This window comes from Magnolia sinica, chromosome 12 (genome assembly GCF_029962835.1).
Source record: "Magnolia sinica isolate HGM2019 chromosome 12, MsV1, whole genome shotgun sequence".
NCBI classification, from domain to species: domain Eukaryota; kingdom Viridiplantae; phylum Streptophyta; class Magnoliopsida; order Magnoliales; family Magnoliaceae; genus Magnolia; species Magnolia sinica.
The window spans coordinates 45,316,211-45,388,299 of record NC_080584.1 but is presented as its reverse complement, the minus strand read 5'-3'; the positions used below and the strand labels follow the sequence as shown (position 1 = coordinate 45,388,299).

At 39.0% G+C, this 72,089-nt stretch overlaps 1 protein-coding gene and 1 non-coding gene across 3 annotated transcripts; both read right to left on the bottom strand.

Moving 5' to 3' along the window:
• Positions 1–12,872: 12,872 nt before the first annotated feature.
• On the bottom strand, positions 12,873–12,979 carry LOC131222027 (small nucleolar RNA R71). The gene has a single exon (XR_009159736.1). It is a non-coding gene; the product is annotated as a small nucleolar RNA R71 (small nucleolar RNA).
• A 16,801-nt stretch (positions 12,980–29,780) lies between these two features.
• Positions 29,781–56,745, bottom strand: LOC131221295 (uncharacterized). Of its 2 annotated transcripts, none has more exons than XM_058216504.1 (5): positions 56,259–56,745; positions 44,643–45,408; positions 44,289–44,550; positions 32,325–32,387; positions 29,781–29,930 (listed from the first exon to the last, which is right to left on the bottom strand). In XM_058216504.1, the coding sequence occupies exons 1-5, from the start codon at positions 56,590–56,592 to the stop codon at positions 29,784–29,786; spliced, it is 1,572 nt and encodes a 523-aa protein (XP_058072487.1). In that variant the 5' UTR covers positions 56,593–56,745; the 3' UTR covers positions 29,781–29,783. The 2 variants fall into 2 exon arrangements, with proteins under 2 accessions (XP_058072487.1, XP_058072488.1); XM_058216505.1 differs by lacking the exon at positions 56,259–56,745 and adding an exon at positions 46,657–46,742.
• Positions 56,746–72,089: the final 15,344 nt, after the last annotated feature.

Below are 72,089 nucleotides of genomic sequence, written 5' to 3'. Positions count from 1 at the left end.
TCCATGTGGGGCCTATACCAGTGGCTCACCCATATGCTTAAGAATTAAGCTAACATTTGTGTTTTCCCAGTTCACGTCCAGACGCTGGACGGTTCTGGGTAAGGCAAATACATTTAAGGTGGGCCCTGCTTAGGTGGGCCACCACATAACTGGGTGGTGTACAACAATATATATACAAAGTGGGCCCCACCTACAAATGACTTGGATCAAATACATGCTTTATGGTGAGGTCCATTCGGGTGGGCCACATAAACATATCATCACATAAAAAGGAAAAGAGGGAGAGAGAAAGAGAGAGACGGGACACGTGTGATGGAGGGCTCCGCCACTATGAGCCCTCCCTTGCAAGTAATCATACATCAAGTGGGTCCCATTTCATATGGGCCCGCCGATCAAAATCAACGGTGGAGATCCTTTTTCTACCGAAATAGAGGGTCTAGATGACTCCTTTTCAAACTAGAAAGTAAACATCATGATGGGGTCCATGGAGAATGGCCCCATATGGAATGATATTGATAATCAATGTGGGCCATTGGCCATATCTTAGGGTCCAAAGTGAGATCCATACCATCAATCGGTAGGCCTCACTTGGCCCATCATAAAAAATATGAAAACTAGCCTATAAAAGCACCCACCTTCGATCTTCTTGGTCCGTTGGAAAGCCGATCTTCTTGTGCTTCACTTTAACGGTGGAAGATGAGAAATGAATGGTTAGGATGAAGGTTTATGGATGGGAAAGTGGGCCACAAAAATCACTTCTCTCCTTAGAAATGCATGGACGTCCACCTCTCTTCTCTCTTGGAATTGTTGCTTGGAATTTGTGTTGAGAAAGAGAGAGAGGTGTGGTGGTTATAAGAGAGATGTGAGTGATGGATGTGAGGTGAGTGATGGGTAAGGTGAGAGATTGGTTGACTTTGGGATTTGCTTGACTTGTGGTGAAAGGAAACATGGGTTGCTCTTGTACTTGACATGATGTGATGTGATTGATTGATGGAGTGATTGATTGATGGGATATGTTGTAGAGATTCTCTTGGGATTTGCAACGTGTGGTATTTTTCCTCGAACTGAACGCGAGTCCACATTTCCCTGCCAGGGTATTGGATCGGTCCGCTAGTCGCAGCATTGGAACCGTGGCGATAATGCAGTCGTAATGGTACAAGTCTCAAGTCGAGCCAACTTTGATATACGAGACACGACTCAGGATCACGCACAACTACTATCTACTTGTCGCAAGTTGTCGAAATTCGACCGGGAGGACCGCGGAAGCCTACAGAACAGTATGGGCTAGGATACGAGTCTTACAGTGTATGTGAGGCCCATGTGATGCGGCCCATTGTGATATGTGAGACCCCTTATGTTGTATGTGAGGCCCTTATGTGAGGCTATGGACCCTACTATATGTTTGACCCTATGAGGGTCACTCCTTGGAAGCAATGTTGGTTGAATGTCCACATTGATGGGCAATGATGGTTAAATGTCCACATTGTGACCTTCCCTTAGGCCTCGTTAGGCCCATTCTTGATATGAGTAGGCCGTCTAGGCCCGTCCTTGATATGAGGAGAGTATATCATCATCATATAACATGCTTAGTATAGCTCCACGATCCATGCCCATACACATCATATGTATGCTTGTTATGAGGAGTGATTGATCATAGCACATGTCATTGGGTGGATTATTGCATGACTGGATGATATGACTCATGCATCTCGTATTTTGTGATATGACCACCATACGCCCTAGCGACATCAGGGTCATGCCCTCTAAAGCCATGTCGTGGATGGTCAGATGGGACACCAAAAATCTTTTTCTACATGGGGTGCCATAGATATCCTTGGGTGAAGTCTCTAAACCCTCTTAGTACTAGAGGATGCCCCAACGTCTAGACTGAGTGGATATATATGAGTGCATGAGGGTCGTATACCAGTAGGCCGCGTCTCTCACTATGTCGTGGTCGGTTAGGAGGGGGTATGGCCTTACCCGCCTGAGGGAGTAGGCAATGTTAGGCTGAGTCTGACCAGCTCATAAATTGGTCTGATATTGACGAATGAGGCCGATATTGGTAGGTGGATAGTGAGGTCTCTTCCACTTACCCAGTTGTGTACTTGATGAGGTGGTAGATGGCGTAGAATATACTAGACCCCGATGATGATCCTAGAGATGTACGGTACTGATATGTGGACTTATTGAACAGGAGTTGCATACTCAGTATTTTACTCATTCATTCATTCATTCACTATCCACTGGGGCTAGTGGTGCATAACTAATTGTTATGTGTACCTTTATAACGGTCAGGATTTCGATTGGGACGCGCGACCAACCTGAGATCAGGAGTTTACCACAGTGAGTCTAGTTATCCAAATTTAGGTATGGGACTAGTTTGGATAGAAGCCCCTTGTGATGGACCCCATAGCCTGCAATACTACGTACTATCATCCCGACTTCACACTCTAGCTTGGTCATTTCATTCGCACCGCATATTGCATTGCATCCTCAACACATAGCATTTAGTTTACTATGCTTCTGCATTGCTCTATGCTTCTACATTGCATAACCTGAATAAGTCGATTGTATTATTAACTTGTCAGATTTGGCATATTGCATTGTATCCTCAGTGTATGATATTTGGCTTACTATGTCTCCGTATTGCATCGATGCTCTATATTACTTTATCAGTATATGATATTGGTTTATTATGTTTTTGCATCACATAGCCTAGATAAGGTTGATGGTATTTATGGACTTACTAGCATGTTTTCACATTGCTCTGATATGCATACTTGGCACTTACCTTGCGCATAAACTTACACCACCCTCTAAGCTTTGTATAAGCTTATGCACGATTGATGCATGCAGGTGGCATTAGGTCGCAATAGCGTTGAGCTTGGAGCGTGCAGCTGTCTTCTGGAGCTTTGATTTTCAATATATATATTTCCCTTTCAGCACTATATTCAACTGTTTATATTAGTGGATATGTGATGATGATGTTACCTTCGTGATTTGGGTAAACTCGTGGTTATGTTTCTTACAAGATAAATGTACATTGGAAAATCCTTCTTGTATGATCCCAAGATCGGAATCTGGTGTATGGGCATTGGAAGCTAAGAATGGGGTACTACGAAGGCTGTCAGCACCAGATTCAGTGATCGAGAATTTTGTGAGCTCGGTTTCCAAGTTTGGGGCGTGAAATGCATGATTCTTTAGTTGGTTTTTGTAACAAATTTGACAAAGGAGGAGATTGTAAGTGCTATGTTATAATTCTAGCACCTGGTATTATCAAATTTTGTTATGCCGAACCACTTGGAATCAGTATCTTGTTATGATAAGATGGAAAGTTCACCTTCAAGATCACCATCGTCAACTCTTCTACATTTTCAAGTTGAAGAACTTTGCCAAAGATCCAACACAAGCTCAAGTACAAGAACACAAAGTCTATCTCAAGCTCAAAGCTTAAGTTTAAATTCATTACCTCTAGCTCAAGTCTTAAGTACTCAAGCTCATATTTCAAGATTGCTACCTCAAGCTTAAAATCACAAGCTCAAGCTCAAGCTCATGAACACGAGGTTAAGCTTCATGTGCTTCAATATAAACGATCTACCAAAGCGATCGATGTTTCAATATTTCATACTCACATTTAAGGTATGGATGACCCTAGATTGACCATAGGTTAGGTCATATTAATTGCATATTAAATTTGGGTCAATATATAAGTTTGTAGGCTTTTCTTCAACTAGTCTTATTCATTGTTCAACTAGTCCAGGCACTGGCTCGACAAGTCCAAGAAGTTTCTCGACTAGTCTTGCACACTGCTCGACCAGTCGAGTGAACAGTCTCAACCAGTCGAACAGGACTCAACTCAAATTCTAACAAGGAGATTTTTACCCACTCGATCGGTCAAGTGCTATGCTCGATCAGTCGAGTAGGCCAGTCGACCAGTCGAGTAACGGGTTTATCTTATCGCACCAGAATTTTTAAAAATTGGTTGCTGCTTCGACTAGTCGAACCGACCCTTAAACCAGTCGATGGAACATAATTTCTACCTATAAATAAAGGACATTTCTCAGAATTATAAATTAATTCCAAGCCTAACCAAGCCATAATTCTGAGAGATAAGTTCCTACTATTGTAAAGCGATTACTTACTAATTTTAGATTCTTGTTATAGCTTTTCTGTATTTAATTTTGAGATCTCATTATTCAATTCTATTCTATTGAAAAGGGAATTTTGATTTACCGTTTTAAGATTAAAATCAAATCAAGCTAGCCCCAGTTTAATTTAATTTAAAAATCATTTAGACTAGGAACCCTTTGATTTATGAGATTGTACATTGAACATTTACGTCTACATCAAATTGGTTCTACTGGGCTACATCGGAAGAAGAATCTTCAGATAAGTACAATTTCATTTTGGGGTTTTTGTGATTGTGTAAGCCCATTTGAAAAACACAATTGTGAAGGTTTTAAGGTGAATCGTGGAAAACCTTATTTCTTAGTGAAAGCCAATATCTCATGGGTGTAGATATTGGGAGTGGAGTAGGTGTGTAGCTGTTTGCGAACAGTTGTTGTACACACACGAACCACTATAATTCTCAGAGTTTGGATGATGATTGTGATGCGTGTGTGGTGCTGAATGTTGTAATTTTCTTTATACGCTTGTGGTGAATGTTGTAATAATTTAGTTTATTTCCTTTGCCTCATTCTTGGTTTGAATTTTTGATACTTACCAACATTCTAAACATCAGGTTGTCCTAACATAAACCTTGGTTTTTGGTGAAAGGTTGCCCTTAGAACTCAGTTTGTATCAACCTCTCAAGACTAGTGCATTTGAGGTTGCTATTTAATTGTGTTATCTATCTTTGTATTCCACATTTATTTTTTATTTGGCATAATCCTATTCACCCCCCACCCCCTCTAGGACTTAGAGCTCGGCCTTTTCAAACTGTTAAATGCTTTCGAAGTTTTGAAAGTAAATGTTACATTTTACATGACTGAGAAAATTTGAGTAAGTTTGAAGCAAAGAGTGATGAGGGAATATTTTTGGGTTATGGTCTTAATAGTCAAGCATATCGTATTCTTAATAAAAGAACATGAGTGATTCAGGAATCGATAAACGTTGTAATTGACGATCACCTGATCAGACTCACACCAAGTTATGATGATGATGAAGTCAACATTATCGATAAATCGGAATCTTCATCTAAATTAGATAATTTTGAATTAAGGTCAGTCAAAGACCATCTGACTGATCAGATATTAAGTAACCTTGTATTAGTGTTCAACAGGAAACAATAGAGAATATCTGTAACTACTTCTGCTTCACTTTCCAAATTGAACCGGCAAATGTAAATGAAGCACTTGCCGATGAAAGTTGGATTTTGGCTATGCAAGAAGAGTTAAATCAATTTGTTAGAAATAATGTTTGGTATTTGGTTCTCAGACCTTCTGATAAACATATAATCAGAACCAAATGGATTTTTAAGAACAAATCTTATGAAATGAAAAATATCATTAGAAACAAGGCTAGACTAGTTGTAGAAGGCTACACTTAGATAGAAGGAATTGACTACAATGAAACCTTTGCACCAATTGCACGCATTGAATCCATTAGATTATTTATATCATTTGTTTGCTGTAAAAAATTCAAGATATATCAAATGGATGTTAAAAGTGCATTTCTAAATGGTGATTTACATGAAGAGGTATATGTCGAACAACCTAAGGGTTTTGAGGACCCTAAACTCTCAGATCATGTATATCGTCTTAAAAAGGTACTTTTTGGATTAAAACAAGCTCTTAAGGCATGGTACGAAAAGTTGACAAAATTTTTGCTTAGTCACAACTTTATCATGGGAAGCGCTAATAAAACTTTATTTGTCAAAAAATATAATGACAATATTTTGATTGTACAAATCTACGTTGATGATATTATTTATGGATCTACAGGTACTAACTTATCCATTGAGTTTGCAGATCTGATGAAATCCAAGTTTGAAATGAGTATGGTTGGAGAATTGAAATAGTTTCTTGGTTTACAAGTAAAACAACAGGAAGATGGTATTTTCATTTATCAAACCAAATATGTTTTAAATTTGGTAAAGAAATTTGGATTTGAGAACGGTAAAAAGTTTGATACTCCTATGAGTACAACTCTCAAACTCTTTAGGGATGAAACTGGTAAAAGTATAGACTCTCGCTTATATCGAAGCATGATTGGTAGTCTTTTATAATTAACTGCTAGTAGACCAAATATTGCTTTTAGCGTTGGAATTTGTGTTAGATATCAATCTGATCCTAAGGAATCTCATCTAATTGTTGTTAAAAGCATAATCAAATATGATACAAATGTACAACTTGTCGGATATACTGATGCTGACTGGGCAGGAAACATTGAAGATAGAAAATCTACTAGTGGTGGATGTTTTTATGTAGGAAATTGTTTAATTTCCTAGCTCAACAAGAAATAAAATTTTGTATCACTATCTACAACTGAACCTGAATACATCGCAGCTAGTAATGCTAGTACCCAGCTAGTCTGGATGAAAATATTGTTACCTGATTACAGGATTGCGCAAGATACTATGATACTATATTGTGATAACTCAAGCGCTATGAATATTTCAAAAAATCTCATTCAACAGTCTCGTACAAAATATATCGACATTTGATATCACTACATTCGAGAATTAGTTGAGGATAAGAGCATTTCATTAGAATACATTCGGATGGAAAAGCAGCTTGCTAACATTATGACTAAACCGCTTGATAGGAATAGATTTTCTAAATTAAAACATGATATTGGTCTATGCACTTTTAATTAATTAAATCATGTTGTTTATGCATTTTTTTTGTTTATAAGTTTTTTAAAAATATATATAAAATGCAAAACATATAAATTTTAAAATTTTTAAAATATATATATTTGGAATTTTTGTGCTGCACGACCAGTCGAGCATGTCCTCAACCAGTCGAGCTTCGATGGTTCGAGTACCATACTCGACCGGTCGAAGTGCGCGGGTGGGCCTTCTTAAAAGAGAGGAAATCACTTTTTCTTCTTCATTTTGCTCATCTTCCTCGACTAACCTTTGCTCAACTCGTCGAACTCATCATAGAGTCATTGTAAGTGGTTGATTTTTTATTTCCTTCTAGATTTAGGTTCCTTGTTGCTAATTATTCTTCATTTTATGATTGATTTGGATTTTGCATCCTTTTCATAGAGGGTTTTTAGGCAAAAATCTGATTTAAGCCAAACCCATCTTTACTATCTTCTTTTGCAAACTCTACATGAAGCATTGGTCTAAGAGGAAGGCTTCATGCAAGGGCCCTAGCGGCTCTTCCTCCCGAACGACTTCACTTAGGGTGAGAACCCTGAGAGCTCCCGAAGAAGATTCGGAGCATGTAAGGGATCTCCACACTAGAGATATTATTATAGAAAGGACTATGAATCTTGATCACATTGCTCCATTCAAACTTGTGCCCATTCTTTCTACCATCAGTTGGAAAAATATTCTGGGTTAGGGCAGAATGGCATACCACTCCATAGCACAAGGGATGTATGCATTAATAGGAGAGATGTCTCTTAAAAACCTTACATTCTCTATTAATTTTAGAGAAGGGATAGTTGCGGTTGATAGACATCTAATCTCTAGATTACTTGATGTAAATGTGAATGATGAAGGCATACTCATTCCTCCACTTGCTGATAGAATGTTTAAATCTGAGTGTCTGGATATTACTAGTAAACTATGTCAGTTTAATGCCGAATTGAATTCTGGTAATGCTCTCTGTGCCACCCAGATGATTACAAGATTCAGGGTCCTTCATCGTATTTTTACATCAAATGTGTATCTTCATTTTAGGAATAAGTCTGAACTTACTCTCTTTATAGATTGTGTCCTTCACACCGTTGCTTCTGCCATACCTATCTGTCTTCCCTCATTGATTTGATATTCATCCGGGTCATGGTTCCATACTATTTGCATATCTCATGACAACTCTTGCTATCCATTACAATGTTGTCATTCCATCGACTGAGGCACCTGAGGCAGTCCTTCCTTTTAATAATACGAATATTCACAAGATGAACCTGGCATACCTTCCCAGCCAAAGAGATGAGGATGAAGAAGAAGGGGCAGAAGCACCATTACCAAAGGATACATCTATGGATGATATTTTTACAGAACTGGAATCAGATGATGAAGATGATCCTAAGTATTAACTATCTCATGTTGATGATCAGTTTAAGTCTTTAGAAGAAAAGGTTGTTGAGTTGAAGGTATCATGGGACAATCTGGCTGAAAGTCATAAATCTTCAATGAAGTATATGCGTAAATACTTTCATCGCATTAGTAGAGGAGTTCACCAGATTGACCCATCTATACCTCCTCCATCCTCTTCTGGATCTGATTAGGTTAATGTCATCTTATTTTATATTTAGATTGTATAACTTTTTAACTATGTGTGTTGGATGATAACTCTCTCATACTCCTTTCTTATATCCTTGATGACTTGAAGTTAACTCCTAATTACCATTCTTTATGCATTTTCCTCTTATTGGCACTGTGTTGGCTGTGATTTATAGATTTTATTAACATATGTATTCTTCCCTTTATCATTTTGTGACAAAAAGGAGGAGAGATTACTAATTTGATAAGTAGATTCAATGAGTTATGCATTATATTGAATGTTAATAAATTGATATGTGTATGGTTGTTGGGAGTTTTGTGTTGGAAATGTATTATTTGTTATAACACAAAAAAATCTCACATTGAGGGGGAGTAAATTTTGCTGATTCAATAGAGTTACATCTTCTACAAACATGGAAATTAAGCTGACAGTATGGATACTATAATGATAAGTGTATTGTCACAAATTTGACTAAGGGGGAGATTATAAGTGCTATAATGTATAAAGCACACTCTTGTTTGTCAAATTTCGATGAGACAAAACAACTTATGATATAGTTCACCTTCAAGTAATGAAGTTGGAAAGTGTAGGCTTCAAGTACAAGTCATGAAGTTGGAAAGTGCAAGCTTTAAGTACAAGTAATGAAGTTGGAAAGTGCAAGCTTAAGTACAAGTCATAAAGTTGGAAAGTGCAAGCTTAAGTACAAGTCATGAAGTTGGAAAGTTCAAACTGAAATGAGTTCAAGTTCTACTACACTTATAGTAGATCAAGCTCCACCTTCGACTACACTTCAAATATAAGATCAACTATACTTTATTGAAGATTCAAGAAGAAGATTCAAGCTTTACACTTCAATGTCCAGTCTTCTCAGGTATAATAGACCCTAGAAAGACCTTAGACTTAGGTGCTTTCAAAAGACAAACTTATAGGAGTTTTTATACTTTAGTTAAGCTTAAGTTCGACTTGTCTAAACCTTGGTTTGACTAGTCTAAGTTGTGCCTCGACCAGTCTAAGATACTCTTCGACCAGTCCAAGTTTAAAATGTAAAAAACGGATATTTCTCGTGGTTTCTCGACCAATCGAGCAGACTACTAGACCAGTCGAAGAAGGACCTTCGACCAGTTGAGGGTTACTTGACTCGAAGTCCAGCAATTATATTTTTGTACCCTCGACCAGTCAAGCCCATGCTCGACTAGTCAAGCAGGGCCTTTGACCAGTCGAAGAACAGTTTTATCCGATTGCGCCCAAATTTGAAAATTTTGTTAAACTTTAGACGAGTCGAAGCAACAGCATTTCTAACTATAAATAGAGTCTTTCTCTCATTCTGAAATTATTCATTCAAGCTAAGAAAAGCCTTCACCAAGAGAGAGAGAAGTCCCCACTATCTTCAAGCTATTGCATGGTATTTTAATATTTCATTTAAATAGATTTTTTTTTAACTCCTTGATATCTTTTCATGAATCTTATTTTTTAAAGAGAGAAATTGCTCTTCTTTGAGATCATGAGGAATTCAAACAAGTAGCTTTTGGTTTGAATTAATTTAAAATCAATCTAGAACCTATAACCCTTGTTTGTGTAACCGGACATTGAACATTCTACTTCAAGCGAAGCGGTTCCACAGGCTACATCAAAAACGTCTTCAAAGAGAAGATAAGTACAATTATATTCTTTGTAATTTAGTTTCTTTAAGATAGCCAAAAAATATTCAGTGTGGGATTTTTGTTCGTGATAGCCCTTCTAAAATCACAATTGTATAAGGTTTTAAGGTGAACCTGTGAAAACATTATTTTTAGTGAACGCCAATATCATGTGGGTTGTGATTATTAGGAGTAGAGTAAGTGTCACTGTTTGAGAACAGTTAATGTACAGAACGAACCACTATAACTCCTGGTGTTATGGTGAATGTTTAATTTTTATATCTGTGGTGAATGATTATAACTTTATTTCTGCACTGGTGAATGATTGTAATGGATAGGTTTATTATCTCTTGTTTGGTTTGAAGTCTTGATCCTTACAAATATTTATGAAATCAGGTTGTCTTACCTAAAACTTTATTTTTGGTGTAAGGTTGTCCTACGAACTATGTTTGAATCAATTTTTCAATACTAGTGATATTAAAATTTATGATTTATTCTAATTTATGTATTATTTCTGTACTTTGAAACTTTATTTGGCATAGTCCTATTCACCCCCCCCCCCCCCCCCTCTAGGACTGTTAAGCTCACCTTTTTCAAACAGCATATTCTTCAGTTAGAACCAAAATTAACCCTACTGGTCGACGTGTTATCGTAGCGCGTTAGCACGCTAGCTTCCTCTAGTTGCTTTTCAACCAGTAGGCACTGTTGAGTGTGAAACATTGCATATTTCTCCCTATTTATACCTTGGTTTTATAAACATGATAGTGCTTAATCGATTTAATTATGCATATTTTCATGTGCGAGGTGATTTTGAGAGCTTAATGTGAAATCGATGCCAAAAGGAAGATTTATGCTCAAAAGATTACTAAATGAAGATTTAGAGATTTGAAAGTCATTAATGAAGAATTCACATGTCAAAGATCAAAGAAAACCAAGTGAGAAATGAAGAAAATCAAAGATTTGAAGTGAAGAAAAGGAATCCTGAAATTGTCCTAAAAATAAACATATTCTTGAAATTGTCCTGAAAAAGCATATTATGAAACTTCGAGTCTATTTTAAGAAACTACGCAGAGTGCGTAAATTTCAGATGGTTTAAACTCTGAGTATATTTTGAAAAACTGCGCAAAGTGCATAAATTTGAAGTGGTTTTTAGATTTTTTCAACTCGGTGCGAAAGTTGGAGTTCCACAACTATAAATAGGATTCCCTAGGATGCTCCAAAGCATCTTATAGGGTTTGGAAAGGTCTCAAGGAGCATACATAAGGGTGGAGCAGCCGCCAAAGAGTTTTTCTTCTTCCCTAGTTTCTTGTTCATGCTTTGTTTATGATATTTGGTTTCAATCATGTTTATGGTTAGCTAAACCTCTTAACCAGGGTTAAAAGGTGAAGCTTGTAGCGTGTTTGGATATTTATTTTGCTTTGATTCTTGTTCTTATTGAATTTCATTGATTTCTAGTTTGATATTATGTGAATATTTTCAGATTTCTATGATTTATTGTGACTCAAATTATAATAAATGTTATGATAGCTTTGGATATCTTCTTTTCTTGTTTTGAGATAGTGAGATTGGTAAATCTTATTGTTCATCATCGTCTCTTAGGCATGGTAGGGTGATGGAATCCCTTCTAATTATCACAATTCTCCTCCATTGAGAATTAGGTCAATGAAAAGTTCAGATTTGATTTAAATTGCTTTATCTTCTAATTGGATAGGATAGGACTCTAATTCCAATTCTGTTCCTTGAATCAAATAAGGTAGCACATTGATAGCTACAAGTGGATCCTTAGCACCCTAGTTTCCACCTTTAGATTTATAAGTTTTAATCAACATTATTCACCATTACTCTCAATTATTTAGATTTCAATTTAGATCTTTTTCTAGTTCTAGTTCTAGTTATTTTCAAAATATGTAAAAGTTTAGTCTCTGTGGATTCGACCTCGACTGAGTTATTACTACATCACGACCCTACACTTGGGGTTGTGAACAACTTTCTGGCACCGTTGTCAGGGACTACGGTTAAGTTTTTCTGGAATTAATTGATATTAGAATTAGGTTAAGATTAGGGTTTATTTTTCTACTATGTTTTTAGGTTAGGATTTTTTCTGAAATTATTTTTTAGAAATTAACATTGTTTTCTATTTTGTAGGATCCTAACATAGCAACTCTTATTCGGTAATTTTATTCAAACCCGCTCTCTTATCTTTTCTCGATCTCTTATTTATTTTAGTTTTTGTACATTTCTTTTTAGTCGTAGTCATTTAGTTACTTAAGGGCTAAGAGTGTTTCATGCCTAAGTGGGTCCGTGATAACACTCTACGTCTTTTAAATTAAGGAGGATTAGTCGAAGGGTTGCATATCTATCACAGGATTAGACACCACTTGAGACCCTCTGAGTCAATAGAAGTGATGGCTGCAAATCAACTTGAACCTCCAGTTGAAGAAGTTCAAAATGAAAATGAGGTGCAGAATGCACCCCTGGCTCGCACTCTACGAGATTATTTACAACCGACGAGGGTGAGTACACCTTCCTGCATGATATTTCCATTAAATGCAGGAACTGTGGATATTAAACCAGGGGTAATTCAACTACTCCCTAAGTTTCATAGACTAGAATCTCAAAATCCATACTTGCATATGAAAGAGTTCGATGAAATCATATCTACATTACACTTCCCAAACGTGTCTAAGGACATAGTTAGACTGAAATTATTTCATTTCTCTTTGAAAGAAAAGGCTAAGTCATGGTTACATTCCTTAAGACCAAGGTCCATTGGCACGTGGGCTGAGATGACAAGGGAGTTCCTTAAAAAGTTCTTCCTCTATCATACAACAAATACCTTAAGGAAAGAAATCATGAATTTTGCACAAAAAGAGGATGACACCTTCTTCCAATTTTGGGAGCGATTAAGGATTTCATAAATTCATGTCCACAGCATGGCTACGAAACATAGCGTATAACAAGCTTTTTTATGAGAGGTTGACCTCACCCATGCGCCAATTTTTGGAGATGATGTGTAATGGGGAATTCATGAATAAGGAAGCTAATGATACTAGAGATTATTTTGATAAACTTGTTGAAAACGCCCAATCATAGGATACCTCTTCAAGAATTACCACTTCTAAGCCTACTCAATCAAAGGAAAGGGGAGGAATTTATGTTCTAAAAGAGGAAGATGATATAAATGCAAGAGTGACCAAACTCACAAGAAAAGTCGAGGCCATGGAACTTAAAAAGGTAGAATCCGAAAAGACTGTGGAAGTTGTTTGTGGTATTTGTGCTTGTAATATACATACAACTGAGAATCGCTCAACAATTCCTGCTTTTCAATAGATATTGAATGAGCAATCAAATGCCGTAAATGACTACCAAAAACCTTTCAGTGGACCCCCCTCAAATACATATAACTCAAGCTAGAGGAACCATCCAAACTTCAGTTGGAGGAACGGACAAACGGCTACTCCTTAAGAGATCCTTAACCAATTTCTGAATCAATGGAAACCTCAAGAGGATCCGATCTTAAAACATATACAAAACCAAGAGCTTTTTAATCAGGGTATGATTCAAGCCTTTCAAGACCTTACAAAATCCATACAAGGGCTTAAAACAAAAAAATTGATTGGGGAGAAAGGAATCCTTCTGGCTCAGCCTCTCCCTAACCCAAAATAGTAATATAAAATTAATAACCCAAGCTCTTCAAAACAGATGGAGCGGGCTAAGTATATCACCACTCTTAGGAGTGGGAAGACAATTGATAAATCTACTCCGGTAAGGGCTGAAAAGCCTAAGGACCCGGAAATAGATGAGAATGATGGACATAGCAATGCTCCACATGGGTTAGAACCGGAACCTCAAAGTAAGCCGATTGCATCATTCCCTCAACGGTTTATTGCACCAAAACCTCTCTCTAACTCTAAGGATATTCTAGAGGTGCTTCAGCAAGTGAACGTCAAAACAAATCCCTTCATATGCCAAATTTCTGAAAGATTTATGTACGACCAAAAGATGGTAAAACATACAAAAGAAAATCTTTTTGATAGAAAAAGTGAGTGTCATCCTCAAGCAAGATGAGCCACAAAAATACAAAGATCCCGGTAGCCCAACCATTACTTCTGTAATTGGCACCATTGGATTGAGCATGCACTTCCTGACTTGGGGGCGAGCGTAAATCTAATCCCTTACTCAATTTACGAACAATTGGGTCTAGGTAAATTAAAACCCACCAGGACCACATTACTACTTGCCGATCGCTCAGTTCTTATAGCGAGAGAGATGATTGAGGATGTGTTTATCCAAGTTGATAAATTCTACTGTCCAGTGGATTTTATTTTCCTAGATACTCAACCCATCATAGATGTGAGCACTCAAATACCCGTCATTCTTGGTTGCTCATTCCTTGCTGCATCAAATGCTATCATTAATTATAGGAATGGAATTATGAATTTATCTTTCAAAAATATGGCATTAAAGCTCAACATTTTTTTCAACATGAACAAATAGCCGGAAGATGATGACGATATCCAACATGAACATGATCGATTCTTTCGTAGAAGATAAAGCACTCCTGACTCTATACTCTGACACTCTTGAGACGTGCTTGACTCACTCCCCTGATTTAGATGATGACATGATTAGGGAAATGGATGCCTTGCTTAATGCTACACCAATTCTTGAAGTTGACCGGTGGAGGCCACAATTTGAAAATTGCCTCAAACCGATGTAGTGCATCTACCATCTAACCTCAAAGCACCGAAGCTTGACCAAAAACCTTTGCCTGCGGATCTTAAATATGTCTATTTAGGTCAAGATGAGACATACCTGGTTGTGATCTCTTCCCACCTTGAGAAAAAATAAGAGAGCGTGCTCATTTCCACCCTCATTGAGCATAAAGGAGCTCTTAAATGCTCGATTGCAAACCTCAAGGGAATTGACCCTTTGATTTGTACTCATTGCATCCATCTTGAAGATAGTGCGAAAACCTCCCAACAACCACAATGTCGACTCAATCCAAATATGAAAGAAGTGGTTAAGGCTGAGGTAATTAAGTTATTGGATGTGGGTATCATATACCTTATATCCGATAGTCAATGGGTGAGTCAAACTTAAGTAGTTCCTAAGAAGTCCAGAATCATCATCATAGCTAATGCTGACAATGAACTCGTGCTAACTAAAGTTACTACTGGTTGGAGAATGTGCATTGACTACAGGAAGCTAAATACTGTCACAAGGAAGGACCACTTTCCTTTGCTCTTCATTGATCAAATTTTGGAAAGGCTAGCCGGTCACTCTTACTATTGCTTCCTTAACAGATATTCGGGCTACAATCAGGTAGAGTTAACCCTTGAAGATCAAGAGAAGACAACATTCACATGTCTCTTTGGCACCTTTACTTACCGAAGGATGCCATTTGGACTATATAATGCCCCCGCCACTTTTCAGCGATGCATGTTGAGTATTTTTTCTGACATGGTGGGATAATATTTAAAGGTCTTCATGGACGACTTCTCTATATTTGGTCCATCCTTCAGCGAGTATTTGGAAAATCTTAAATATGTGCTGAAGCGATGCGATGAAAATAATTTGGTTCTGAATTGGGGAAAATCTCATTTCATGGTTCCCAAGGGAATTATGCTTGGACACATAATTTCGTCCAGGGGAATTGAAGTAGACAAGGCAAAAATTGATCTTATCTCTAACCTACATCTACCCAAGAGCGTACATGACATGCGATCCTTCCTAGGACACGTCAGATTCTATAGACGGTTCATAAAGAACTTTAGTCAGCTCTTTCATCCTTTATGCAATCTACTTCAAAAGAATGTACCATATGAGTGGACTGAATAATGTCAAGAAGCTTTCACTAAGCTCAAGGGCATGTTAACTACCGCATATATCATGCAGCCACTCGATTGGAGCATCCCTTTTGAGATTATGTACGAGGCATCTGACTATACTATTGGGGTGGTGTTAGGCCAAAGAAAAGAAAAGAAGCCTTATGTTATTCACTATGCAAGTAGAACTCCAAATTTTTCCCAAGCAAACTACTCTACTGCGGAGAAGGAACTCTTAGTCGTAGTGTTCGCTTTGCACAAATTTAGGTCCTACCAGATCGGATCTAAGATCATCATCTACACGGACTATTCAGCGCTAAAGTATCTTCTTTCTAAGACGGATGTCAAGCCCTGCCTGATAAGATGGATCCTCTTACCCTAAGAATTTGATATTGAAATACAAGACAAAAAATGAGTAGAAAACGTAGTGGCTGACCACCTTTCTCAACTTGACCTCCCTGATTCCCTTGAGCCGACACTAATAAACGATATGTTCCCTAATGAACAATTGTTTAAACTTTCCCAACTACCTTGGTTTGTTGACATTACAAATTATCTTGTTACAGGTTTCATGCCAACATATTGGACTACGCAAGATAAGAAAAAAAATTTCGCCGAGGTACATAAGTTTTTTCGGGACGATCCTTATTTGTTTAAATATTTCTCAGACCAAATTCTAAGGAGATGTATGCCAAACAATGAACATCGAAGTATCATCTTCTTTTGTCATTTTCAGGCCTGCGACGGTTAGTTTTCTGCTAAAAAGACCACAGCCAAAATTCTTTAGTACGGCTTTTACTAGCCCATGATATTTAGAGATACTCATGAGTTTTGTAAAGCTTATGAGCGTTGTCAGAAGTTAGGAGGGTTGTCCTGTTGAAATATGATGCCTCTGAACCCCATTCTTATCATTGAAGCATTTGATTGCTGGGGCATCAATTTCATAGGACCATTCCCCCAATCCTTTAGGAATATTTACATTTTGTTAACAATAGACTATGTCACCAAGTGGGTCGAAGCGATCTCGTGCCGGAATAATGATCAAAAAACAGTCATTCGATTCTTAAAAGAAAATATCCTTTTTCGGTTCGAAACGCCTCAGGCTATCATTAGTGATGGAGGTTCACACTTTTATAATAAGTTATTTGAGAACTTAATAAAGAAATATGGCATCTCTCATAAAGTGAACACTCCTTACCACCCGCAAACAAGCGGATAAGCAGAGATTTCCAACAGGAAAATTAAAAATATTCTTGAAAAAATGGTTAACCTTTACCATAAGAATTGGTTGATTCGCTTGACTAATGCCTTATGGGCTTACCATATACCTTTTATGACCCCCATTGGAATGTCTCCCTATAGACTCGTCTATAGGAAAGCTTACCTCCTACCTGTGGAACTGGAGCATAGAGCCTACTGGGCTATTAAAAATCTAAACTTTAATTTGGACAACGTTAGCTCGCTGTGCAAACTTCAATTGAATAAATTCAAAGAAATCTGGAACGACGCTTACGAGAACTCGAGAATTTACAAGGACGATATGAAGGTATTTCATAACAAGCACATCCTTCGGAAATCATTCATAACCGGTCAAAAAGTCCTTGTGTACAATTCTCGGTTACATCTTTTTCTAGGTAAACTTTGATCTCATTGGACCGGTCCCTTCATTGTTACTAATGTCTATCCTCATGGGGCCGTTGAGATAAAGAATTCGATAAATGTCAATGTTTTCAAACTGAAAGGACATCGTCGCAAGCCATTTGTTGAGAAGTTTGATTTAGAGGACATGTCCATGCCTCTGACTGATCCAGTATACCAAGATTAACCTCCTAGTCCGACGGAGGTGTAGTTAGGTTTATTACTTTCATAGGATTTAGGATTGGATAATTTGATTTCAGTTTGTTTAGTCTTCATACTAATCCATTTACATGCTAAGAACTTTGGAAAAGCTTCAATTTTCCTTCTTCAGGTATTATCTTCTCATCACTTTCCATTTCTTTTCGTTGTCTCATGTGCATTGCATGCTCATATCTTTTACATTGAGGACAACGTAGGTTTTAGGTTGGGGGTGTGGATTAGGTAAACTAATCAATGTTTTCTTAGTTTTGAGCAAAATTTGTGAAAATTTTTAAATTTTCAAGTTAAAAACATGTTTGAGAAATGATAATTTGTGGAATTAAGAATGCTTTGAGTATGATGATAAGATAGAGATTGAACTTTGAATTGTTGGAGTTTAATCAACCGAGTAGACTATCGTCTAAATTCTTGTATTTAATTGATTAAGAGGAAGTTTGAATATCTTGTTAATCTAAGTCACAAGCCACATTTAAATTACTTTCTGTGAATTATACCAGAATTTCTCATTGTTAGTATGTGTATCATTGATAGATATTGAGAATTAAGTCTGGAGAAATTTATCCACCTTAAAAAGATGAAAAGAACTAGTTAAAAAACATAGAGTTCGACAAAAAGGTCATGTATGATAAAAAGACTGGAAAGGAATGAAAAGTCTGAAAATAATGAATAAATAAAAGGGGCCGTCAATATAAAATTAAAAACTGAAAAATGAAGGAAAAGGTGATAAGTTCGGAATCAGTACTTGATTTATTCAATAAAACTTGAGGTGATAGCATGGCTAACATTATGAAATAGTAGTATGCTATGGAAAGTAAATAGAATTCACCTAGCACATTGGAAAATTTTAATATATAAACTTATACTCTTAAATGATTGATAAATAAACTTTTTGATTGATTGCTCGTGTAATTCAGCTCTAGGTTTTCAAAATTACACTCTCGCTTCTTTAGATTGTACTCACTCATACTTGATTGCATAAAAGATTGTTTTCTGAAGTGATTTGAAAATTGAAGATTGAAGATCACTTCACTCATGTTTTGCTCGAGACTACCAAAATGTTGGTTTAAGGTGTGTTGAGTGTGAGATATTGCATATTTCCTCCTATTTATACCTTAGTTTTATAAACATAATAGTGCTTAATCGATTTAATTATGAATGTTTTCATGTGCAATGTGATTTCGAGAGCTTAAGGTGAAATTGATGCCAAAAGGAAGATTTATGCTTAAAAGATTACTAAATGAAATTTAGAGATTTGGAAGTCATTAATGAAGAATTCACATGCCAAAGATCCAAGAAAACCAAGTAAAAAATTAAGAGAATCAAAGATTTAAAGTAAAGAAAAGAAATCCTGAAATTGTTCTGAAAACAAACATATTCCTAAAATTGTCATGAAAAAATATATTCTGAACTTCGAGTTTATTTTAGAAAATTACGCAGAGTGTGTAAATTTGAGGCAGTTTATAGATTTTTCTAACTCGGTGTGAAAGTTAGAGTTCCACAACTATAAATAGGACTCCCTAGGATGCTCCAAAGCATCTTCTAAGGTTTAGAAAGATCTCACGGAGCATACACAAGGGTGAAGCAGCCGCCAAAGAGTTTTTCTTCTTCCCCAGTTTATTTTTCATGCTTTGTTTAAGAAATTTGGTTTCAATCATGTCTATGGTTGGCTAAACCTCTTAGCTAGGGCTAAGAGGTGAAGTTTATAACGTGTTTGGATGTTTATTTTGCTTTGATTCTTGTTCTTATTGAATTTCCTTGATTTCTAGTTTGATATTAAGGAAATATTTTCAGTTTTCTATGATTTATTGTGACTTAAATTACAATAAATATTGTGATAGCTTTGGATATCTTCTTTTCTTGTTTTGAGATAGTGAGATTGGTAAATCCCATTGTGTAAGACCCGTATCCTCGTCCGTACTGTTCCTTCGACTCCCGCAATCCTTCCCGATGAATTCCAGCAACTTACGACCAATAATGGACATTTGCGCGTGACCCTAAGTCATATTCTGTAGATTTGAGTCGGTTTAATCCGAGACTTGTACCATTGCGACCGCACCGTCACCGCAGTTCCAACGCCACGTCTTGCATACCGATCCGATACCCTGGCCAAGAGATGTAGGCCTGCGTTCAGTTCGAGGAAACACACCACACGTTTGTAATCCCAAGAGATCTCTACAAACTGTCCCATCATTCAATCACTCAAATCAATCAATCAATCAATGCTTTCTTTCTCCCTAAGTCAAGTAACCACCAAGTCAACTCTCTCTCACCCTCTCTCTTACACACTCATACATGTCAAGTACACCATCACCTCACCCATCACTCACATCCATCACCCATCTCTCACTCTCTCTCCTTACAACCCTCTCTCTCTCATTTCTCAACACACATTCCAAGCAAGGGAAGAGAGTGCACATCCAAGCCATTTCAAGAGAGAAAAGAGTGAGTTGTGTGGCCCACTTCCCACCCCAAAAACCATCATCCTAGCCATTCAAACCTCATCACCCTCCATCAAAGTGAAGCACAAGGAGATCGGCTTTTCAACGGACCAAGAAGATCGAACGGTGGGTGCTTCTATAAGCTAGATTTTCATGTTTTTATGATGAGCCAAGTGAGGCCTACCGATTGATGGTATGGATCTCACTTTGGACCCTTGATGTGGCCGATGGCCCACCTTGATTTTTATTACCATTCCATGATGGGGCCATTCTCCATAGACCCCATCATAATGTTTACTTTCCTAAGATCTAAAGAGGTCATCTAGACCTTCCATTTTGGTGGAGAAGTAATCTCCACTGTTGATTTTTGATTTGGTGGGCTCACATGTATTGGGACCCACTTGATGTATGATTGAATGAAAGGGAGGGCTCATAGTGGCGGAGCCCTCCATCACGCGTGTCCCTCTCTCTTTCTCTCTCTCTCTCTTCCCCTCTCTTTTTCATATTTTTTTGTGTGATGATGTGACCGTGTGGCCCACTTGGATGGACCCCACTTTACATATGTGTTGTATCCACACCATCCATCATTTGGTGGCCCACCTGAGCAGGGCCCACCTTAAGTATGTGTTATGCCAAACCATCCAGCGTCCAAGGACGCTGGACGTCAATTTAAAACACAAGTATTAGCTTGATTCACAAGCTTTTGGGTAGGCCACTCATGCAGGCCCCACCTTGATGTATGGAACTAATCCACGCCGTCCATTCCATTCCCCAGCTCATTTTAGGCGTTAAGCCGAAAAATTATGTTAATCCGATTTTTCTGGTGGGCCATAGCATAGAAAATATTGATTTTTACCATTAAAAATCGACTAAGACCCACCTTGAGCCAAAACATGCTGAATATTGGGCTCGTTTAGTCGGTCTTGAGTCAGGAAATGCAATGGCTGGGGTGGATTTTACTGATGCGAGCCCAACCTAGGAAAGACCTCAAAATTTCATTATTTAAAAAAAAATATCACACAACAGCTGTAGGCGCTGCTGTTGCTGACAACTCAGGGACGCATCAATGTCCTGCCCTAGCCGTGGGCGGTCGGGCAGGGGAACACGGGTCCCAGCTGTGGGCCCCACCATGATGTATGGCCACATCCACACCGTGCATTTGTTAGGTCCCCTTTGAGACAGTGGGCCCCCCAAAAATCAGACATAAAGGAAGCTCAAGTGGCCCACGTCACAGGCAACAGTGTGATTGAACGTCTGCCTTTAAAACCCTTTTGGGTATCACAGAAGTTTTGGATCACTTGAAATTTGTTTTTCCTGTTCATTTGGGTCTGTGTGACCTCGTCAACAGAATGGATGTAAAACAAACGTTATGGTGGGCCCCATGTGGGACCCACAGATGTATGTATGTATTGTATCCACACTTCCATTAGTGTGGCCACCACACATGATGTATATGTTTTATTCACGCTGCCCATCGTCCAACAATGGATGGTGGAGCCCTCTGATGTAAGTATTTTACCTACCCTATCTAGTCCAGGGGACGTGGACCACCTCGATGCATGTGCTTCCTTATGTGCCATCCATCTCAAGGGCCCACCATGATGCATGTGTTGTATCCAACCGTCCAACCATTTTGAGATATCGTTTTATAGCATGGGAGGAAGGATGAGTCAGATCTCAAGTTCAAGTGGACCGACCATTGAAAATAGTGGGGACAGTGACATTCACCATTCAAAACTTCTTAAGGGCCACGGTAGTTCCAATCAAGCTGATGTTTTTGCTTTCACTTCATCTACCTCTATGTTAATTTATGAATAGGTTGGATCTCAAAATATCTCAAAATACATCACAGTAGACCACAGCATCCAGCCATTGATCAGGTGGACCACATTACAGGAAATAGTGGGTTTGAATCCAGGTCTTTATGACCTTAGGATTAGATTGGTTAGAGAATAAACTTTGAAGTGGGCCCTGTGATTTAGTTAACCGTGAAAATTATTATCTTCAATGTTATTTGTGGTATGGTCCAAATGATCCTTCAATTTGACTCATTTTTGGGAATTTGTGAGGCCCATTAATGAGGCCCATCTTGATGTATTTGTGGCCCGTTATTAAGGCCCACCATGATATTTATAAGGCCCATTTGAGGAGGCCCATCTTGATGTAGTCATGGCCCATCCATTGAGGCCCACCTTGATATACATGAGCCCATGTTATGAGGCCCATTTGATGTTTTGGAGGCCCATGGGTCGAGGCCCAATGGGATGTACACAAGTCCATTGTAATGTGTGATTCTACCATGGTTTGTGTAATAATGATGTTTTATGGCAGGCCATACCTTGGTAGCAATGTCAGTTTGACGTCCACATATGATACAATGTTGGTTAAAATGTCAACATTATAACTCTCCTTAGGGCCCATTGATAGGCCCATACTTATTGATAATTCATCACTTTATAACATGCTTAGTATAACTCCATGATTCATGCCCATACGCATCATATGTATGCTTGATATGAGGAATGTTTGATCATAGTATAAGTCGTTGAGCTGAGACATTTACGAGACTCCTTATAAGATAGAGTGCCCCACATGATCACGCGGTGCGCGCAGGATTGCTACATGACTGACGGTGTGACTCATGCATTTCGCATTGTGTCCTGATCACTGTACCCCCTAGCGACATCAGGTCGTGTCCTCCACGTGCACATCGTGGATGGTCGTATCGGATACCGAAAATATTGGCTCTAGCATTGTGGGCACTTAGGATGTCCTTGGGTGAAAATCTCAGAACCTTTTTTGTACCAGGAGATGCTCCAACGTCTAGACCGAGTGGATACACGAGCGCCCGAGTGCCGAATACTAGTAGGCCTCGTCTCTCACTGTGTCGTAGTCGGTTGGAAAGGAGTGTGACCTTATCCGCCCGAGTGAAGGGGCTATAAGCTAAGCTGAATATGACCAGCTCGTAAATTGGTCCGTTATCGATGAGCTGAGTAGGTATTGGCAGACTGCTGGCTAGGCGGATAGTGAGGTCTCTTCCACTCGCTGGGCTATGCAGCTAGGGAGGAGGCAGTCGGTGTGGAGTGTAATAGACCCCGGTGATTTCCCCAGAGAGCAACTGTACTGATATGTGGACTTATTGAGCAGGAATTGCATATCCATTCATTCATTCATTCATTCACTATCCACTCGAGCTGATGGTACGTAACTATTTGTTACGTGTACCTTCGCATGGCCAGGATTTCGGTTGGGCGCGCGACTAACCTGAGATCGAGAGTTTACCACATTGAGTCTGACTATCCAAATTTAGGTATGGAACTGGTTTGGATAGAAGTCCCTTGTGGTGGACCCCATAGCCTGCGATACTATGTATTATCATCCCAACTTCACATTCCAGCATGGTCATTTCATTTGCACCGCATATTACATTGCATCCGCAGTACTTAGCATTTTGAGTTACTATGTTTTTGCACTTATATGGCCTAGACGGACTTAGCATGATTTGCATATTGCATTACATCATCGGCATCTGATATTTGGCTTCCACATTTGCATAACCGATCCGTATTGCATATACTGTTATTAAATGATTCATGGACTTACCAGTACTTTTTGCTTACTCTAATATCGTACGATTCATGATCTTGTCAGTATTTCTACTTATCCCGATAATGTATGATTTATGAGCTTCATTGTATACTTGGCACTTACCTTGCGCACACACTTACACCACCCTCTAAGCTTTCTATAAGCTTATGCACGATAGATGCGTGCAGGTGATGTTAGGTTGCAGCAGCGTGGAGCGTGAAGCATGTAGCTATCTTTTGGAGCTCTGATTTTGACATATGTATTTCCCTTTCAACATTGTATTCAAATGTTCATATTAATGGATATGTGATGATGATGTTGCCTTTATGATTTGGGTATACTTGTGGTTATGCTTCTTATAAGACAAAAGTACGTTGAAAATCCTCCTTGTAGGATCTCAGGATCGAAATCTGGCGTATGGACGCTGGGAGCCAAGAATGGGGTACTATAGAGGCTGTTAACACTGGATTCGGCGATCGAAAATTTTGTGAGCCTGGTTTCCGAGTTTGGGGCGTGACACGTTGTTCACCATCATCTCCTGGGCATGGTAGGGTGATGGAATCCCTTCCAATCATCACAATTTTCCTCCATTAAGAATTAGTCAATAAAAAGTTTAGATTTGATTTAAATTGTTTTATCTTCTAATTAGACAGGATAGGACTCTAATTCCAATTGTGTTCCTTGAATCAAGTAAGGTAGCATCTTAATAGCTACAAGTGGATCCTTGGCACCCTAGTTCCCACCTTTAGATTCATAAGTTTTAATCAACATTATACAACATTACTCTTAATTATTCAGATTTCAATTTAGATCTTTTTCTAGTTCTAGTTCTAGTTATTTTCGTGTGGATTGGACCTTGGTCTTACCGAGTTATTACTACATCGCGACCCTACACTTAGGGTTGTGAATAGGCACTTGGGTGGAGTAAAGTCAAGCATATTAGTAAAATGCGCTAGTGCGCCTAAATTTATAGTCGTTTTTCAGCTGGATAGCTGCAAATGTGATCGAGGGACTATTAGGATAGTCCTTTTACTTGATTACCTAATTTGGTTTATTATGGTGATGTGGTCTTAAATTTAGCACTGAAGAATAACTCGACACCGCCATGTCCTTGCGTGATGTGCACAGGCGACCAAGCTACATCTCTAAACAGTCGAAAAACTCGTAATCTATCGTGTAAGAACCCTAAGGTTAGAATTTTGAAAAAGACTATAGAATTAATGAGAGGTTCTCAACAATAAGCATTGAATAGACGAAGAAGAGAGGGAAACACTTACATACAAGGGTTGGAAGGTGATCTACCATGCTCGAACAGGCTCTAAGAGACTAATTAAACCCAATGGTTGACAACCCCAAGTATAGAACTGCAATGTAGTATAACTCAGTAAGACCAATGTCGATCCGCAGGGAATTTGGTGAGAATATACTAAGAGCTTAATATATGAAAAACAATTGATTTGTGTTTTTAATCCAGTAGAATAGAAGAGTTGTAAAAGCAATTATAAAAAAGACTAAGGATCCAGGAATCTCTAATCAATCAACTTTGAATAAAATTTGTCTTCTTAAGTTGATAACTCAACTAGAACTGGATTCCAATTTGTTCTAATCGGAAGATAAAACAATAATATTAATATAAAAAATATCCAACATAAATTAGAATCATGATAGGCTTAATATCTCATTAAGATCTAGATAATCGCATCACAAAGAATTGAAAGCATCTAATATACTAGGAGGCAACAATAGATCAAACAACTTTACAAATTGATTCCTTCTCTAATCTAGTAATTTAATCACATACAATTACAATTCAACATAAAAACCTTAACTTTCATTGAAGAAATGAATTAGCTATCAAATATCAAGTAAAAAGTTCATCACTTAGCCTTAGCCAAGAGATTAGGCAAGCATGACTAATATCTTAAATAAAACATTAAGAAAAACTAGAACCGAAGGATTGAGAATGGAGGATGATTCTGAAGAAGCTTCGTAACTCCTAGTGTAACGCTCCGAGTTTTTGTGACCCGAGTACATACTTGTGCTCGAGAATTTCGGGTGTTAGTGAAATAAATAAATAAATAATTCATAATTACACCCTTTTTTTCAGATCACATTAATGAATGTACCCATTCACGAGAATAAAACCAACTATATTATAAATCTTATTCTTTTTAAATATAAAAGTTCAACTAATCATTTAATGCTCATTCAAGTGAGAGCTTATAATCTCTTACCTATTGTCCCCTTTATGTAGACCTCACCATGAGAGAGAAGGCACATCTCAAAGCCCCAATACCATTAAGTTTCACATGACCACATACCTATGTAGGTAGATGTATATCCAAGAGAGATGGATAATAAATGAAAACCTCTTTCCTATGAGGAGAAGTTGTAGGCATCGTACGCATGAGTACATACGATGCTTCACTACTTCGAAAATGACAAGTCATCAAATATCATGCCCACTATCCACGGAAAAAGAAAACAACAAATATTACCTCCATGTGCCATTATTAACCATTGATTCAATTTCCTCCATTGGTCATAAGGAAAATTAAATCTAACGAATCTCTCAATCCGTATATTCATTTGGGTTGAAATTTTAAACATAAGTTTTTTAAGGGAAACCCTTCAATGTGTATGATTACGTACCCAAACAAATATCCAATGAGACTGCTTTCATAACACTTTTCTAAAAAGTTTTAAAAGACATGAAAACATATGGAACCAATTGACATCTATGATGAGACCACTTTCATATCACTTTTCTAAAAAGTTTTAAAAGACATGAAAGCGTAACGTTTTAGAAAACCCATATTTTAGCATTCAAAATGGGTCCTCATGTAAATGTAATCAATGTAACGTTTTAGAAAACCCATATCTTAGAATTCAAAATGGGTCCTCATGTAAATGTAATCAATTTTTAAAAGTATACAAACCAAGGGCTGAGATCTTACTTTAAGTTTGTATCATTTGATCGTTGATGAAAATCAATGTTGATCCTCCAATATAAGAGGTCACTTCCCCGTCCAACTCAATAGAAAGATGGAAGAAAAAGCTTTCCCACTCAATAGAACTGGATCTCTTACCTATCTCCTCTTCTTCACTTTTTTCTTATCCTTTCTTTTTTTCTCTCTTCTAACATCCAAGGTATGAAAACATCCAAGATCTATCTCCTTACTCTTCAGGATAGGATCTACTTATAAGGAATCATGTTTTCAAATGGATGTACCAATTATGATGCTCTTCATTCCTATCTACTTTTGAGTTATGCCCTAAATCATAATATATAAAAAAGCATGTAATCTTGCCTATCCATATACTCTAATTAACCAAATCCCTCCACCAATAGCAGCATCTATCCTTAGCCTATAAATCTCATACAAACCTAAGAGATAGATAATAAGATCTTAACCATCAAATGTCCATCAAATTTAATAAACGCTTTTAACATTGAAAACAAAGGATCAATTGTTAAAAACATTCAGGAGCCTAGCTAAACACGACTTGATGGTCGATCCAATCGCTAAGATGTAACCCACTGAAGTATCCAAAGTAAAACAGTGAATCCATGTTGGAACATGTGTGCTTCAATTAAATCTTTGATGCATGTACCCAACCACACTCGTATGTTAATCACAATTGTGAGCTAAAGCACATAATATTAAACCTCAAAATCTCAATAGGCCCTTAGGTCAAAGGATTAATCAAAGCTAGTAGATGATCAAGTCAATATAATCATGATATGTTGGCCTCTCGGATGAGCCTAAGGTCAAAAGATTAATCAAAGCTTGATGTAATCCTCCAATTCAAGGGCCAGTTGGGCCTAAACCCAAGAACCCACGAACATGATGAATATCTGCTCCTATACCGGGTAGGGCAAAGGCACAAGTAGAGACTATCAATTCCAATTTGTCCTTAGTTCTCACATAGAATGACCAAATAACATGACCGCAAGTTGTCCAAACCTCTTGAAGTCAATTCCAACTCATCATTAGTTCCCATCACATAAAATGACCACAAAACATGATCGCAGGTTGCCCAAACCTCTTAAGGTGGTCATGAATGTTTAGGGCACTAGAGAACCATGGACCACAATTCTGCCATAGCTAACAACCATTGTGTCCACTCTCATCTAGATGAATCCCTCTCATCAACCCATTTAATAACAAAACAAGTTCTCCCTCATTACATATGGAATTTACAACCTATTTCAAACAGAGTGGTCATCTAGATCCATTATCAAAATCATCATTGGTTTTCGAGGCCAAAAAACCAATAAAAAATATAGTTGGGGACTAAACCATGTTGAAAACAGAAAGCGCTCCCATTACCATAAACAGACACATTGGCTTTCGAGGGTGGTCATCTGGATCCATTATCACAATAACCGTTGGCTTTCCAAGACAACCAACACAATATACTTCGACTTAACATCAAAAACCCAAAAAACACAGAACTCGATGTTCAGCCTGGTAAGTTCCTTGCTCTGCCCACAGTTTAAAGATACGGGAATAATGTTCAGCTGAGTCGAGTGTCCAACTCAACCCATCTCAATATTTAATTATTATAATTAGGGTTGTACACAAATCCGCCGAGTTAGCTCGGTTAGCTCGCTCGACTCGACTCAAAAAAGCTTGATTCGACTCAGTTCGACCTGAGTCGAGCGGAGTTTTTTAGCTCGAAAAAATTTCGAACCGAGTTCGAGCTTGCCCAAGCTCGACTTGACTCAGATCGAACCCCAACTCGGATCGAACCAGTTCAATGACTCCGTTACTTTGATATTGATGTTGCTCACCAAATATTTGATGAAATGACTCAACGAAGTGTCGGCTGGTGGCAAAGAAGGTATGTATATGAAACAAATACCCTTTTTTCTTGATTTTGGTGTTGCCTACAAGGTGTTTGATGAAATACCTGTAAAAACCACCACTACTGTTGTTTTACATACAATGAGAATTTAAAGGTGCAGTTCATGCGTTTGTGAAAATGCTGCACAGGCATACTCTACTCGAACTGGCCCAAGCTGCTGACCGAACCAAGCCGAGCTGGCCAGTCAAGCTCAAGGACCGAGCCAAGCTGAGTTCGAGCTGGGGTCAGTTAGTGGCCAAGCTGAGTTGAGCTGTGTCAAGCTCGACTCGGTTCAACTCGTGTACACCTCTAATTATAATTGAAAATATCAGGAATGATAATAAATATTTTATAAGTAATATAGAACATAATACAAAACAAAAACTATAAAGACTAAGGCTGCCTCACTAGTTAAAGGTCATTGCTCCTTTGGTTGGTGGTTTGAATCTCTTCCGCTTCATCTTTTTAATAAAATTCACTCTTTTATAAGCCTAGTGACTAGTAATTCCTTTTACAAACCAAGTTACTCAGTTCAAGTCCCGTCCAGTTGACCGAGTCATGGAGTCGACTCAACGAGTCTATCCAAGTCCTGAGTCACTCCCAGTTCTGAGATTCCCAGTAACTCAGCACAAATCTCGCAAAGATGAGTTGACTCCGCCGACTTTCGGCTCAAGTCAACAACCTTTAGAACTGTGACTGGCCTCACGAAAATCTCAAGCAATATGAATGCTAACAAGAAAGAGTCAAGTGCTCTCGGATTCAAGGCAGAAAACATAAGACCATACTGAGAGCATGACCGCAAGAGTCAAGTGCTCTCGGATTCACAACCACATTACAATTATACACTGTTTATTACAAGACTTACAACAACCCTCCCATTACGCAATCTTGAATAGCGGGCACATCTCTCCACACATGGTTTTAAGACTGGGATGAATCTCGTGCCACTGTTTGAATCAACTTGGACTTGGACCAGATCCAGTTCGACACCATGAATCACCCGGACGAGTCACCGCCGACCCAATCGAGTCAGACCAATTCACGGTCACCTCTGACTTGGGGCAAGTTGAGACTGACTTGGGGCAAGTTGAGATTCAACTCAAGACCAGATGAGTCCATCCGTGTCACTGAGCCTTTTAACCAAGCTCTCTCTCTCTCTCTCTCTCTCTCTCTCTCTCTCTCTCATCGTTTTGATCTCTTCTTGATACCAGTTTTATTTGATCGCATCTTGGAAGCAGCTTTATTTGAGCTCTTCTTGGATGCAGCTTTGTTTGAGTTCTTCTTGGATGCAGCTTTCTTTCTCGCCCTCTTGAATCCACCACCATTCTCCTGTTGGTAACAAAATATGCCAACCATATGCAGTATGCAACATCAGGCACAAACTGTTATCATCTTTGAGGAACCAAAAAATGCTCGGCCCAATATATCTACACTGTCCCCAAGGCCTCAATTTGCACAAGCAGGGCCCATGGTTTGGTGATAAAAACTACATGGTTTGGTTATATATATATATATAATGGATGGATGACCGATTCACCAAAAACATCCCTGTTGAAGCTGTTCTAACCTTTCAATTGCTGAGTAGCAAATAGAATATCAGAAAAGAAAATACAGAAAAGGTCATTTTTGGTGCATGGGCCACCAACGGTGGGGCACATAGCATCAAATTTTTGGATCCCTGATACATGTTCCTGCTAAACCCAAGCGGAATATGTATTCTCAGGCCAAGCATTGTAAAATACCTCATCATTTTTCACACAAACAAGTGTGCAATAATGTAATGAATTGGAATGGCTACATCACTCGAGTAGGTACATGCAAACCATGTTCCCAAGTGCATAGTACCTATTTTATAGGATTTGCGCTTATGCTTTGAATTTCGTATGATTTTGCATCTACTATATACAATATGTACGCATTATTCCTATTTTGTAGGATCTTATATTCATGGTTTAGAGAATATAAGGGCAGCTTGAATTTTTATTTTAGGAAAGTGATGAAGAGTGAGACAGATAGCGACTATACATGGACTAGCTACGTTCTATCATACGAAACTTTAGCATGATGGAAGCTTCCACAACCAATGATTCAGGGGTAACAATTTGTGTGAACAAAACAATTACAAGATAGTTTTCAATCCATTACAAAGATGTCCGAAGCACCACTTAGATACTACCGACTTGAATATGTGCGTGTGCGCCTACATGCATGTGTGCGTGACAGGCACACTACCATGGTTTTGAATACATATTATGTAACAGAAGTATCAGCCATTACATAACGCAATTGGTCACCCCCATTATGTGTTACAGTGGGGAACACGGTTCCATTAAGAGAAAATGGGCCATATTGGCTGATACAAGCAGATATGCCCCATATCAGCACCGATAAATGACTGTTACGGTGAAGACAAGCCGATACAGCCATAAAAGCCCCATTTTGAAATTTTTATTTTCAGTTTCTATGTTGTTTTTCCACTTCTTTCTTCATTTCAACCATGGACAAAGCTAATAGACCGGTAGGAAAATTGCCTTCCTAGTAGCTGTTTGGACAGTCTGGTTAGAAAGAAATAGTCGGTGTTTTGAGAACAAGTCTTCTCATTACAGTGGGGTCCTTTGTAAAGTTTTCCAGGGGCTTCAGGAGTGCGCTTCTTAAGCATCTGTAGGGTTGATTTAAAGAGTTCTGCCAGCTCTTTTGTATGGATGTTCTTTGGATTTTTATTTTTATTTTTTTCTATTTCTTTCCTTTTTTTTCTTTTTCCTGCTGTAGGTTTGTTCTGTTTTGGCTTTGCCTTTTCTGTTAAATATAATGTTCATCTTTCGAGACAAAACTTATAAACTAAGTTTAGACTAGATCTAGACCTATTTTGATATCAATACATACAATGTGAGTGGGATTCATTGAATAGAAGCGGAATGGACCACTTCGGGAAATATTAGAATAGGGGATAGACCATCATTTTTTTTTATTTTTTATTTTTTTTTTTGCATCTTATTTTTGTTGTATTCATATGTAATACAGCAAAACATGGTTGATTTGTGTTTGATTAGGACCTATTTGGTTGATTTTCAGCACATAAAGCTGACAAACAGCATTCTTATCAAAGAATGGTCTGCTATATGATCACATGTTTTTGTTTTAATGACAATAGGGTATCCCCGCCCCTTTTTAAGGCGAGACATGCACACAAAGGCTAGAACTTGATGTTTTACATTTTTCCTATTTTCCTATTTTTTCGGGATTTTTTTTTATGCTTAAATTTTTTTGGCAGATATGGGCACCTACCATCCAACACAGATCTGATACACCACATTCTATCATTTTTTGGGTCCTACACCCACCGATACTGATATTTAAAACCTCGCACACAGAAATATTCAATGTTACATGCATGCGCGCGAGTGCAAACACACACAGGAATTTCTATGGATCATGCAAGCATTACGATATTGGCGCCATTATATCATTCTGTGAAAATTTTCCTTCTCCAATCATGCGAAACTCAAATGCACATCATTTAATTAGAAGTTTTGTGTCAACATGGCTATAAAGAGCCATACGCATGAAAATTGATGATAGATACGCATGCGTGCGTGTCTATATATTTGGGGAAAAGAAAGCATGTATAGGTTGGTTACCATGTCATACAAAACCAAAAAGAAAGAAACAAGAGCAATACATTGGTGATGCACAAATATTTACATGCAACTTCAGTGAACTTACCTTTCTGTAATGCCTATAGGCTGTTCGCCCTGTCAACTCTTGTCCATTTTTAGTGAAATAAACCTGTAGAAGGTAAAAGTACAAGGTCAATATAACCAATCAAACCGATGCATGCACAGATCTTGAAGTGAATGCATGTAAGCAAACATGAACCTACCTGTCCATGCAGGGAAGCATGAAGACACCTGTTCATGCATGGAAGCAGGCATCCGCACCCAATAACAGACCAACGCATGCCCTACATGCATGTGTCTTCAAGCGCATGCATACACAAAGCCTCGGTGCATGCCAACCCACACATAGCTGACAAAGTGGTCACCTAGGCTCAACTGCTTTAATGCGAACAAGGAGTCTAGCACTTCACATGGACCTATCTAGGCATTAGGCACCATAGGTAGATCATAGATGCCCATGTTTCATGATTTACGGCTAGCCACAGTGGCATCACACACCACCACATGCACAAAACTAAAATCAACGCATCTACACTTAGAAAATGAGCTATATAACTTACATCTATGTAAATATATAACTAGTGGCTGCCACATTCCATGCACATGGAAAGAAGGGTAAGGATGGAGTCAATGGCATTAATTTGATTTCTAACTGTGGGGGCACTTTAGAAATAATCACATAGAATACCAATTTGCAGTTTAACAGGTGGGAGCATTCTTTCTTTTCTTTTCCTTTCCTTTTTTTTTCTTTTGTTTTTTTTTTTTTTTTTTTTAAGGAAACACTACCAGGGTTTGAACCCTGGATCACTCACACACACTACAATGTCTCCACCAACTCATGTGTAGATCCAAACTCCATATATGACGGGTAGTTGCCATTTTCAATGGGGAAACAGGTTTAAGTTGGAAACCTAATTAGTGCACAATTTTAGTACAACTAAAACAAATATTTTAGTAATTCTTTTCAACCCTATCAGCGTGCTTCTTTTATATATATATATATATATATATATATGGCACACATCATGGTGGGGCCCACACAGCTCTATATATATGTGTGTGTGTGTGTGTGTGTGTGTGTGTGTGTGTGTGTGTGTGTGTAGAGAGAGAGAGAGAGAGTAATGGTCTCCTGCAAACCATACCGCAAGGAATTTATGTGCGAGACTTCATGTAAGCCGTAAGATGAGGAGAGCAACTGGGATTCAATTGCATTGAGAGAGGGAGAGTCTTTAAAAAAAAGACTCTCCTAAACTCACGGAGAGACTCTTGGAATTGCAAGCAGATTTCACGCGAAAGCCTTTCGTCGGAAGATCCTGTGCAAGGATTCTGTGTGGGGCCCACTATGATGTTTGTGATAAATCCAACCCGTCCATCCGTTTTTCAAAATCATTTTAGGACATGCGACCAAAAATGAGGATCCAAAATTAAATGGGCCACATGAGAGGAAACAATGGGGATTTAGTGACCACCGTTGAAACATTCATATGGCTACAAAAGTTTTGTATCAGTTTATGTTCCTGGTTTTTTCATTTCATCTCAGTGAAAATGACATTATAAACGGTTTGGATGGAATATAAACATCAAGGTGGAGCCTACGAAGGTTTCGACGGTAAGCATTCCTTTCCCCACTGTTTCATCTCGTATGGCCCACTTGAATTTTGGATCCTCCTCATTTTTGGTATAATGTCATAAAATGATATCTAAAAACGAATGGACGGGTTGGATTTCACACAAAGATCACAGTGGGCCCCACGCAAGATCCTTCTGCGGATCTTTGTGGGAAAGGCTTTAGCAGGAAATCCGCATCCCAGGGTTTCGAAAATGGACTGGCTACTCCCCCGCCACCAGCCAATGGGGGGTGGTCGGTACTATGTGGGCCCCACCATGATGTATGTGTTTCATCTATGTCGTCCATCCGTTTTTCCATCTAATTTAAGGGTTTGAGCCCAAAATTGAAGCATATCCAAAGATAAAGTGGATCATGCGGGGGGAAAAAGTGAGGATAATGATTTCCACCGTTGAAACCTTATTAGGCCCCATAGTGATGTTTATTTGTCATCCAACCTGTTCATAAGATCATACAGATATGGATGAACGGAAAACAAAAATATAAGCTTGATCCAAAACTTATGTAGCCCCGAAGAAATTTTCAACAGTCATGTGGTGTGGTCCATTTGAACATTGTCTATACCTCATTTTTGGGATCAAGCCATAAAATTATTTGGGAAAATGGATGTACAGAGAAGACAAAATAAATAAATCATGGTGGACCTTACACAGTTTACTCAGTAAGCTAAGCAATCCCCTTCTGTCTAGGAGGGAAGTGGAATGGCTGGTATACCACACACTAGCTATATAGCTGGTGTAGATACGTGTTGCGGGAAGACAAGCGCCGACGCTCCTCGAGCTTCGAGTTGTACTAACGGTTCAAAGGAGATCAAAGTTACATTGGCCCACAATGATTTATTTATTATATCCACACCGTTCATCCATTTTTCGAGATCAATTTAGACCATTAAACAAAAAATGAATCATATCCAAAGCTCAAATGGACCACACCAAGAATAGCAGCGAGGATAATGATTTTCACCGTTAAAAAATTCGTAGGGCCTACCATAATGTTTGTTTTCCATCCAATCTATTAATAAGATCACAAATACATAGATGAAGAGGAAAAACAAATTTCATATTGATCAAAAACTTCTGTGGACCCCAAAAGGGTTTCAATGGTAGACATTCAATCCCCAACTGCTTTTTGTAGTGTGGTCCACTTGAACTTTATATCTATCTTATCTTTAGGCTCAAGCCTTAAGACGAGCATGCCAAATGGATGGACGTTTTGGATATAACATATACCTCATAATGGGACCCGCAGAACTTGTTGACATTAATGCACCAGCTATATAGCTGGTGTGTGGTACACCAGCCAATCCGCTTCCATCTCGGAGTGGGACGCGGATTACCTAATGAGAGGTTGAGTAGCTGAAGTGACGTCACGAAGTTCTGTGGGTCCCACCATGATGTATGTATTATATCCACACCGTCCATCCATTTTGAGAGATCATATTATGCAATTATCTAAAGAATGAGGCAGATCAAAAGCTCTAAGGGACCCCACCACAGAAAAAAGTGGGGAGAGTGATGCCCACGGTTAAAATCATCTTAAGGCCCACTGTACTGTTTATTTGACATCCAATTTGTTGATTAGGTCATACAGACCCATATGAAGGGAAAAAACAAAGATCAGCTTGATCCAAAACTTTTATGGCCCCTAAAAAAAATTTAATGGTTGACGTCCATTCAACACTGTTTCCAATAATGTGGTCCACTTGAGCTTGAGATATACCCCATTTTTGGTCTCATACCATAAAATGATCTAGAAAAACAGATAGATGGCATAGATGAAACACAGACATCATGGTGGGGCCCACATAGCACCGACCACCCCCATTGGCTGGTGGCGGGGGAGTAGCCAGTCCGTTTCCCAAACCCAGGGGGCATGGATTTCCTGCTAAAGCCTTTCCAATGAAAATCCCGCGGAAGGATTCTATGTGGGGGCCACTGTGATCTTTGTGTGAAATCCAACCTGTCCATTCATTTTTAGATATCATTTTAGGACATTATACCAAAAATGAGGAGGATCCAAAATTCAAGTGGGTCATACGAGATGAAACGATGGGGAAAGGAATGCTTACCGTTGAAACCTTCATAGGCTCCACGTTGGTGTTTATATTCCATCCAAACCGTTTATAATGTCATTTTCACTAAGATGAAATGAAAACACCAGGAACATAAACCGATACAAAACTTTTGTAGCCATATGAATGTTTCAACGGTGGTCACTAAATCTCCACTGTTTCCCCTCACGTGGCCCATTTAATTTTTGGATCCTCCTCATTTTTGGCCGCATGTCCTAAAATGATTTCGAAAAACAGATGGATGGGTTGGATTTATCACAAACATCATAGTGGGCCACACACAGAATCCTTGCACAGGATCTTCCAACGAAAGGCTTATGCGTGAAATCCACTTGCAATTCCAAGACTATCTATCTATCTATCTATCTATCTATCTATATATATATATATATATATATATATATATATATATATATATATATATGTGTGTGTGTGTGTGTGTGTGTGTGTGTGTGTGTTTGGGGGTAGCTTATTATCTCTCAAAATATATATATATATATTTTTTAAATAAAGTTGCTAATTTGTAACTCAATAAACAAGGAGCATTACCAAAACTAGTGGTCAAGATATACAAAACAGTTACATAATGACCATAAAAGGCGTTATGTAACAGTAAGGGCATGGAAAATTACGCAATACAGGATTGTAAACAAACCATTACGATACAGGCCTTAACGGACGTTAGCCCATTAAAGCCTTTTTCCTTTGGAAAGAATAAAATAAAATAAAATCCTATAGCAGCCCGTAACGGCCATTATGGGCCATTTTTTCCGATGACAGCCAGCATGCCCTGTAACGCATAAAAGTTCACACTTTTACCATTAAATTACAAACATGACAGCCATTATATGACCCTTTTTCAATACCTTGGTCATAAGGGTTCGTATCAAACATTTCAGACAATAACAGGCCCACAACAGTCCATTGCGCATATATGAGCCCATTTTCGGGGCAATTTTTCATTTCTCCACTATTTTTCCTTCTCTTTTTGACATTTTTTTCTTCTTGAGACTATGCTTAACCCACTTTAAACTAGATTGTGCATTTTTTTAAAATTAAAACACAAGATCAAAGCCATTTTTTAAGAATAAAAAATCCGGAGCCAAATTTGGGGGAAATCAAAAAAGGTAAAAATTCATTTTATTTTTTTTCTTTTTACTGTAAATGTATTGATTCAACATTATATAACCAAATTGACCAAATCTTGCTAGATTTGTGTTTGATTTGTCCATATTTGGATCATTTTTCTTTGTTTTGTATTTTTGCTGGTGTTTATATAAATTTCAACAATTTTCAAAAATATTTTTATTTTTTGTAAAATATTTGGAGCATAGATTGCTCAAATACATGTATGGAGTTTAGATCTACACACGCATGCACTAAATCAATGCTTTTCATATCTGTTTCTATCTTTTTGGTATTTTCGGTAATTCCAAGTATTTTTTGGAATGAATAGTGCAGATATTTTTTCTTTTCTTTTTTATCAAATTTCTTGAGGGGAATGATGTCGAATGCTTAAGGATATATGCATCAATGGGATGGATTCCATAGTTTGCATGAATTTCAGCCCATTTTGGGGGGCATTTTGAATGGTCCCAAGTCGGATTGATTCTATTCATCTGAATTTAATTTAATTTTTTCCTCAAATCTTGTGGGAAATGATGTCAAATGGTTAGAGATATGTGTTAGTGGGATGAGTTCCACAGATTGCATGAATTTCAAGACATTTTGAGGGCACTCGAGTGAATTGGCTTGACAATATTCATCCTAATTCAATTTTAAAACTTCTCAAATTTATACTAAAATATTGATGTTAGATATTTAGAATATTAAATATATGAATTTTGGAGTGAGTCTAAGCCTCTCGAGTTAATAATGTCATCAGCCGACCAGAGAGAGCATTTTTATCAATAATGGCCCGTTACGCCATCATAAACATGTTCAAAACCAAAAAAGAATTACATATGGAATCCTCTTATTTTTTCTGAATTTGTCTAAGACTTTTTCACAATTTTTCTTTTAAAAAAATCAACGGTTGTGGAGCCATAACAGTCCAATGACTAGCGATCATTGTTGTCATGTGCGATCGCACATTCGCATATGCAATCGCATATACGCACACTCAGCTAGAAATCGCATATGCGACAATGGCGTATGCGATTTCTGCACATATGCGATCACATATGCCACATATACGAGAATATGTGATCGCATATGCAATGTATGCAATCGCATACAGCATATGCAATCGCTTATTCGCCAATGGTCAGAAATCTGAGCGTTTTTTGACCGTTGGGAATTTTAAAATAAAATTTAAAAAAAAAAAAAAAAAACTGTATTTTTAGTCTATAAAAGGGCATTCAAAACACTCCTACATACACTCAAAGTTCAAACTCTCTCTCTATCTCTATTTTCTACTCTCTTACACTCTCTCTTACATAATTCCAAGGCCCAAGCTCCATCCATATTTCTTTCAAGTTTGAAGTTTCAATCAAGGGACAAAGATTCAAGAATCAAAAAAATAAAGCAAGCAAGATTCAAGATTACATTGAAATTGAACTCTCTTTCTAGTTTCTTCCAAGTTCTAAATATCATAATCATATTCATACACCCACCACTCTCTCTTTCTATCTCTCTTTCTTAAAGTTTATTTACATTCAATAGTCTAGAGACTCAACTTACAAGTTGCAAGTTAGTTTGCTATAGTTTGAGTTTCTTCCAAGTTCTAAGTTCTAACATTTTTTTTTTTTGTTACTTACAAGTTACAACGCAACTTACAAGTTACTTATGAGTTTGTCAAGTTACAAGTTACAAGTTATTACAAGTTAGTTACAACTTACAAGAGCACAACACAAGTCTTCAACATTCTCTAAAGACTCAAGACTCAAGTCAAAAGTGAAGACGAGAAGTGAAAATTTTGTGTTTTTGTAAATTTGTAATTGTGTGTAAACTCTCTCCCCTCTCTTTTACTACAATTGTAAGTGTGTAACTCTCTCTCTCTTTCTCCTTTTCTTTTCCTTCTCCCTTTCTACTACTAGTGTAAGTGTAAGCAGGTGTAACTCTCTCTTTCCCTCTCTCTCTCTCTTTCTCCTTCTCTCTCTCTCTCTTTCTCATTTTCTTTTCCCTCCCTTTCTACTACTAGTGTAAGTGTCAATCTCTCTCTCTCTCTCTCTCATCTCTTTAGTCACTTGACTCTTTAGTCTTTACTTTAGTTTTTACTTTTTAGTACTAGTTTAAAACTTACAATCAATACACACACCAACATAATGTCTTCCTCCTTGAAACCCAAGTCGAATGACTCAGGTTGGAAGTACGCACACTATCTAGGGGTGCACTGCACAAGGTTCGGTTCAGTCCGGTTATGGGGTGAAACCGGAACCAAACCATTCCTTACAGTTCCAGGATTTTCGGAACCGGAACCGGAACCGGACCGTTAGCACCCTGGAACCGGACTGTGAAAACCGGTTCGGTTCCAGATCGGTTCCACGGTTCTAAGCTTTTTATAATCCGGCCCAATTGCATGTTCTATTTTATAATTTAGCCCATGTCCATTCGTGTTGTGATCCACTTGATGAATGATTTAGATACTGTATATGGTGTGAAAAAATACATTTATGAAAACAAGCAAAGAGTGCATTGTAAACCATAAATCATGAGTCAAATATACAACTAAAATATATTGTAAACTCACGGTTCCAGGTTCGGTTCCAAGTTCGGTTCCACAGATCGGATCCACAATTCAGATTCACGGTTCGGATCCATGGTTCGGATCACGGTTCAATTCGGTTCTACATACCCCCAAACCAGAACCGAACCGAACTAAATGGTTCTTTAATTTTTGGAATCGGAATCGGAACCGGTGCACTCTGGAACCGGACCAAACCAGACCGTTTGGTCGGTTCCGATCCGGTTCCACGGTTCTACCGGTTCGATGTGCAACCCTAACACTATCGTAGTGCTTCGGATAAGACTCACATAGTATATGAGTTATGTGGGTATGTGGGTTCCGGTGGCATTGCGCGACACAAACAACACCTTTCACATTTACCGGGATCAAATGCAAAAGCATGCGACAAAATTACTCCAAAAATCCGAGGGTAGATCATGGAGTATATGGTTAAACAATCAAGAAAGAGATGTGATAGTGCCCTACACAACGAGGAATATATGGAACAAGACGCATATAAAGATATAAACGTAATTAATGTAGATGAAGCTAGTCACACTCTTCCTACTTCGACAGGCCGGTCTAGACTACAACCACAACCAACGGTCTCGAAAAGAGCACGAGGGCATGGGCCCATGGATAGATGGTGCAGACCACATCCCTAGGATGTGGTCGACCAAAGGAGTCGGGGCAAAGGGTCAGCTCAAACAACTTTAGAAAACCGGTATAAACAAAAAGATAGAAAAATCACTATTCAATATATTGCTAAGTGTTTTACCAAATCGGCATTGCTTTCAATGCCGTTAAATCGAGAAGCTTCAAAATTATGGTTGAGGCTATAGGTCAATTTGGACATGGGCTTAAACCTCCTTCATATCATGAAATGAGGAAGACATGCCTGAAACCAAAGTTGATATTACACGATCCTTTATAACTGAATATAAGAAACCGTGGAAAACATATGGGTGTTTACTCATGGTCATGGTGTGCCGTAAAGGCCATTACGTAAAGGTAACGATGGCAACCATTATGCGTTACGGGGTCGTAACAGCCGTAACAACGATTATGGAAAAAATGACCCATAATTGCCGTTAATGGCACGTTACATCCCCTATAAAGGTCATAACAACCCCGTAATGGTCTATTACGGGGCATATACAAGTTTTTCATACTTCTTAATCAACATTATGAAGCAGATACAGGTTTTTCGAGGTTTTTTCCAATAATTTTTTTTTTTTTTTTTAAAAGACCGTAATGGCCGTTACGGGGCCGTAACAGCTGTTATGCCCCGTATCGTAAAGGTAACGGTTGTGGCCGTTACAACCACCGTTACCGTTATGGAACACCTTGCTCATGGTCGATGAATGGACCGATAGATCCGGTCGGTCTCTCATTAACTTTCTGATAAATTGTCTAGCTGGGACAATGTTCTTAAAGTCTGTGGATGTATCGGGTCATTCGCATACTGGAGAATACTTGTTTAGCTCACTAGATAATGTAGTTGAGGAAATAGGTGAGGAACACATTATACAAGTAATTACAGACAACACATCATCATATGTAATGGTCAGTCGTCTTCTTATGGAGAAGAGGCGTCATTTATTTTGGACCACATGTGCGGCCCATTGCGTTGATCTTATGTTAAAAGATATAGGTAAGTTATTTATAAATATGATTGCAAGGGCTAGAAGAATCACGGTCTTTATGTACAAACATGCCCTTCTTCTCAGTTGAATGAGAAAACACATTGGGGGTAATTTGTTATGTCTAGCAATCACCCGTTTCGCTACAACCTTTTTAACACTATAAATATTACATGCAAAAAAAAATTAGAACTTAAAAGCTTTGTAGTGTCGGCCGATTTTACAAGTGGGCCTTGGTCAAAGAAGGCTGAAGGGAAACAGGTTCAACAAACAATCTTTTCGTAAAGTTTTTGGACACAAGTGGTAAAGGCACTAAAAGCATCCGAGCCCTTAGTCACTGTGTTGCAATTGATGGATGGAGATGACAAGCCTGCAATGGGTTACATATATGATGCGATGGAGAGGGCGAGAAATAAGATCATGAACCATTTTAACTATAGAGATCGTGATTACAAGCCAATTATAGATATTATAGATAGAAGATGGGGCAGCCAAATGTCATCTCCATTGTATTTGGCTGCTTACATCCTTAACCCAGACTGTTTATTCACTTATGTTAATCCAGCAGAATCACTATGCATATGGTTGGATTTATTGATGTTTTGGAAAGAATGATTCCAGATAGAGAAAAACAGGACAAGATCTCAACTTTACTTAACTTCTATACAAAGAGCGAAGGCATATTCTCAAGGGATATCGTCATCAAGCATCGAACAATGAAATTACCAAGTACTATGAATGTCAGTCTTACAAATAGTTTTTTACAACGTAATCTACAAAGTGACTCTAACCTACGTAAACTGTTTTTCTCAGCTAACTGGTGGGCTGCCTATGGAGTGGACCTGAACAGGAAGGATTCAGCTCTAAAGAAGCTGGCTATGAGGATTCTTAGACTCACGTGTTCTGCCAGTGGTTGCGAGCGCAATTGGAGCACGTTCAAGGCAGTAAGTTTAGTAATTGTAAACTTCAATTTTTTAGTGTAAGGCGTAAGCTAAATTAATTACCTAAATAGTTAATATCAAATGCGCTTTCTTTCATGCAGATTCATACCAAGAAAAGGAATCGCCTTGAGCAAAAAAAGCTCAACGACTTGGTTTTCATCCCATGCAATCAAAAATTGCGAGAACAATTCCAAACTAGGAAAGAAAAGCCTGGTATCTTTAACCCTATCTGCTTAGACGAGTTAGATGCAGATAACGAGTGGCTTATAGAGACAGAGAACCCGGTATTTGCTGGAAATGACCTGACATGGACGCAAGTTGAAGATGTCGTATACGAATCGACACGCGGAGAAGGTACCACTCAAAGGCTAAGGATGGGGGGAGCCGGCGGGCAAGTAGTAGCAGTCAACCCGTTAAAGAGATTGGGGAGATAGAAGGAGAAGATGATAATAATCAAGATGAAAATCCACCATTGGATGTTAATGGAGTTTTAGTACATACAGATGATGAAGAAATAAAAGAAAAAGTATATATGGAAGAAGGAGATGACTCGGATGATGGTGATGATGATGACGATGGTGGTGGTGATCAAATGCCACAATGGCAAATAGATCAATGTATATAGTAGATGATTAGATCAATAATAAATAAATAGCTTCTTTATTTTGTTTACTTACTAAGTGTGTTGATTGTTGAATGTTGAATCGTTGATTGATATTTGTTAACTATATTGTCGAATGTTGATGACTTAATATTTAATTCATTGTTTAATTGGTTTTATTTTACTTAATTTATTTATTAATTATTTATCTATTAAATTAGGAAAGTTCCCCCTACTTTCTTATATTTTATTCATTTTTTTCTTATTTTCCCCCTATTTTTCTGTTTTTTTGTTTAATTTTTCAAAAAAATTTAAAATATATATATATATATATATATATGCAACCGCATATGCGCACAGGCATATGCAATTGCCACGATCGCATATGCGATTTGACAACAGTGCTGGCAATAACTGTCACTAAATACCTTGAAAGTGGTGAAAAAACTACATGACTTCACAACTCCACAACCAATCTCCTTGTAGTAGTAAGGATATAAATGTACAAATACATATTTGTATAAGACATCTTACACACATATTTTTGGATTTCTAACACACTAATAAACTCATTTTTCCTCTAGATTAGAGTTAGACGGTAAACAGCATCAATTGTAACTCCCTTCCTCAGTGTGTGCACAAGCACATGTGTTTTGTGTTTGCACGTGTCCTTTTTTCCCTTTCAGTCTGTTAGCCATGTGGTTACCTGTGTAGAGCACAAGATCCTCCATATTTCAAAATCTTGGTATAAGGATATGACAAGCATCCAATAAAAGCGTCTGATATGTTTTCCGTTTTTTCCTTTTCTTTTTCTTTTTCTGTAATTTACTAAAAGGGTTAGATTTGTAATATCAACAAAAACATGAGGTCAAGGTTGTCCAATCGATCCAATATCAAGTGCATGCTCCATCTACAATGGGCCCATGATTTGGATGGTTTCCATTTCCAAACTCCCAGAGAATACCAAATAAATATTTTATACAAAGCTTTTGGTGCATGTTTGGATTGTGGGAAAAGAAAAGAAAACTCAAAAGGATTTTCCATCATTCTTTCCCGTTGTTTGGAGAGCTAAAGAAATAGCAATCATTAGTCTTTTCCAAAGTCAAATTATCATGCACAAGATACGAGGTGAAAATTGTGAGAGAAATTTGAGATTTTCACTTGCTATCCAAACAAGACCCCCAAAAATCAATTCCATGGGAATCCATGTTTCAATAGTGCTCATGGAATTCATGGGTATCTGTCATTGAATAATAATTATACATTTCTTTTCCCACAATCCAATCATAAGAAAGAACTTCAGTTAAATGGTGCCCCATTGCAGATGACAACAGGCTCATGCTTGGAGTTTAATGGGGCATGCAAAGCAAGAATGCATTTGATAAGCAGGAAACAGAAGTTCAGATTTGAATCACAAGAAGTCTGCATTCTAAAAGTCAGTATATAGTGCTCCTATTTACCTTTCTTCCATCCTGGCCTGTATACCAGTGACCAGCACCAGCAGAACAGCCATCTGCACGAACTCGCTTTTTGCCAGCATGCCTCGGGATGGCACCCCAGCTTTTGGGGTTCACCCAATTCCCAGAAGGTTGTGGGGCCTCTTCAAAATTTGAATTATTCAAATTGTTATTCTTTTTTGAGCTTTCTTTAAGGCCCCTGTTCACAGTTCCATTAACTTGACTAGGATATTGGGTTGGAGTATCTCTCTGGCCAAATTGACCCCTATAATGACAACATATACAATGTTAAAAGCTGGACAAGCACAAAAGAAAGAGATTCAATAATAACAGGAGAAATGATCCGAGTTGAATTACATGTAATCAATAGCTGCTGTTTCAGAATGCTGGTTTCTTCCCTGGCTTGTAGCACCAATTGGAAAAAAGTAACACAAACGATCCCGGACTAATCTCTGAATCCTTGGATCATTGTGGTGAAAATATCTGTAAGCAGGTGGAAGCAGATTTGGAAGGCTCCCGCAGTGGTCCACATCTTCACGGAAGTTGTTTTTCTGAAAACAAAGTTTGGCTTCATCCAAGTTATAGTTCGAAGCAAGTGACGTAGTACTACTCATACCAATATCTTCCTTTGTACCCGGACCAACATTCACATATTTCATAGACCTGAAATACTCTTCGCAGAACTCATCCAGAGCAGGTGTGGCCAATTTTATGTTTTTCTTCGGAGTGAAATCTTTCCAAAAGTCATCAGTTTGCGGCATGTTCGAGGAGATCTTTGCTTTCTTCTGTTGATTTCCAATTACATATTGGGCAGGGTCATACTGCCTGCCTTTTGCAGATGCACCAACCCTTTTAACATCTTTAGGTTGGTCATTGATGGACGAAGGATCATCACAATCAGAATCCAGTAAATGGATTTTTCTGAGAGGGCTGATAGTTAATTTTGGAAATATCCACTGGCTGCTACTTGCCTCGAAGTTTCTGCTGGTTGAAGCATTAGAAGCTGGTCTGTTTTTCTTGTCATTCAACTTACTTGCAGATTGACTAGACTGGACCTTCTGACCATGCAGTGAAAACTTTGAACTGCTACATGCAGAACGGTTTTGCATAGATGAGTTTTCATCTGCCATCACAAAAGTAGCTCTTGATGAATAATAGTCAAAGAAAAGGCAAAAGCCTGTACCTCTGAGACTCTTTATGGACGCAGTGTTAAACTAGTTAGCAATAATTAGCTCAACAAAGTAGAAATGACTAGGTTGTATTTACCTTACCATTCATATAGAGAAACTGGGTATGAATCTGCAATTACATCAATTCAAGTTGCACTTGAAAGGAATGCAACTGAAATCTGAGGGTACTTCATTAATACTAGAAAATGCGATTACAGTTTAGCCATTGCCTCTTGACCGAACTGGATATTTGCAATTAATTACAGTCGTTCATCCAAGTTTCCGAAAGCAGTTTTAGGGCCTGTTTCATGACTTCCAACTTTCTTGGGTTTTTAAGCAGGAAGGACTCGATCCATAAATATAGGCATTTGGTTTATTGAAATGTCCCAGGTGGGAGCAGAGGCAACATCAGAACTTAGTAGGGAACCTTTTCAAATTGGCTTCATTTCATCTTTCTGCCCAACAGGAAATATCCCATATTCCTGTTCAATAAGAACCAGCATCAAAACAGGACAGTGAAGCACCTCATATCTAGCGCATACCATGAAGTTGTAGTACCCCCACTCTGTCATCTACTCATTCCTAGAGAACGACACTACTATGCTCAGACTAGGACATGTGGCACATACAACTAAGTATACATGTAACATAGTACAGTTATATAACCAAAATTTGCTGCGCTTCGTAAACTAAATGATGAATGTTATTATTTTAAAGGCGTTTTTACAAACCTACTTTTCCTGTGGCCCTTTTAATCATAAATTACTCCCTCCCTCCCTCGTAGTAAAGAAACTGATTCATTCCCTCTGTGGCTTCAAGGTTTGTTATGATACATCCAGTGTTCGAGTTGTCAATATCGCTTCAAGTTTCACTAGCCAGAGATAAAAGATACAATATCGTTATCGCCGATAACCGGAAATGGGGGAGAAACAAGGGAAACATGGGTGAAATGGGGAAATTTTTCAGTAAAACTTTAGAAGATGCCTAAATACAAATATTTGCATATTTAGGAATTTAATTTTAAAAAAAAAATGCAAAAAAGAATGCATACATTTAAGTTCCATTTAATTGGGGCTAAAAGCATATTATATCATAAGAAATCACTCCAATGGTAACAAAAATGAGTTATATAATATAAATATTATGCAACTACCATACAATAACTAAGACATGTAAAAATAAATGAAACTCAAAAAACACACCTGTCTGGCATTGCTTAACATGTTGACAGTATTGTTCGCAAGTCATCCTTTGCTCCTACCAATCCATACAACCAACCATCACATCCATCCATCCATCCAACCATCACATCCACACTAGGTACCTAATTTGGACAATTCGATTTCACTACTCGTATACCACGTCTACAAATTCTAAGAAATTTCTGTGTTAGCATATCATCCATTACACTTTACCAGAGTATCAAAGTTTGGCCTAAAGGACATGCAAGATGCTACCCCACCAGACATGAATTGCCTGCTCTGTGGGCCCCACCATGATGTATGTGTTTTATCCACACCATCCATCCATTTTTCCAACTCGTTTTAGGACATGAGGCAAAAAATGAGGCAAATCTAAATCTCATTTGGACCACACCACAAGAAACAGTGGTGATTAAGCGTCCACTATTAAAATCTTCTCATGAGCCATAAAAGTTTTGGATCAAGCTAATATTTTTGTTCTCTCTTTATCCAGGTGTGTCTGACCTAATCAACAGGTTGGATGGTAAATAAACATTATATTAGGCCCCATGAAGTTTTTAATGGTGGGAATTCAATCACCACCATTTTCTTGAGGTGTCCACTTGAGATTTGGATCTACCTCATTTTTTGGGCTAATAGCCTGAAATAATGATCGAAAATGGATGGATGGTGTAGAAATAACATATACATTATTTCAAGGCCCACAGAGCAACATCCAACAAGGGCGTCGCCACTAGCAACGTCAATATGCAATCGGTGTCCCTTACATGTGTGCTTACTGAGAGCACCAATTTAGTGGGACCCTGATCGTAGGGCACACCTCGATGCATGCATTGTACATCCACACCATCCATCTGTTTTGACAATTTATTTCAAGGTATGGTCCCAAAAATGAAGCAGATACAAATTTCAGGTGGACCACATAACAAGAAACAGTGGTCATTGAACACCCACCACTAAAAACTTCATAGGGTCCACCGTAATGTTTATTGACCATCCAACCTATTAATAAGGTCACACAAACTTGGATGAAAGGAAAAAAAAAAAAAAAACAAATATCAGCTTGATCCAAAACTTTTGTGGCCAACAAAAAGTTTTTAATGGTCAATAATCATTGTTTCCTATGGTGTAGACCATGCAATCCACGTAAAATTTGTATTTGCTTAATTTTTGTGACCATGCCTTAAAATAAGCTAACAAAACAGATGAACGGCGTGGATATACAATGCATACATTAAGGTGGGCCCTACGATCAAGGTTCCGCCCACATCCCATGTTCCACTATCACACTCGCTTATGCAACCCTAGAAATTTTGTGCATGCAGATTGTTGCACAAACTTCTTGCAATATGAAACTTTATGGGGCCCATCGTGATGTTTGTGAGACAATCCAGCCCATCCATCCGTTTTGACAGATCATCTTAGGAGATGGGCCCAATAATTAGGCAGATCCAAAATTCAAGTGGGCAGCCGAATGATAGCAAACAGTTAGGATTGAACGTCCACTATCGAAATATTTGTGGGGCCACAGAAGTTTCTGAGCAGGCTAATATTTTTGTGTTTTCAGTTCATCCCAGTAAAGATGACCTTATGAATGGTTTGGATCACATATGAACATCACGGCGAAGCCCAGGGAGGTTTCAATGATAGGCATATCCCTACCCACTTTTTCCTATCATGCAGCCCACCTGAATTTTGGAATGCCTCATTTTTGGGGTCCATATCCTAACATGCTCAGGCAAAAGGGATGAATGAGTGGATTTCTAACAAACATCACGATGGACCCCACAGCCCCACCTAGCTTCCCGTTGCAAGAAGTTCTTGCGAAAGTCTTTCACATGTGGCCCTGAACCACTGATGTGGGTGGACTTGGCCGTGAGCCCATCTCAATGTATGTATTGTATTATATATGCCGTCCATTCATTTTGATAGCTCATTTTAGGGGATGGGTCAAAAAATGAAACAAATCCTAATCTCAGGTAGACCACTTACCACACAACAAACGGTGGCCATCAACCATTAAAAAAAATTTGTGGGCTAGAAAAATTTTGGATCAAGTCGATATTTGTGTTTTCCCTTCATCCAGGTCTGTGTAACCATATGAACAATTTAAATCCCTAGGAGGTTTTTAATGGTGGGTATTCAATCACCACTTTTTCATGTGGTGTGGTCCACCTGAGATCAGGATTTGCTTCGTTTTTCAACCCATTCCCTAAAATAACATGGCAAAACGAATGGATTGCATAGACATACAAAGCACACATTAAGGTGGGCCCCACAAAGTACATGCATCGTACAGTTGCGAGGCCGCAACTTAAGTCATGTTGTAAACAATAAGGGAAGAACTGATTTCTTTTAACCCTAAAATCCCCGTTTGCGTCCATAAAAAATAAAATAAAATAAAATAAAAAACCCCCGATTTTTTTCTACCCTAAAAATCACGATTCGAAGCATCTTCAAGCACAAAATGCCGATTCTTTTCAGGAAAATGGTATGGGAGGAATTTTCGACAGAAAATCCCAACAAGATTAGAAAAAGCTCGCCTAAGCCCATGGATTTTTGGGGTTATTTCATAATTTTGAAGACAGTCAATCAGCAATTCAATCATCAAAAGAGGTATTTCTAGTTTTGATTTTTATTTTATTTTTCAATATTTACGATAGTGGCTGTTGAAGGAAGGAAAAGTGATCTCTAGTTCTAGACTAGAGGACTGTTGAGCTTGCTCACAGTCTTGCATTTGTGATCTCTAGCATCTGGTTAGAGGATTGTTGGATCTTTCCCACAATCTCTTTCTTTTCTTATTGATTTATTTGCTTTTCCCTTTCGGGTTTGCATCATATTGGTATCAGAGCAAGTTCTGCTCTTGGGAAAACTAGAAGGCAATTTTTTCTTCATCTCATTCTAACCTTTCATCCACCCGTCATCTCTCTTTTCTTTCCTATTTTTTTCCCCATCTCAAAATCACCAAACCCTAACTCTACAAAAAAAAAAAAAAAGAAAAAAACTTCCAACCCTACCACATCATTACCCTTCCTCTCTTTCCTTAAGAGAGAGAGAGAGAGAGAGAGAAGAAAAATATTTTATTTTGCTTGCTTACCAAAGCCCGTTGTCTTATGCGCCACACTAGAAGAGGGACGATTTACAATCCTGAGATGGCCACACAACCTTGCAACGAGTAGTCAATTTGATCACAAAAGGGATGGATGACCTAGAGGCCCGTTCCATAGCCAAAATGAATGTTTTAGAAGGACGTATTCTTATTCTCGAAAGTAAAGCAGGGGAATCAATCCAAACCGCCGAATATCTATAGATGACCTTGATGGAGAATTGGAATCTGAAAATGTTGACTCAAGGCATCCTGCTCGGAATGGTAATTTCCAAGATGAACAATATGAGTCTGGCTACAGGGCCCAACAACATCGCTATGCGCAACCAAGAGCCAGAGGGATGAACAACCTCTGACGAAGGTTGTTCTTCCCTACAGGGCCTGCCAAACATCTATAAATAACCTTGATGGAGAATTGGAGTCCGAAAATGTTGACTCAAGACATCCTGCTGGGAATGGTAATTTCCAAGATGAAGAATATGAGCCTGGCTACGGGGCCCGACAACATCGCTATGCGCAACCAAGAGCCAGAGGGATGAACAACCTCTGACAAGATCATCCGATTTATCCTGAAGGAGGAAGGAATATTTACACTTCGGATCCTGCAAAGCATATCAAGATTGATATTCTAGATTACGATGGTAATTTGGATCCCAAAGTGTTCAATGACTGGCAAAAGTTGGAGCGACATTTCCGTTGGTACAAAATGGAAGAAGTCGTCAAGTTGCGTTTCGCTACCTTAAAACTTAAAGGCGTAGCTCAAGACTGGTGGTACGTCATCGAAGAAGATCTACAACAGTGTGGCCTTCCTCCCGTAAGCAATTGGGAGGAAATGAAAGCAAGAATGAAGTGAAGGTTCCTACCGCTAGTTTAAGAGGAGACCTCTTTTCAAGAGCTCCTCACACTTCGGCAGGACAATCTGACCGTGGAGGAGTACACATAGCGTTATTATGACTTAGTCATTCGATGCCGCTCAACAGAAACTAGAAGACAACAAGTGGCGCATTATTGTAATGGGCCACGGTTCGAGATTCAAAGAGAGTTGGTAATTGTTCGGCTCAACAGCATAGATGAGGCGTATCAAATGCCCGAAAAGTGCAGGACCAGAAGTTGATGATAAGGCGCAGTAACCTTCAAGGCGAGGGTTATGCATCCACTCGTTCCACTACTAGTGGCTCCACTTCCTGCCCACAACCATTCGTGCCCCGCACTAACTTACCTCGGGATTACAAAATCGGTCAGAACTCTGCCCAATCTGCTTCCAATCCTCTTCCCCGAAACAGTGATACCAAGGGAAAGTCTGTTGCAGTAACGCAAGGGAGGTTGACCAACAATTGCTTTAAGTGTGGTGGTCATGGACATTACGTGTGACTAAGTGTCCCTCTCGCAATGTCCAATTTTGCGAGACAAAAGACTTCATTGCAAAACAAGCGGAAGATGAACACGCAAATGATCCAGAAGATGATGAGTAGGAACTTGAGGAAAGCCTCGACGGCCTAAATCAAAACAAGTTATCATTGGTGGTCAGAAGGATTTTAACAGCACCAAAGGAGGACACCCAAGAAGATTGGCTGCGAACGAATATTTCTATACACGAGTATCGTGTGGTGGAAAGGCTGTCAAGGTCATTATTGACGAAGGTAGCAGCATAAACGTGGTCAAAGCATGGTGGACAAGTTGAAACTGAGACCTCAAACACATCCCAAGCCATACAAGATTGCATGGGTGAATGAGAATGACACATTCATCCCTGCGACTAAGAGGTATTTAGTCAACTTCTCTCTGGGTTATTATGAAGAATCGCTTTGGTGCGACATCATATATTACTAGGGTGCCCGTGGATATATGACAGGGATGTAACTCACAAGGGTCAAAAGAACACATACAGCTTTATATACCAAGGAAAGCCCATTACTCTTAACCCTATGAAAGATGATGAACTTGAAGAGGCAAAGTTGGCTTCCACAATGTTGAGCATGGCCCGATTCATGGAGGAGAGTCATGAACGTGGAATCATGTATGCTCTAGTAGGATGCAATATCGATCCAGTCGATAATGTTGTTGTTCAATCACCCGAGATTCTGGACATTCTATCCCAATTTCAGGATTTGGTCCCTGATGAACTACCAAGTGAGCTTCCACCCATGCATGTCATTTAGCATGCTATTGATTTGGTACCTAGAGCGTCATTAACAAATCTTCCAGCATATCGAATGAATCCGAAAAAGCATGCAAAGCTTCATCGACAAGTGGAAGAATTGTTAACAAAGGGGTTCATTCATGATAGTCTCAGCCCGTGTGTTGTGACAGCGTTGCTGACAACAAAGAAGGATGGTAGTTGGCGAATGTGTGTTGATAGTCGCACCATCAACAAGATAACAATAAAGGATCGCTTTCACATTTCGTGCCTAGATAACATGCTGGACATGTTGGCAAATGCTACAATTTTTTCGAAGATTGATTTGCGAAGCAAGTACAATCAGATAAGAATTCGTCCTGGCGATGAATGGAAAATTGCTTTCAAGACAGGATGGATTGTATGAATGGCTAGTTATGCCATTCGGCTTGACGAACGCACCTAACACATTCATGTAGGTGATGACACAAATTCAACAGTCATTCATTGGCAAGTTTGTCGTCGTATACTTCAATGACATCCTCATTTATAGTCATTCACGAATAGATCATCTAGACTATCTTCGCCAAGTGACGAGAGTACTACACTATGAGAAACTCTACATTAATTTGAAGAAGTGTACCTTCATGAGTTCTAGTGTGGTCTTTCTCGAGTTCGTCGTTTCAGCAGAGGGCGTAAAGGCCGATTCACAAAAGATAAGGGCTATTGTTGAATGGTCTACTCCCGTAAACATTCATGAGGTTCGTAGTTTTCATGGGCTTGCGACATTTTATCGAAGGTTTATTCAAAACTTTAGTTCCATCATGGCGCCAATTACTGAATGTATGAAGTCCAGTCCATTTGAGTGGACTAAAGCAGCAACAAAGGCATTTCAAGAAATCAAGCAGAAAAATGAAAGAGGCTCCAGTTCTTAGACTTCCTGATTTTGAAAAAGTGTTTGAAGTTGCCTATGACGCATCGCACATAGGCATAGGAGGTGTTCTTAGCCAAGAAGGACATCCGGTGGCCTTTTTTAGTAAGAAACTCAATGAGGCACGAAAGAAGTATTTTACTTAGGATGTTGAGTTTTATGCTATTGTACAAGCTCTGAAGCATTGGCATCATTACCTCATTCATCGAGAGTTTGTGCTCTATTCTGATCACGAGGCATTACGTTATTTGAATTCTCAAAAGAAGTTGAGTGTTACGCATGCTAAGTGCAGTGCTTATCTTCTAGAGTTCACATTCAACCTAAAACATCGCACCGATATTGAAAATAAGGTAGCAGACGCCCTCAGCCAAAAGTCACACCTTTTGTCTACCTTATCAATTTCCGTTGTTGGACTTGAAAAACTTAAATGGGACTATGCCACAAATGATGATTTTGGAAAGGTATTTTCAACACTCATTTCCAGTGCAAGCACCGGGTACCCAAGGTATAGCTTGCACAATGGGTACTTATTCTGCGACATGAGGTTGTGTCTTCCTAAGAGTTCCTTGCGAGAGCTTGTTATACTAGAGCTTCATTCAAGACAGGAGGCCTAGGTGGTCACTTTGGTATCGATAAAACGACAGCTCTGGTATCGATAAAACGACAGCTCTGGTTGAAGATAGTTTTTACTGGCCAGGTTTAAAGGAAGACGTTGGGATCGTTGTTCGTCAATATCGAGCGTGTCAGCTTGGTAAATGTAGTAAGCAGAATACTGGTCTTTATACGCCATTACCAGTGCCAGATGCTCCATGGGAAGACATCAGAATGGATTTCGTCTTGGGATTGCCTAAGACTCAACGTGGCTATGACTCTACTTATGTTGTGGTTGACAGGTTTTCAAAGATAGCTCATTTCATCCCTTGTCAGAAGACATCAGATGCCATGCACATCACCAATGTTTTCTTTAAAAAGGTGGTTCATCTACATGGTGTTCCCAAAACCATTGTATCTGATCGTGACGTCAAGTTTATGAGCTACTTCTGGTGCACCTTGTGGTCTAAGATAGGAACTAAGTTGAAATTCTCAAGTGCTTCTCATCCACAAACAAATGGGCAAACTGAAGTCATAAACCATAGCCTTGGGAATCTACTTCGATGTCTGGTTGGCAATCATATAAGCTCATGGGACATCGTGTTACCACAAGTTGAGTTCGCTTATAATAGTTCTATGAACCGCACTACGGGACTCTCTCTCCTTTTGAAATTGCGACCGTGACAACCTATCGATTTAGTCCCACTTCCTAGTGTTGACTCGATCGAGCCAAGACGCTGAAGCTTTTGCACAGCATGTTAAGGAGATACATGAAGAAGTTAGGCAAAAGATCACCCTTAGTAAAGAAAATTACAAGGGATATGCAAATGTTCGACGACGTTTTGCACAATTCCAAGAAGGAGATAAAGTCATAGTGCAACTTAAGCCTAAGCGGTTTCCAGCGGGCTCTTATGCAAAGCTCCACTCCAGAAAGGCAGGTCCTTACCATATTTTTAAGAAGCTATTAAGAAGCTAGCTGATAATGCATACCTAATCAAGCTGCCACCTGAAATGAAGATCAGCCCCATTTTTAATGTGGAAGACCTTACAGTTTATCTTGGACATCATACAAATGAGAGCACGGAAGAACGGGCTATCCAAATACATGAGGTACCACGCCAGCTCGAAGAAATCATTGAGGACGTGTTGGATGATCAGATAGTTTCACACGCCAAGGGGAATATTATAAGTTTCTTGTCAAATGGAAGGATTAACCAAGGTCCGACAGCACATGGATTTCAGCAGAGGATTTCAGGCGCATCAACCCAGAACTCTATGAGTAAAGTGCCATTAACTCGACGGAGCCGAGTTTTTTCAAGCCGGGGGGAATTGATGCAATCGTCCCACATCCCACACGTGCACGCTCCGCAGGTATGTACAAGAAAAGGACCACCTTCCTTTTTTAGCCATCATCACTTTCCATTTTTTTCAAATCTCTAAATTAGGAAATCTGCTCTTTCTTTCATCTCTTTATTTTTTTTATTTTTTTTAAAGCAACTGAAACTTCATTAGGAAAAGTGGAGAAACAACAAAGGGAAAGAAACAAAGGGAAAACAGAAGAAAAGAAAAGAAAGGGAAGAAGGGCAACGCTGCTGAGATAGCAGATAGCCCCTAACAGCCTAGAAAAGTAAATATTGATCATCTCTTTATATTTTAGGCAGGGAATAATTTTAAATATTTTCTTATCTAAGTATCTTCTTATTTTAGGCATTTTCTTAATTATAGAATGCTTTGTTACTTAGGTGCTTTCTTATTTCATAGATTTTTAGATTTCATACCATTTATTACAGATTGTAAGGTTGATTATAAACAGGACCTATGTCCTATGGAATAAGACAAGTTGATCAATATTCTCTTTATGAATTTTTCTTCTTTTCTCTACGGTGGCTGTTAAAGGGAGGAAAAGTGATCTTTAGTTCTAGACTAGAGGACTGTTGAGCTTACTCACAGTCTTGCATTTGTAATCTCTAGCATCCGGATAGAGGATTGTTGGATCTTTCCCACAATCTTTCTTTTCTTATTGATTTATTTGCTTTTTTATGCAACCAAATGGCCACATGTGCCGATTGATCAAGATTCGAAGAAAATGCCCGCATCTTATACGAGCACACTTCACACGTGTGTACAAGAAGAGGACCACCTTCCTTTTTTAGCCCGTCATCACTTCCCATTTCTTTTAAATTTCTAGATAAGGAAATCTGCTCTTTATTTCATATCTTTATGTTAGGCATAGAATAATTTTAAATATATTCTTATCTAAGTATCTTCTTATTTTAGTCATTTTCTTAATTAGAATGCTTTGTTATTTAGGTGCTTTCCTATTTCATAGATTTTTACATTCCATATCTTTTATTACAGATAACAAAGTTGATTATAAATAGGACCTATGGCCTATGGAATAAGACAAGCTTATTAATATTCTCTTTATTAAATTTTCTTATTCTCTACGGTGCTGTTGAGGGGGGGGGGGGCGGTTGTGATCTCTAGTTCTAGACTAAAGGACTGTTGAGCTTGCTCACGTCTTGCATTCATGATCTCTAGCATTTGGCTAGAGGATTGTTGGGTCTTTTTCCAGCAATCTCTTTTTCTTATTGATTTATTTGCTTTCCCTTTCGGGTTTGCATCACTTTTCCCTTTCGGGTTTGCATCAACTGTTGGCCCATTCAGTCAACAGCAGTGCCCATCCGTTTGCTGAATTCATGGGATTTTTGCACCATCAGGCAAGCACAGCAGGACTCGCTCGATGAACAAATCTGATCAATGAAGATATGTCAACGCACAACAGAAAGGCCCTTAGGTTTACAAATACCAGCAGTTGCACCATCTACCATATAAAACGTAAAAGCTCTAATCCTTACCTCTCCATCGATCTTCCTCCGAAGAAAACTCATCGGTGCTGTCGTCGACGTTCAGTGGCAGCTCTAAAGACTCTGGCCGACCGAACGCAGAAGAGGAAGGGGTCTTCAGTGGGCCCCGCCTGAGGCGCTTGAGGACGAGAGGAGGAGGATCGGGATCTAGGGTTCCTACCAAGTGGAAATCGTCGCCGTCGTCGTTGCATCGGGAGGTGCGGAAGGTTGTTTCATTGATTGGAGGTATTGGAGCTGATTGGGGGAGAGATTCTTCGACGGGGTGATCTGAATCGAGATCGAGATCAAGACCGAGAGAGAAAGAAGGAGCTTCGAAATCGGCCATGGAAATGCAGAGATAGATTTGAAGAAATTGAGACGGAGAAAGGAGTTCCTTCGTGCCCTTTTTTGCCGTTTAGGCTAGAATGAGCGGGCCAGGTCTTGCAGGTGAAAAAATTACGGAGGGTACCGTCCTGTTTAAGGACGCGGATTTCATGCGAAAGGCAGGAAGTTCCTGCGTTGCCATACATGGAGTCCACCATGATGTTTCTGAAAAAACCACCCCGTCCATCCGTTTTTTTAGATCCTTTTGGTACATGAGACGAGGTGGATCCAAAACTAAGCGAGCCGTACGAGAGGAAACAGTGGAGATTCAGTGACCACCGTTTAATCGTATGTATGGCCACAAAATTTTAGTATAAGGCTAATAGTCATCAAGATGGAGCCCAGGAAGGTTTCAACGGTGGAAACTCTTTCTGCAGTTTTCATTCTTGTATGGCTACTTTGAGTTTTGGATACACCTAATTTTTAGTCTCATGTCTTAAAACAATCTGAAAAAACGTATGGACGGATTGGATTTTTCAGAAACATTATGGTGGGTGCCACGTAGCATTCCAACGCAGGAAACACATAAGCTGTGGGACCACCATGTTGTATGATAAATCCACGCCGTCCATCAGGCGGTAACAGTTATTTGAAATGTAAATACAGAATATCAAGCTGATAAAACAGGACGCGGCTTTGGTGGATCAATGACTGCGGGGCGTGATGTATGTGTCTTGTGTCTACGCCATCCGTCCGGGTGTGTAACCCAGGATGCAGGAGATCCAAATCACCGCTGAGCCACGGCACAGGACACAAAACTTCCGGTCACAAAAGTTTTGTATCAAGCTGATATTTGTGTGCGTGGTCCTTTCTTCTAAGGTCATTGTGACTTTATTAGTAGGTTACCTCAAGGAGTTTTTAATGGTGAACATTCGATTACCACTTATTCCGGTAGCGTGGTCTACTTGAGATTTGGATCCGCTGCATTTGTGTTCATACCCTAAATAGCACGGTGAAATAGATGGACCGCATGGATATAAGTCAAACATATCACAGTAGGCCCCTGTAATAACACTAGTAAATTTTAAAGCTAAAAAAAATTAAAAAAATTAAAAAAGGAAAGATCCGGGTAGTGATCTTTTCATTCGCATTCATCAACTGTGAAAGTATTAAAATATGTATTTCTTTGGTGACCCATCCATTAATGATGGCATCAATGCCAAACTATTAGATTAACCTATCGTTTGCATATTTAAAAGTACATCCATACGTTAAAGCATTCAAACATACATCCATCCACCGACTAACATTTCATCAAATCTCACTATTCATTTAGTTTTTTATCAAGGTATCGGATCATCACTCCATTTATTTATCAATTCACTTCTTGTACTCTATTTCTATTTGCTCCTTTAAAAACCAATTAAAAAGAGTCACGCATAATGTTGCTCAAGATGGGTAATGTATCTAAAATCTATTGAGATACCTGAAAAGGATCTTGCAAGTATATAAATGGCGTCTATCGAGCAATGCCACGTCATCCATAAAGCACTAGTGGGCGAGCAGAAAATGGTCGAGTCAACAAGGAGCTTTGGAGTTGTTATCGGTACATGTGGCTAGTTTAGAAGGAATTTTCGAAAAAGTTGTATAGTGCTGAAACGTTACAGTAATCGTCAGAACATGGGAAGCATCCTGATGTCAGCTTAAGGCTATAAATAGCAAGAGAATTCGGTTGAAAAATTATCTTATACCAACCTAATCTATCTTTTAATTATCCTCTCACTTATTAGTCATTTACATTCATTAGTGTAATCTTTATATTTACCTGCTATTTACATTCCTTAGTGGAATCAGTAGCAGTAATCAAGCAGCTGTTAACTTTTGTCGTAATTCGAGTTTATGCTTATACACTAAATTCAGATCAAGTATCAAGCAAAGTTCTCCATCTAGAGAGGCGTTTTGCAATTGTTCTCCGTGGCCAAGCATAAGAATTTTCTTTTTGTTTTATCTGTATTGAAAAAAAAAGTCCTTTTGTACATAAAGCAAAGGTGTGAACCATTTTCAGATGACGAACTCTACCCTCTGACTATTGCCTGATCATCTTAAACAACATTATGCAAGTGGCTGAATAGGAAATCGATCTTATTAAAACTCGGTCATATATGGTCGATTTCCAATGTATCTGCCTATCTTGGTGCTTAGGGTCATAAGTTGTTCGGTTTGAATTAAACCACACATTCAATTCTGGCACACCCGCACTAATCACATGACCAAGATTGAAACAACGACAACATTCCTTGGCACGCCAAGTAAGGCCCTCACTTTGGTTTACTTACTGGCATGACAATACAACTTGATCAATTGGAAATATGAATAGAAGAAGCAATCGAATTGCTGAGGTTGAACCCTCAACACCAACCACACCACCTTCGATTGAGGACGTCCGGTTCAAGCGGCCCCTGAATTATTAAATCTGAATAATAGTTCGATACTTAGTCTCGTGAACCGGGAGGGGTCATCGACTTCTCGGACCTCAACTCTTGAAGAGATAACGGTCAAACTCCAGAACATGCAAATGAGTATCAAAATGCTCAAGAATATGGGAGAACTCAGGCAGAGTTATTACATGCTTAGGCCGAGCAGTTTTGTGTTCAACTGAGACTATGAATAGATGGATGGCTAATCAGATCGAGGCCATGCACCGATTGATGGCCATCACCACCTAAAAGAGCACCTACGACAACATAATATAACGTCGAAGGAAGTTCTATCAGTAACATGGTCTGACCACCATCGAGACCTCCCCTACAGTGGAATTTGCCTCTTATCCCGATCCAGGACAGGTGGAAGCTCCGCTACACACCATGTCACACCCCAAACCCGGGGACGGACAGCTTCCGTGATGCCCCGAATTCGGCACTCGACTTTCATACACCAAGTCCCGAGTTCGGCGCACCACAAGGAAGATTTTTGACTGAATTTTTTTTTATTTATATACATAGTAATACCTAAGCATGAAGATCCATGATCAAACTACCAAGCAACACTCTCTATCATAAGTCCCGATGGTTATAAGTATAATGCTTTACAAAAGATACGTAACGTCAACATTGCCAAATCGAAGAATAGATGCAATGCATCGAGAAAGCTAAGTCTTCCAAGCTACTCCCACCCTGAAAAAAATGGAAAATAGGAGGCTTAGGCAAAAAGTCTAGTGAGTACACACATGTATGCAGTGTGTCCTACATGCAGGCAAGATAAATATGCTACAAGGAAATCATACCACAGCCATAACCATATTACATGCATCCGTAATCACATCATCATCATCATATTGTCATGCCATAATTATACAATATCAGAAATATTGACAAGTCCATGAGTCATACAAATCAGAGTACGCAATATAAATCAGCATGTAAATGAGGAGTTATAGAGAGTCAAATATTAGATGTCGAGGATGCAATGCAATATGTGGTGCGAATGAAATGACTATGCTGGAGTGAAGACGGGATGGTAGTACGTAGTATCACAGGCTATGGGGTCTATCACAATGGACTTCTATCCAAAATAGTCCCATACCTAATTTGGATAGTCAGACTCAATGTGGTAAACTCCTGATCTCAGGTTAGTCGCGCGCCCCAACCGAAATCCTGGCCATTGCGAAGGTACACACAACAAATAGTTGCGCACCACCAGCCCGAGTGAATAGTGAATGAATGAGTATGCAACTCCTGCTTAATAAGTCCACATATCAGTACAGTTCATCTCTGGGATCATCACCGAGGTTTAGTACACTCTAAATGGCACTGTCTCTCTCCCAGCAGCATAGTCCAAGTGAGCGTAAGAAACCTCACTATCCGCCTGGCCAATAGTCTGCCAATACCTATCCGGCACGTCGATAGCGGACCCATTTACGAGCTGGTCAAACTCAGCCTAGTAATGCCCCCTACCCTCGGGCAGGTAAGGCCACACCCCCTCCCAACCGACCACGACATAGTGGGAGACGCGGCCTCCTGGTATTCGGCACTCGGGCGCTCATACATCCACTCGGTCTCGACGTTGGGGCGTCTCCTGGCCTCGGAGGTTTAGGGATTTTCACCCAGGGACATCTATGACGCCCGTATGCTAGAACCAAATATTTTCGGTATCCCATCTAGCCATCCACGATATGCCTGTGGAGGCTACGGCCCTAATGTCGCTAGGGCACACAATGCAAGATGCATGAGTCATACAATCCAGTCATGCATCAATCCTGCGCATACCTTGCACTCATATGAGATAACCTCCGCCTATCAGGGAGTCTCATAGTAACATGCTCAATAACACATGCAATGATTAACCACATCTCATAACGAACATGCAGATGATGCGTATGGGCATGTATCATGATGTTATGCTATCATGTACTCGTAATCGGCATCGTCAATTGGAATCGGTGAGAATGGGCCTAACAAGGCCTAAAGGAAGGTCACAATGTGGACATTCAACCATCATTGCCAGTCAATGTGGGCATTTAACCAACATTACTCTCAAGGAGTGACTCACATAAACATCAATACATACATCATGGCGAAATCGCACATCACATTGGTCCTCATATACATCGCTTTGGATCTCTCGCAAGGGCCACACATTCATCGCATTGGGCCTCACTCGTGGGCCGCATATACATCACATTGGGCCGTATCATATGGGCCTTACACATCGCTATGGGCCTCGACACATGGGCCAAGAATACACCACATCAGGCTTCACAACCCATGGGCTTCAAATACACAATAGGTGGGCCCTACACATGGGCCTCAAGTACATCACAATGAGCCTCATCATATGGGCCAGAAATATATCTCAATGGGCCTTGCTCATAAGCCATGAATACATGGCTACACCAATTATGATAAGTCTTATACTACAACCACTTCACACATCACATAGTTAATGGCTCATATTTGTGCTGCATAGTTAAGGGCCAAAAGCCACGTTTCAGCGTACCATTTACGGTTTAGCGATCACAACGTATAGAATCCAGGACCTTAATAGCATTAACTTAGGTAATATAACTCTACATCACATTCAGTTAGTGTACAACTTAGTTATATGTGATTCAAGTGGCGGTATCTATATCGATAAGCACAAACCTACGTTATTGAATGGCCATCAATGCCACTTGTTTCATACGGTTAGGTGGCCTTGTACGTATTTCACATTCATACAATTAGATGACTACGTATACTACATATACTCCACCATTGCCTATGATTAGGCAGCTATATATACATTAAATACCTACATGATTAATGGACCAAACAGGTATATCACACCCTCACACCACTAGAGTCTACATATTTATTATAATTAAACATGTTAAAGGGTTTAGACATAAGTCACATGATCCTATTACTTAGGGCCGTACTTTAACCAAAGTGCCAAGTGATCAAGGGCTGTCCACGATCAACCCATTTAGGGATTAACCATCATTACTTCAAAAATTACAATACCAGTTCGTCATATGTTTAACACATGGAGATTACAAACTCTTGTCAAAGAGACCTAATGGTTGGCCCAAGGCTACCGCTGATGGGCCCACATGACATTCTCTTAAAATGGGCCTTAACATTCTTGGACCCACAAATAAATGGAATTTACAATGAGTTCTATATGGTGGAGCTCATGGGGCTTTCCCATGAGGTTAAGTCGTATGTGACTCACTTAAGACTTAGGTCTACTTTGATTTTAGTACAAATCCTAAAATGATATGAGGAAGTGGATGGTCTGCATGGATTAAATAGATACACCATGGTGGCCTTAGGTTGGATTCAATAGTTAAGTCCTTATTCTCACAGCCTTGTATTGTGGTCCAATTCAGGTTGAATTGACTGATCTTTGGGACAATGCCCTAGAGGGGACCCGGTACATAGGCTAGATGGGTTGAATATCTAATACATCATCGGGATGACCCATAATAAATTTTTAGTGATGAGAGTTCAATTTACATTATTTTATAATGAACGGCTATCTAATCATTGGATGGCCCTGAGTCTTGGTAATATACCGTTAAAGAGGCTGATAAAATAAATAAACGATGAGGATCTTGAATATAAATCATGTCATAACCATGGTGGATTAAGTGGCATAACACCTACATCAAAGTGGGCCATACCACACACAAGTTGAGAGGGTTACCCTCCCTTAAATATTCATAATTATTTGTTGGGCCCACAGAGGTGTGGTTCATAAATCCAGCCCATCCATTATGTGTGTCCCACTTGGTTGAGGGGTCAGACCAAGTTTCAGATACATCCAAATTTTAGGTGGACCTAACACATGATTTTACATGCTCGAGCTTCGAGTTGTACGAATGGTTCAAGGAGATCAAAGTTACATGTGTGCTACAGGAATGTATTTATTATACCTACACCGTTCATCTATTTTTAGAGATCATTTTAGAAAATTATCCAAAAATGAATCATAACAAAAAATTATCTAGACCTTCATCGGGCCCACCATAACATTTATTTCCCACCCAATCTGTTCATAAGGTCATAGAGACCTGAAGTAAGGGGAAAGACAAATTTTGTATTGTTTCAAAACTTCTGACCCAAAAAGGGTTCCAATGGTAAATGTTCAATCCTTACTCCCTTTGTCGTGTGACCCACTTGATAGTTAGATCTATCTTATTTTTCTTTCAAGCCTTAGGTCAGGCTCACCAAATGAATGGATGGTTTAGATATAACATATACCACATGATCAGACCCATAAAATTGCTGATTTATTCAGCTTTATAAATTTATTTTTATTTTTATTTTATTGTTTTGATGATGTGGGCCACCTGAGTTCCATGTATGGATGAAATTTGGAGGTGGCCCATTTTTAAATAGGACCCATCAAATGCATGGTACTGATGTTCAACATGCATCAACGTGGGGCCTGTGATGGGGCCCATTTTCCTCCAGCGTCAGCAGCAGACGCTGCTTGCTGTAGCGTCATCCAGACGGGTGACGGCATATATATATTATTATTATTTTTTTTTTCAAATATGGGGCCCACAACAGGACGATCCAATCCGACTGTTGTGTGTGTCCCTCGTGGTTGATGGGTCAGTCCAAGTTTCAGATGCATCCAAATTTCAAGTGGGGCCCAGCAAGTGCTTTTATATGTTTCAGCCATGTCTGCACATTATTTTAAATGGTGTGGGCCACCTAAGCTTTTTATACATTGCTTTTTGGCACGACCCATTTTTAAGAGGGGACCCATCAAATTCACGATGCTGATGTTCGACATACATCAAGGTAGGGCCTGTGGTGGGGCCCACCTCTTTCCAGCGTCAACAGAGACGCTGCAGCATGCAGCGTCAGAGTGCTATTTTTTTTTTGTTTTTTTTTTGTTTCTCATAGATGGGGCCCACAACAGGACGATCCAGTCCATCTGTTGTGTGTGTCCCACGTGGTGAAGCGTTCAATCCAAGTTTCAAATGCATAAAGATTTCAATTGGGCCCCAGCAAGTGCTTTTATATGTTTTAGTATGTGTTTACATGATTTTTGATGGTGTGGCCTACCAAAGAAATGGATTGGCTTCATTTCTTGGCTCAACGCCTAAAATGATCTGAAAAATTGAATGGACTGCATGGATTTAATACATACATCAGGGGTGGGGCCCATTGTGGACCCACGCCTCTTCCCTTCTTTTTCTTTCAAACGGTGGGACGCCTGCCTTCTCTTCTCTTCTTTTCCTTTTTTTTTTTTTTTTTGGTGAGTATGCACGTGTGCATGTGTGAGCGTGTGTCTAACCAAATTGCCATACTTGAACAGTTTGGATGGCTACAAAATTCTGGTGGGGCCCACTATCAATGGGTCCCACATAAAGCCTATAATAAATTATTATTCTTATTATTTTTATTTTTTTTCCATGCATCCATACCATTAATTACATCCTTATCATCATATCATCTCAAGTATTAATTATTATTATTTACATGTACTCTCTTATGTATCCACACCATTGATCACATCATTATTCTCAAATCATTTCCACTAATAATCATACAAATAATTAAAAAAACAAACAAACCAAGAGTGGAGTGGGTGTACTCACCTTGATGAATTAGATGGATGGTTGAGATGGATGGAAGGGATGGAATTGATGGTTGAGATGGATGGAAGGTATGGGATTGATGGAGTTGATGGCCCACCAAGATCACTCCTCTCTCTCTCTCTCTCTCTCTCTCTCTCTCTTTCTTATGGAAAAAAATGGTGAAATGCTAAGGAATGGAGGGGTATTTATAAAGAAATGGATAAATTTTTGGTTAAGTTAAGCTAATGTGATTAATATTATCTTAGGCTAGGATTATGGTACTTAATTCATGCTTTGTAATTAATGGTGGATTAAAGGAGCATAGGATGGCATGGTGTGGTGATGTCATGCATAGTATATGGCATGGAGAAAGGTTGACTTTTCATGCACATGAGAGAGAAGAGGTATGGGTATATGACATCACACACATGGGTAGAGATTCTCTTACCCATGTGTGGCATGTGCATGTGTGTATGACATGTGTTGTGCACATGTGTGGAATGAAATACATGGTGCCATGCGCACATGATACACTTATTATTCTTCATGGCGTATCTCACTAACAGATTATCATACCGACGAACGGGTGGTACCTCCACGATCGCGGCGATGGGGCGGTTGATATGAGATAGGTTTCAAGGTCTTGATGTCTCGGTCAGTTGGGTGTGTACTATGAACGACTAATCTAGGTCTAACTAAGGATGTCGATCATCGTGCATATATGCATAGAAATTGGTACGGAATGGACTGGGTATTACACACCGAGTTCAAGCGACCAAAGCGGGAGATAAGAAAATTTGTTCCTGAAGTTCGTAATCAGGGTATGCCAGGAGGACAGCCCTTCCAACATTTTCTCAGAAATTTGTTGTTTCATGAGGAACAAAACCGAGTAGGTCTTTATTTGTCGCGCATGGTTGAAGCATAATGGATAGATCGTGACCGGATCATGCAAATGGTCTAACAGGTTACAGGTCAAGTCATCGGCCACAATACCATCCCAGTCTACCATAAGCCTTATCACGAATGGAGTGATTGACAACACTTATTGCTAAGGAACTATTGACCAGATTTTGCTCTATCATCGGGTGATCCTAGTCAATCGACTATTGAACACGTTGGTCAATTTACTATGTAGTATGGTAAACTGGCTAACAATGAATATCACAAGTTGAAACTATTCATGTAACGCCCTGAAAATTGGGAGTCGTGCATACGCTTGATTCCCAAGTTCTCGACTCCCAAGTTCTCGGGTATCACTTATAATCCATTTTACTGTTTTATGCTTAATTCGGTTTAGTGAACAATATGGAATTACTTGGAGCATGAATCACAATCACATCTAATCTACTAAAAGGAAGTGACTAAATGTATACAAGTCCACAAAATATATCAATGGGTCGTACAACACGTCGCCCAATAAAAATACAAAAATGATATGTTCAAAAGAATAGTGCGCTGAGTCCACCAATCAGCGATCCAAAATCCGCCTGCTGAATCTATGGTGAACCACCCATCAGCTGGAAGTAGGATAGTTCATCCTCCTCTTCAATGCTCGCGCCGCACGGTTCATCGAACTCAGCACCACCTGCGGCTACTGAAGAGTCTGGTTGGTGTTTTAAAATACCGTCCCAGAGTAGGAGTGAGTGATCAACTTAGTAGGTGCTATTAGCCTTAACTTACAATAAAAATCAATTTCACGATGAATTTAATGAAAGACAAACATTCATAAATTCCTAACTAATCTTGTTAATGCATATGCATGGAATGTGACATGATGCATAACCTCGTAATAACACTCCCTCAAATGACTTCGTCTAACGATCGCATTCCAATAATTCCGGATTCATCTTCTAACACAAGTAAAGTCATGCATTCATACATCAAACATAAAAAATCAGATTTTTCTATGATGCAACTACTAACAAAATTATGAAATTAATGTGTGTGTGTGTGTGTGTTAAGTGGGGTTACCGAAGAGACCAAGAACTATACATCATTCATAAGACAAACATATAACAAAGATTAATGCAATCGTGCATACCACAATGAAGGTTATACTAAAATCATATATGGGATGAACATGCCACACCAAAATCAAGCCCGATCATGTTAAAGAACAAATAAACAACACTTAATCATTTTATGGAATTTACTAAAATCATATATGGGATGAACATGCCACACCAAAATCAAACCTAATCATGTTGAAGAACTAATAAACAACACTTAATCATTTCATGGAATTTAGGGGCACCTATTATGTAGGGTCTTGGCTAGGTTCTCTCTAGATTACTCAAGAACATCCTCCTGACATTCATAATCATTAAACTCATAGTAAAATTGGTGTTAGGCCACCTAAGGATAATAGTCTACACCTATGAATCGTTGAAGGCTTAGGGAAACGACCTAGAAATGTCGAACTCACGGGTCGATTGGCCGGAATCCTGAGTCAATGTATTTGCATGTTAGGATTTCATGCAAATCCTAGCTCAATACAAATAATGGGTGCTTACCTCCCTAATCGGATGGAAGTCGCTTGTAGTTGTGGATGTGGGGTTCCTTAAGGAAAAGGAAGAGGGGTTTCTAGATTCCACCTCCCTTGGGCACCACTTTTCTCTCCTTTTTTCCTTCCACACTCTCCTTCTTTCTCTTCTTCTTCTCTCTCTCTCTCTCTCTCTCTCTCTTGTTGTTGGAATAGTAGTGGGAGTGTGTGTGAGAGAGCTTTAGGGCTTTATTTCATAGGTTTGGGCCAAATGGCCTTAAGTTCTAACAATTTCCTTCAATGGCCCTTTAGGACCCCCGTTTGACTTTGAGGTAGCCTTGTTACCCTTCTGGCCACCAATTTTGGTATGTAGGTGTCTCATGGCCCGATGAGGGGCTGTGTAAAATTTGAAGACAAACGGACGCGGGGTTTTATCGTACGATTCTAATTTTTAAATGGCCTGTGAGGCCCATTCTGGCTGTTGGGGCGGCTCTGATGGCCCCCTGGCTATGAAATTTATAGGATAGGTGCTCCATGGCCCAATGAAGGGCCGTGCAAAATTTGAAGGCAAACGGACACGGGGTTTTATCGTACGGGTCCGATTTGCGACCGACGGTCACCGTTTTACGATCGGGTTCCAGATTTTGTTGACGGGCGTAGAAAAATATTTTAAGCCTTCACCATAAATGTAGAAGAGATCTGACAGCTGCAAATCCTAATATCTCAGTTTCATTTAAAATGACCAATGATTTAAAATTCTAGCATTTGAGCCAAGGTTGGGGTGAGTTGCGTTTGGCAAGTGCTGTCAGGATGGCGCGGATAATTAATTTCTTGGCATATATTGAGTCTATGGTCCACGATGGACCACAAGCCCATTGAGTTTTATAGTTTTCCCAATTTTTAAATTTTTCTAACCTTCCTTGGCCATTGCACGGCCCGCACAGGCTGTTGCCAAGTACAAACAGGCTATCTAGCTTGACGGCCCGCACTTGGGGTGGTACGTAGTTTAAGCGAACGGTCCTGCGACAAATCCTACGTGGACGCCTCAAGACACTGTTCTGGTTGAACAGGGTATTACACTTCGGTCAGTTGTTAATGGCAGCGGGCTTCACATGACACTCTAACTTACTCCCAAATTCAATCCATACATGGCAAGAGATTAAGGAAAAATTTTCATGCCTAGTTCTTTTTTAAGGACAAGGAGATGACTATGGCCAACCTCGCACGTTTTCGACAGTTGCCTATGGAATCTTGCAAGAGTTACATTACCCAGTTCAAAAGAGCGAAAAGCTGGTATAAGGTTGTTACGACTGAGGCTTAATTTGTGAAACTTGCTTAAGATGACTTGGAATACAAACTTCGAAAGAAATTCATTGGGAGAGAGTTTGCGGATTTGTATAATTTAACCAGGAAAGCTTCCAGATATGAGGAGCTTTTCCAAAAAAGATCCAAGCAAAAGAATTCGAAACTTGAGACATACTACCACGACCATAACTACGAAGTTGTGATTGTCGAGGTAGTGGAAAAAAAGCCACTTATTTGTTCAGTGTTGGTCAAGGCAGAAACAACCGCGCCGACCATGCAAAAGCCTCATAAGGTATATACCTTTGATATCACTCAAGCTAATGAGATATTCGAGATACTGATGGCAGAGAAGTTTATTAAAGTTTCCAATAATCACAAAATACCTACAGTTGATGAGTTAAAAAAGGTTGAATATTGCGAATGATATGGGACACGTTCTCATTCCACTAACAAGTATGTTGTGTTTAGGAACATCGTCCAGGATAACATCATTCATGGACTGTTGAAATTCTTAGAAAAAGGCGAAGAGGCAATGCTAATAGATACTGACCCATTCCTGCCTAATTTGGACATCAACATGGCCACAGTGAACATGTGGAGATTGGATCGACCAAGGCAAAGAGTTGAACTTGGTCCTGATCATTATCATGATGCACCAGACAACCGAGATTAGGATGATACCAATCCTATACAGTGACCGCAAGATCATCATAATAATCGAGAGCAGCGCCATGTGACAGTTAAGTTTCATCACTATGCAATTGATTGCCGGGACATCCAAGACGTGGAAGTTCCACCTCGGCCAGCGAGATAGGTCGGAATGCAAGAGAGACCTATTGGTCATGGAAGGCACTCCTGCCCTTTAACTGCCAACCTTAGTAGGAGACTCTAAGTTAAAGGATGGTCAACCTCTATCGACTCAAAAAGGAGTTTAGAAAAGGGTCAATGCATCCAAAATTCTCGATCGCCCCTGAAGCAATAACTCAAACTTAGAAATGATGTTGGCAGTGACATCAAGTGGCCATGAGAAGAGAATTGGCAGAGATCGAGAGTGCATCCCGGTCAGGAGCTAGGCAAATGTAATCATTCTGGATAATTCCTCAATCGAAGGAACAACTAACAATAAACATGGTTGAAGCAGTTTCGAAACCTGTCATGCACGATCAAGTCACAGAAGACAGGTACCCAGTCCAATAATACCGCATAATTGAGCAATATGGGCAATTGTGATGACTTATCCGATTATCTCACAAGTGGTTTTTAGGGGACAGTGTGTTGATTGAAGAACTAATGGTGATAACCAAAGCGTTGGAAGTGTCGTCGCCTGTTTTCAGACAGGTAGAGGCAACGCCAATGACCGATGAGGGTGTTGGATGTTCTGGTGTAGGTTCTAATAAGCGTCACGACTTAAAAACACTTGGGGGCAATGTCCCAGTTCAAAGATTATTTTCAGATCATTGCCACTTGTGGTGTTCGGTTGCAACATAGTACTCACTCTCTCATCTAGTTTTCAAGCTACATCATCCTAGCCAAGTTAAATGACAGACAATGTGGAAGTATTCGATCCTCTTGTAGTAATACAACATGGTTCCCCCGAAAGATGCAATTGATGGAGCAATGAGAGCGAGCGAGACTCCACAGGTAAATACTATTACCATGGAGTCGGGGACATCATCCAAAATGGTTGTCATAGAAAGACTCACTCATGATATGACTCAACATCTTAAACTATTGTATATATCAGCCCACCTTGAGGCTTGCCCAGTCACCAGAATCATGGTTGATAACGGTGATGCCGTCAATCTTCTCCCTACGAGAATGATGCCAAATTTGGAAAAACTACGGCCGATTTAATCCCTTATGAGGTAACAGTCAGTAACTTCGCTGAACATGTCACTAACACACATGGTGTATTATCGATCGACTTGACCGCAGGCACTAAAAGAGTATTGGCCCATTTTTTGTGACTGATACTTCGTCTAGTTACAATGCGTTGCTCGGAAGAGATTGGATCCATTTCTTTGCATCCATCCTATCATCCTACATCAATTCATAATATTTTGGAATTAAGATAAAGTTGAATTGGTGTTGGTATATAACAAGACATTTTTTGCTACCTCAAATGTCGATGAGGCCTATTACTATGAAAATGAAGTAGGACCGATTCACTTTATGAGAAGGAACAAGAATGAGCGACCAATTGGGATATCTATAAAAAAGAACCCAGAATTTTTACGACTTAAGTACATACTCGTGTCCGAGAATTCCATGTGTTAATAATGTAAAGATTTGGATGCTTTAAAATCTTACATTGATTTTTTCCCATTTAGATCACATCCAGTTACATTCACAAAGGTAACCATTTACGATATTAAAATCAACTGTATTTATTATTTTATTAAATTAAAAGGATTCAACAAATTATCAAATGCTCTTTCAATGAGAGCTTATTACATTATCAAAGCTTGTAGTAAAAATAAATAAAACTAAACATAAGTTATCTCGTTATTTATTCAGAATAATCTTCCGTATGAGGATTGTCATCTGTGTCTTCAATCTGCACATCACCTGCATCATCTGTACGGTTGGAGATGGTCAATACCCTACTCATAGTAATGGTTATCCTTTAAGATTAATAATAATTCAAGAGATTTATAAAAGTAATGTAAGGGTTCTGATACGTCTCGTACTCCACCATTACGAAAGGTATCAGCATGTGTAACCAATATATATATATATATATATATATATATATGCATGCCTAACAGAGTGTGTGCGGCTCATCATACGCAGTGATCATCACAATATGAAATATAATTCATAGAAAACCCGACTCGTCCTGCATCTCATAACTATGGAGATTCGCCGGTGTGTCCAATGCTACTGTGGATTTACGTGAACACCTCGAGGTGGCACAACACATGAGTTGAATGAATCACATGACACGATTTGTTCATGGAGCGACTATTTACGACATCCAATTTCGAAAGTGATGTAACACGCATTGCAAATTATTTACATTAATTTGTGCACCACTACTCAAACCCATGGAATTATGCGTCGACCAAGAGGGTCTCTACCAAGAGTGTACTACGTCCATGATAAAATATTTGAATCACTAGTTGTGAGACCTCTAACCCATCACTTACACCAAATGGAAAGTAAACTGAATCATGAGAGTTTTGAAATTCCAAGACACATGCCCAAGCCATAAAAGGAGATAGCACAAGGCTAACCTAATAAAAGAGAAAAAGTAGCATTAAGTTATCTTAATAAAAGAGAAGAGCAGTAAATATAGTAACTCAACAAGAATAAGGAGAGATGATCAAAAGGCCAACTCCATATAGAGTGGAAGCACGTATCGCTCTAAAAATGGTAAGGGCAAGGCTTGTATCCATCGTCCCACATATATTTATAAAGATCATGCATAATTAAAATCATATCTTAACCATAATTCTCAAAGGATAAATAATTGATAATGGTAAACTAAACAATTACATGGAGTATTTACAGTAATATAAAAATATGTAAAAATAAGGTAAATCATACCAACTCAAATTAGTGTAAGCTTAAAGGAATCTTTCACCTTAACCTTAGATCTAAACCCTAGGTAGATATCGATGTAGGAAAGCTTCTACATGAATCATGACATCACTTG

Excerpts from the sequence above, each read along its gene's own strand:
- LOC131221295 (XM_058216504.1), bottom strand. The coding sequence starts at position 56,592 with ATGGCCGATTTCGAAGCTCCTTCTTTCTCTCTCGGTCTTGATCTCGAT. Across the intron at positions 45,409-56,258 it reads GGAGGAAGATCGATGGAGAG|ATGAAAACTCATCTATGCAA; the intron begins GTAAGGATTAGA and ends TTGTGATGGCAG. Across the intron at positions 44,551-44,642 it reads ACAGCAGCTATTGATTACAT|GGGTCAATTTGGCCAGAGAG; the intron begins GTAATTCAACTC and ends TTGTCATTATAG.